This window comes from Balearica regulorum, chromosome Z (genome assembly GCF_011004875.1).
Source record: "Balearica regulorum gibbericeps isolate bBalReg1 chromosome Z, bBalReg1.pri, whole genome shotgun sequence".
Taxonomy (NCBI): Eukaryota; Metazoa; Chordata; class Aves; order Gruiformes; family Gruidae; genus Balearica; species Balearica regulorum.
In genome coordinates, this window is record NC_046220.1 from 85,003,356 (window position 1) to 85,074,230 (window position 70,875).

General features: G+C 45.1%; 2 protein-coding genes across 3 annotated transcripts; one reads left to right on the forward strand and one right to left on the reverse strand.

Moving 5' to 3' along the window:
• Nucleotides 1-2,486: 2,486 nt before the first annotated feature.
• Nucleotides 2,487-31,398, forward strand: SMAD4 (SMAD family member 4). Of its 2 annotated transcripts, XM_075740883.1 has the most exons (12): nucleotides 2,487-2,898; nucleotides 12,581-12,946; nucleotides 13,875-14,049; nucleotides 14,476-14,505; nucleotides 16,119-16,334; nucleotides 18,132-18,251; nucleotides 18,384-18,494; nucleotides 20,248-20,298; nucleotides 22,375-22,558; nucleotides 23,519-23,687; nucleotides 24,920-25,058; nucleotides 26,269-31,398. In XM_075740883.1, exons 2-12 carry the CDS (start codon nucleotides 12,698-12,700, stop codon nucleotides 26,478-26,480), a joined length of 1,656 nt encoding a protein of 551 aa, XP_075596998.1. In that variant the 5' UTR covers nucleotides 2,487-2,898; nucleotides 12,581-12,697; the 3' UTR covers nucleotides 26,481-31,398. The 2 variants fall into 2 exon arrangements, with proteins under 2 accessions (XP_075596998.1, XP_075596999.1); XM_075740884.1 differs by lacking the exon at nucleotides 18,132-18,251 and having other exon boundaries at nucleotides 2,488-2,898.
• Nucleotides 31,399-39,427: 8,029 nt separating this feature from the next.
• MEX3C (mex-3 RNA binding family member C) lies at nucleotides 39,428-57,589 on the reverse strand. The gene is made up of 2 exons (XM_075741166.1): nucleotides 56,722-57,589; nucleotides 39,428-42,563 (listed from the first exon to the last, which is right to left on the reverse strand). The coding sequence occupies exons 1-2, from the start codon at nucleotides 57,407-57,409 to the stop codon at nucleotides 41,338-41,340; spliced, it is 1,914 nt and encodes a 637-aa protein (XP_075597281.1). The 5' UTR covers nucleotides 57,410-57,589; the 3' UTR covers nucleotides 39,428-41,337.
• Nucleotides 57,590-70,875: the final 13,286 nt, after the last annotated feature.

The window sequence follows — 70,875 nt, forward strand, 5'->3', positions numbered from 1 at the left end:
TCAGCCTGTCCTCATAGGAGAGGTGCTCCAGCCCTCGCATCATCTCCGTGGCCTCCTCTGGACTCACTCCAACAGCTCCACGTCTTCCTTGTCCTGGGGACCCCCGAGCTGGACGCAGCACTGCAGGGGGGTCTCACCAGGGCAGAGCAGAGGGACAGAATCCCCTCCCTCGACCTGCTGGTGATGCAGCCCAGGACACGGTTGGCTTTCTGGGCTGCCAGCGCACACTGCCGGCTCATGTTGAGCTTCTTGTCCACCAACACCCCCAAGTCCTTCTCCTCAGGGCTGCTTTCAATCCATTCCTCGCCCAGCCTATAGTCATGTTTGGGATTGCGCTTCAACCCACGTGCAGGACCTTGCACTTGGCCTTGTTGAACTTGATGCGGTTCTCACGGGCCCACCTCTCCAGCCTGTCCAGGTCCCTCTGGATGGCATCCCTTCCCTCCAGCGTGTCGACCACACCACACAGCTCGGTGTCGTCGGCAAACTTGCTGAGGGCGCACTCGATCCCACTGTCCATGTCGCCGAGAAAGATGTTGAATTAATCTCACTGGCCCGTAACCCAACTGCAGCGACATCGTTGGGGGATTTCCTTGTTGAATTTGCGGCTTGTTCACACCTGCTTGTGAAATAAGGTGAGAGATTGCACCGAATTTCCCGACACCCTTTCATCTCCACTCTTAAAACCAAATTTTTTTTGCCTATAAAGACAGCTGCCTGTTGAAAAGATGTGTAATACCCAGCGTCGGTAATGGCAGTTTGCTGAATCCCAACGGTCTAGAAGGAGCTGTGGTTCATGGTATGCCTTGAAAGCAAACTAGGGCTATTGCCAATGGAAGGAAATTTAACGTATTATATTTAAACTTGTTATTTGCTGTTATAAAACCAATGGGAAATCTGAAAATTTTACTACTTGGTGCTCAGCATTAACATTTTGCAGCGTTCATCCTCGTATTTGAGCAAATCGTCTCCCCGGATGAGGGGCTGCAGCTGGTTCTGCAGGTATGAGGGGGAAGAGACGGTGCTTACAAATTGCAAATTATTTAGTGATTTTTGAATATTTTTTTTTTTTTCCCAATTCTATACCTTGGAGAGGGAGGAGAAACGCTGGTGCCAGCACAGAGGCTGGTGTAGGTAGCCTGTGAGCACGTGGATTTGCTGCGCCGTGGTCCCCACGAGTCCTGCACGGGACATACTCCCCGTTGAACTGGAGCTCTCGTCTCCTATCCGTAACGCTTCAGAAACTCTAGAAATACATAATTTGCAACGCACTCAGCAAATCCTGGTGTGAAGAAGCTTCAATTACATCTACCCAGGAAAAGATGACAAATATAGCAGCATTTTACATTGCTTTTCATCACTAAGATCTTCTTAAGGACGTGGAAGTGACTATAAATGACTTAATAGTGTGAGAAAGAAATTTTGTTACGGCAATATAACAATTTTTAAAAATTTCCATCATTCTTATCAATGTAGCTGCGATAACACACCAGCACCTTGCCAAACACCCTGCTTCTGTAGCAAGAATATATCGCGCTTCGTAATTGATACGGTATTTTGTGCACCTTTTCTCTTCTGTTTTCTATTCTAACGGTGGCCCAACACCACGAAGGTAGAAAGATGTAACTTTCTAGTTTAAAAAAAACCAAAAACCTAAATTAATCTTTTCAGCTGAATTCTTTTGGAGAGTTTGTTTTTGCTAGATGAGGTGATGAGGAATGGGAAAAAGCAGTTGTGGCCTTGTGGATTTGTTGGGGTTGGATTTGTGGGGCTTTACACCGTTGGAGGTTGCATTTGCAAAGCTTTCAAGTTCTGGGGGGGTCGCGGTTTGGGATTTCGCGCTCGTGGGGGTTGCGTTTTGGGGTTGTCCGTTTGTTGGGGTTGCGTTTTAAGGGGGTTTGCACTTGCGGGGGTTGCACTTGTGGGACCGTGCATCTTGTTGGGGTTGCGTTTGCAGGGCTTTGCATTTACGGGGGTTGTGTTACCAGGGCCATAAGCTTATGGGGGTTGCAGTTGGGGGGGTGGGGGGGGGGGCTATGCCTTTAGGAGGGTTGCGTTTGTGGCCCTGTGTGTTTGTTGGGGTTGCATTTGCAGGGCTTTCAGCTTCTGGGGGTTGCGTTTGTGGGGTTTCACACTTATGGGGGTTGCGTTTATGGGGCTTTGCGTTTATGGGGATTGCATTTTCGGGCTTGTGCACTTACAGGGGTGGCGTTTGCGGACCTGTGTATTTATTTGGGTTGCATTTTTGGAGCTGTGCCTTTTTTGGGGCCGTGCTTGCTGTCCCAGGAGCGCTGCCTGCCCCGTCCGACACACCGCCGCCGGACGCCAACCACAAAAATAAACCTCGAACGCGCCCGCCCGCCCCACACTCCCGACAGCAGGCAGCGCGGCAACCGCTGGGCGGCTGGCGCGCAGGCGCAGTGGCGGCGGGTGGCGGAGGCGCTCGGCTGTGGCGGCGGCGGCGGCGGGGGGGGGGTGTGTGTTACCCGGATGTCGCGCATGCGCGGTGGCGGCTGGACGTGTCCGTGGCGGTCGGGGAGTGCGAGCGGCCGGAGCCGCGGCAACAACAACAACAACAACAACAACAACAGCAGGAAGGCGGCGGCGGCGACGGGGGCGGCCGTCACAGGGCGGCCGGGTCCGTCCCCCCCCCCCCCTCCCCCCCGCGCCGCGGGCTTGTGAGCGCCGCCCCGCCGGCCCGGCCCGGCCGCAGTCCGGGGAGGGGAGGGCGGGGGGGCGGAGGCCTGGCCCGCTCCGTCGTACCGGGGCCGGCTGAGGCGAGGGAAGGCTTCCCCCCCGCCCCCGCCACCACCACCACCACCGCCGCCGCCGCCCCTCACCACAGCCGCAGGCCGCGCCCGGAGAGCGGCCGCTCCGCCGCCGCCGCCCGCGGCCCAGGTAACATCCGCTCTCGGCTCCCGCCCGCCCGCAGAGGCCGCCCGCCCGCAGCGCGCCCCCTCCTCCCGCCCGTCTCCCCCCCCCCCTCCTCCCTTCTCCGCCGCCGCCTCGGGGGCCGCCGGGCCGAGCCGCGCCGGGGGCGTGCCGGCTGCCGCTCCGGGGAGCCGGGGCAGCGGCCACCCCCTCAACTCCCACCCCCCCCCCCCGCCCCTCACCCGCCACCCGGGGGCTTGTCCACGGCCCCGCTGCGGTGGGTTCCCCTCCCCGGCTCGTTCTCCACCTCCCCTTTTTTCCTTATGCGAGAAAAAAAGAAAAAAAAAAAAAATCCCTACTCCCTCCCGTCGCCCCCAAACTTTTAGGTTTTTTTGTTTTTTTTTTTTTTAAAAAATCTCGGTACCCTCTCGTAAAGGCTCTCCAGCCGGCCTGTCCCCGGTTAAACTTTCCTCCGTTGCCGTTCGTGCAGACCGGCTCTTCGTGTGTTCCCTCCCGCTCGCTGGAAAATGCCCTGGATGGTTTTGTGTGAGCCTCTTCGCGTTTAGGTCTTTGAAATCTGCCATCTTATTTGTAATAACAGCGAAGGGTGCTTTTAGGTGATTTTTCAGGCAGCGTGGGGCTGCTCAGCGCCAGAGGTGTTAATTAAGATTATTCCTTCTTTACTGTTTTTCCTTCCCATCCCCGTTTAGGGAGCGTTGGGTTTTTGGGGAGGTTTGTGACTTGCTGCATAGTTGAGTCTTATAGGTTTTACCACGGAAGGCTGGTTAATTTATGGGATAATCTAGTTGTGGGTTAGATGTGTTATTACTTAGAGCCCAAATTGTACTACTGCAAACCAAGTGTTGTCAAACACAAGCGGTCGGAGTAGGATCGTGGTGTCTTTTACCACCACTTCTCAAATTATCTTGGTTAAGAATGGTGTGCCACTGTCAACAGGCAAGAGTGATTTCAGACTCTGCGATAGCTGTCATCTTTTAAATTGTAAGACTCTTGTACTGTCGTTACTTCGTTCGGTAATGTAGGTGATTCCGCGCAAGGTTGTTGGAATAGCTGTACTGCCCTGTAAAACTGAACGTGGTTTTGTATGCCAGCATCATGTTAAGTAGGCAACTTGTCCTTCTGGCCCTCCTCTTATCGTGGCTGAATTGCTACTGGAAGGAGTTTCTTCTCGCTTTGCATTCATGAACCTCTTTTGATTTGCTTGTTGCATAAGCATGCGTGTTTAATATTGATATGGAAACTTTATTTCAAAGAGCTGAAGCCTAAAGAGAAGCAATAAGTGTCTCAAACTGATTAGAATTCCTTTAAGTAGATGGTTCTTTACATAATGCATTCAAGCGTAGCTAACACAATAGGGATGTGAGTTTTGAGAGATATCAACAGATTTAGTGGAGAACAAAGATGCTGAGAGCAGATCCTCGTGAGGAGCAGCCTTTGCCGTGCTGTTGTTAAGGTCCTGCTGGAATTTTAGGACTCTGTTTTCCTATGTTGTTAACCTTGTGAAAAACTACCTTTGGTTGGGGCTGGAATTTTCCATGCTTGCTTTGCCCAGAGGTGATTTTATTATTTTTTTTCTAAGCTCGAACAAATGCAGAGAACATCATCCCTGTGCAGATCACAATAAAGAACAGATGTTATCTAATACACCTATTGCTAGGGTATCGAAACATTACGTACCAGTGAAAAATCACTCCACTTCTGCCTGAGCAAGGTTTTGACTCTTCCTTTCATTACTTGACATAGCCACAATTGTTTCCTCTGTTTGTGAGGTTTTGACAAATTACTATTTGTCCTTGTTGAAGGAAGCCGCCTGCGAGAAGATGGGTCTTGCAGGATACTCTGAGGAGGAGTTCCGTTCAGGTTTGCTCTGTCATTCTACGGCAAGGACTTCCACCGCCTTCTGCTTTCTGAATGTGGTCTCTCCTGCCGTTCCTGGGTTTTCATCCCCTCCTTACCCACGGGCACTAGGATGAGGAGGGGATGACTTCTTGCTCGTTGGGACTCCAAGGGTGCCCTCTCAGAGGTGAGGTAGCGTGAGGCGTTGAGATCTGCGTTGTGGAAATGGATCCAATTGTAGAAGAGTTTACTGCCCTTCCCGCTCTCGTGGTGGAATGTGCAGTGGTCTTCCTTCTCAGACCATACAGAAGCCTGTATTGAAAAGAGGAGGTTTTTCTTCAGCTGTATGCTTTCTCAAAAATAAAAACTAGAGAGAGGGAAGGGGAACCAAAATGAAAAAATGCAACTTTCTAGGATTTAAAATGTGTGCATATGTAGTCACATCAGCGTAGTAGGCACTGCCTTTTTAATCGTGTCCTGCCCCCCATGTATTCAAAGACAAGATAAGGATTTGGATGTGGTTTTTACTATTGTATTAGTTTCTTGAATGAGATTTTAAAAACCTGGAACCTTGTACAGCAGAAATGTTTGCTCCGTTTCCAGGATCAGTCTGTTGCATTTGTAAAGTGCTTTTGAAAGCAGTTGAAGTGCACAGGTGGAAGCTGTGAGCTGCAGTCGGGCAGCTACGTCACATCGGTTTCTTCCACAAAGAAATGGCTGCCCATACTTTTTTAACCGTGGATTTTTGTTAAGATCAAAGAGTTGCCACTCAGAATTGTCTTAAAACTCTTCTCCAGTTCCTTTTATGCTGTCGTGTGTCTTAAATTTTTGTAGCTACTGACAGCGAGATGAGCAGAATTGATACTGATGATTCAGATACATGCACAAAAATAGTATTCTGGGGAATGTTAGCTCTTACTGTACAGAACAGTGAGTGTAGTACCTTCTTAGTACTCTTTCTCTTGCTCTTTAATGCTAATTGTTCTTATGTCTACAAACATTTTGTTCCTGTTCACCCTTTGGGCAAGTAGATAATAGTCTAATGTGCTGGAAAGTATCTGCAGTTTAATCACTTATTCATATCTTCATCAAATCACGAGCTGCCTTTTGTTTTATTGGTTTATGGATTTTTCTTTATCATGTTTATCATAAAACTTCTGCCACTGCATTATTAAACAGCAAAACTCTGTAGTAATGTTTTGGTGGTTAAAAGCTATCAAATGTATATGCTGCTTTTCTGACATCTTTGTGTTTGGCTAATTTTGGAGGCTGCAGCTTATGCAAGAGCCTTTCTTGTCCTTTATTCATGTGAAATGTTCTAGCAAGATGTTAATTTCTGTGCTATTCTAATTAGCCAGTTCGTTAGCGTTGCGTTACTGCCTGGTATCTAAATGCTGGAAATCTGTGCCTGGGATGGCTGTCGCTGATAAATTATGCTCCCAGAGCATCAGTGACAGCTTCGAGCAAACAATTCTTATTATTTCTTAGATATGTTTTTCCAAAAATTACATTCACATTTGCAGCTTGGAAATATATTTTTGCTCATTGAGATATTTTTTGCATTAATTCATTTCCCTCTTCACCCCAGTATATGACTCCCCAGAATTTGAGGCTGTACATCTTTCCCTTTGACATCGTATGGCACCATGGGCCTTGATCTGACTGTGGTCTTTCTTTGTTACTGTAATATGTATTTTTCTTTTCCTTTTTTTTACTTGGAAGCTCAGACATTACGAGTTGGGGTTTTTTTCTTTCTTTTGAAGACCAGAGTGGTAATATTCACTTAAGTCATGGCTTATCACAAAGGATATTCTGCCTGCAAATTTGCTGACTTGCTTCGACCCTTCTACAGTATGTTACAATGGATAATGGCCACGTTATCTTAAGATTCATAGCGTAGATAGAAATGCTGTCTTGTACCTGGTGAATGCCGTCAGACACGCTTACTTGCCTTATGTTATGGTCTTTAGCATCCCCGTACATGTTTCTAACACCAGCCCTTACACGGATAAACCGGTACGCAAAATTCCCAGGCTTATGCATTTACGTGCTTCATAGAGCATTTTTTGTGTAACTGCTTCTAGAAATCTGTGCTCAGATTATTTACAATGGAATAGTTGAGTTGGAAGGGACCTACAACGATCTGATGATCATTTGAAATGCGTTAGGGTGACACAGGACTGTTGGCTGATCAGTTTGTACAAAAAGATGCCAAATCTCTCTCCGCCTTGCTGTTTAAAGGCTTCCTGAGCCCCAAATGTGTCATCTGATACTTAGCACGTGTAAAATCTCTTTTTGGTTTTTTTTTTCCCCCTTTGATTTTAACTTTGCAGACTGGTTGGATTTCCATCACAACTGTTTATTTCAGGCTTCTCGTGCATGCGGTTGCAAATCCATCTTGTGTTCTTCATTCGCTTCTGATATGTCAGTGTATGCTGCGCGTTAGGCATGTTTATCAGCCTTCCCCTCCAGCATCTCTGGATCTTCAGCACCATGTTTGTATCTGGAACTTCTTTTCTGAGCTGAGCTGCAAGACTGCTTCCCTTTCTCCATCAAAAGCTTTTCAAAGGGCCTTTGCTGCCTTGACACCTGCAGGAACTCTTTTTCCAGTAGTGCCAAGGCTGTATTATATTTTTAAACTTTTTTTTCTTTAAATACAGCACTTCACAATTAACATCTTGGTCTTTAAAACAAAGTGTTATTTGCTCTCCCCTAATCATGCTACTTCTCATGTAATTTGTCCTGCAACCGGTGAAGTCTCTAAGAGTCTCAAGTTGGCTTGTTTGAAAAATACCTAGCTTGCTGTAGAAAATTAACGAATAAAATATATGCTAAGAAAGTGACCCGAAGGAGGGTTTTGGCCTTTTGCCCATATCTTAAAGTAATTATCCGGTGGCATTTGGACTGTCACATTTTTAGACCGAGTTTCTTGGTGAATTTGATCCCTCCGCAGCTGCGATTGGCTTAAACCCTACTGTAAATGAATAGGGTAGTGTATCATATCAGCGTCGCGCTTGGATTAACCGTCTTGCCCAAGCTGTTGGATTGCTGATTGCCTGGATCATATTCCTTTGGGTTACGTCCCTGACTTCCAGCTCCATCCATAACCGCCCGGTTTATCTACGTAAGCGTATTATTTCCTTTTCTTGTTTGGGGTTGATCTTCCTCCCCAAATTGCAAAGTGTGGCTTTTGTGGGAGGAGAGGGGGAAGATAAGCGACTCGTGAGTGTAAAAAGTATTCATTTAAGGTTGTTCTTAATATGGAGAGAAAAATGTGAGTTCTTTTTAAGAAGTCTGGATTTGTAACTTCTCAGCAAATTTCAGCTGCATTAGAGTATTGGAAATGGGAGATGTTTGGAGGATGGGATTTTTCAGATAAGTTTCAAAATTTGCTTGGCTGAATAGCTAGGGCACCTTGATGGGAGTTTAAGGGAAGCCTTTGTATTTTTTTAGCAGTCCCTGGCCTTGCGTCTCAGTGGAGCTTCTGTACGACTGTAGTAATACCTCTGTAAAAGCAGGGAAATCAAGTCCGTGTGCTTTTTCTAACCGTGAAAAGCAGCAAAAACTTTTTTCTCTTTCAAAAACCCTTGTACCTTCTTCAGACTGTGTGTGTCTGTCTGCCTACATCTGTATGCATCTGCATGCTTTTTTTCGATGAAGAATTTCAAACCGAAATATACCTCAGCAACTCTGGGGCCTTGAGTGAGCCCTTCCAAATTATCGTATCTCTTAAGTACCTAGTGTGCTGCCTAAACAGTTGCTGCAAGTATTTGGAAGCCATGGCTCACGCTGGTTTTGTTACCCTTGGTTTTTGGCATGTAAAAGCACTTGTTCTTAAGCCGTGCTAGCTTATAATATTATCTTGCTGGTGCAGCTGAAGAGACACTGGCAAACAAGGTGGAATATTAATTTGCTGTTCCATCAATGCATTTATTATTCCTTTGGGTGAGATCTCATCTGCTTTTTGTGCTTTGCTGAGTTTTGTCTGGTTGATGAGGAGCACCTTGCTCTTCCACAAATGGGAATGCTCTCCTTGGAGCTCTGAGCTAGCTCTGGCTTTTCATAGCTTTTGCAGAAGATGCTGAACATTAAACCTGGTCTCCCGTTTTCTAGTCACGCTAGTAAAATGATCGCTGTTTTGCGAGAGAGAATGTAGCGGTCGATCTGGGAACAGCGGAATAGTTTGAGTCGGTACGGTGCTTATTTTGCTCTCCTGCCCGTAAGGTAAATGTAAGCGTGATGAGGGCACCAGTGAGAGAGCTCAGTAATGTTACTTCCACGTAGAGAAGTCAATAATATATTTGATTTTAGTTATAGGTAGTATACTGTTATAGTTGCTTGTGTTTTTAGAATCTATTTATATTGTTCAGGTAACCCTTTCTGGCAGAATTATCCACAGACATGAAAATGAGGCATGTGGCACCAGTGTCGCGTTTTTAATTTTAGACAGCTGCTTCATGTTTTGAATTTCATTGCACGGGCTAAGAAGATCCATCACCCTTCAGCAAGGCAGCCGTGGGGAAGTAGGATGTATGGAAGAATGATGATATTTGTTCAAGTCTGCATCAGTCTTGAGGGAAGAGTTTCAGTTAATGGTTGCTTATCAGTTCTCTGAGATAGTAGCTTGTTTGCTACAGATCATCAAAGGTGTTTTTAATTACCTGGCAGTCTTAACTTCCTTTGTCTTTCAGATTTATCTCCTCTCCAGGGGATCTTACTCTTGTTCCAATACTTAGACTGTCACAGAATGCTAGTTGTTGTTCACTTGTTTTGAAACAGACCTGCTAATACTTAGTTATTGAAATGAATGACTCTCTATAACACAACGAGGTACTTCTCTATAACTGCGTAAGTTGTTAGCATTTTACCTTAGCTCGTCCCTTTTTTTTTTTTCCTTCCCCTTCTGTGTTCCGCTCTCATCACCCAAAAGGCAGAGAAATACCTTTTTGTTCCTCGGTAGGCGAAGCCGAGAGCTTCATTACAAGCACTGTCTCCTGCTGCTGCTTTTCTCGTGTTCCCTGTCTCTTCTCTCTGCCCCTTTTTTCCCCAAAGAACTCTCTCACCCATTGCTGTTTTCATGAAATTCCTGAGTAGAGGGAAATATGATCTTTGCTCAATATATTTGGCCTTCCCTGTCGACTGTAAATCTAAGCTTGAGCTGTAGTGTGGGATCACCTTCTTGGGTGGGGGGGTGCCGAGGAACGAATTTAAAGTTTCACGCTCACATCAAATAAGCGTTAAATCACACAAGCGTACTGTTGTTTTGCAGAACATCTAGCGCTCCATGTCTGAAGGCATACTGGAACCTTATCTTCAAAGGCTATCTTCTAAAAATAACACGCATTAAGACTGCATTTTGCTTTTATTTGCACACATGAAAGTAATATAGTAAGAAGGTGTCGAGGCACCTCTTGAATGTGTGACTTAGTCAAAGATAGGCTTGTAGAGCTATTTCATGAAAAACAAAATCTGTGGAACGTGAAAACTTGGCTCGTCTGCAAAATATACTAATGCTTCTGGTGCTTCAGAAGAAATATGTCACGGCGTTTATCAATATGTGCCAGGTTGATTGCCACTGACCTCACCCCCTTTTTCTGGGGCTAGAAATTGCAAGATTAAATACAGGATATGTATAGATGGGACTTGTAAAGGAAGGCTCCTGAATTACCGTGCGATTCCGCACCAGCAGTGTGTAACAGTATTCAAAATTCTAAACAAGTGGCCCGGCTTTCGAAAGTGCTGAACAGTCAGAAGCTCCTGTTGAGTGCAGTGGCAGCTGAGGGGTGACTCAACATTTCTGAAGATCATTCCACTTATTATAAGGATTTATTTGCTTCATCTCAATCTTCTGAAAGTCAGCAAGCAAAACTCATTCATAGTTTTAAGAGTGTGGAAGATAGAGCTGCGTGTCTAATTTTAAGCATCTCTTTATTTAAAGCTCTTTTGGCTAATAGCTTTATCTAGTCACTTATTTATGATTACTTATGCATATCTATCTGGGATGCTGTTTTATATTTAAGGAAAATGATGTTCTATTCTGTTTTAGCTGGCAAGCTTTTATGGATTTATGCGAGTGCGGGTTGCCATGGAGAATTACTGGCAGGTTAAGCTTGACTTTTAAAAAGAGGCTTATTGAGTTGAAGCGCAAAAAACCCCGGCGTTGAGGGAGAAACTTTAATAGCTAGGTAAAATGATCTTACTCAAACTTTTAGGTAATTGTTTTCCTTTGGGAGAAATTAGGTCCAAAAGCATCCTTACAAAAGAAGAAAACTATTGAAAATGGAGGGGGGGAAGGATTTATGATGTGTTTTTTCCAAGTATACCAAAGCATGCTGTACTCAAGTTGAAACTGGAGAAATACTAAATAGGGAAGACTTTGTTTCCTTTTTTGAATTGTGCTGGATTTGCATTGCAGTATTCCTTTTACGAGAAGGGAAACCAGGCTTTCACACTGTAATTTGTGTGATGCGTTAACTTTCTAAACTAACACTCTTATTTTTTTGTGCAACACATTTGTTTCCAATAAAGAGCTGCTACTACCTCTGATAACATGGAAAATTCCAGTGCAGTAACAGGTCTTTGACTGGATATGTTCCTCAGATAGTACAACCAAACTTTTTCCCTTAACTATTAAATCCAAATATATTTTATTTACATTGCTGAGAACAACACATTAGTTTCAAAAAGGCTTATACTTTAAGCTTACTCATGTAAATGTAGTAAAAAACCGTGTATTTGCTGCCAGTGTCTTAAAGTCTAACCAAGAGTTGGTAGAATGGTGTTAGTAGATGACAACCTGAAGCCAGAGGTGCTTGAAGAACCAAAGCAGCTTTTTGACAACATTAACGTCCTTTTCCGTGAGCGCACAAAACCTGCCGTCCTGTGTTTCTGGATAAAGCAAGATAGAACGTAGTAATTAGCTCATTCACAATTGAGAAGATCAGGCCAGCTCTTCTTCTAATTTGTGAATAAAAGGAAACTTAAAAAAGGATGAGGTCTGCTGGCTTTGAGAAGAATGACTTCATGACCAGAAACCGCTGTGGGTTCTTAACAGATGGAATTTAAAGGCCAAATGTGTTAGGATGGACTCATTCCTTATCTTAAATTTAGTGTAATTAAGGCTGTTCTGTTTGAGACAATTTAGAAGTGCTTTTTTTAGTGCCTTCAGTTGATTTCTCTTGATCCAGAAGAAGCTGGATCCAAACGAGTAAAGACAAATGTGCCAGCTGGGATTTTCATGTATAAAGATACACCCAATACTAATTTACATAAATGTGTATTAAGCTTATGACCAGATACAATTTTTGCCTTTCTGATTAGCAAAGAGAAATAGAGTTAGTCTGAGGTCAGAACATGGCTGAACTATTTGAACAGACTTATTAAATAAAGATGACAGATGATTCTGGTGTGCATTCATGCTTCTTCACTATTCAAATTTTGTTTAAATCAATGTCCCTTGATTCCCAGTCAGTATTTGCACTTGGTTTCATCCTACCAGTATAAAACATAGGTAATCATCGTCACCGTTCTCCTTTTCCCGATTCAGAGCCTGTTCATCTAACAATCCCTACCTTTCTATATGTACATACTATGTGTACATGTATATAAACTATAATCTTTATTTAAATATTGTTACTAGGGGAAACAAAAAAATCTTATATCTAAAACTGTGCAAGCAGTGTCTTAAGCATGTTTTAGCTATCACGGGACAAGCAATGCAGTTTTTTCATGTGCTTTTAATATCCTGCACTTAGCTTGAAAATAAAAGAAGCAAAAAAGCCACAGACTTCCTTAGAAACATGATCTGCAATTTGTTAAAAACAATTCTAATGTAGATATTTTTTCCTCCTAGGTTTTACCAAGAGACAGTACATCTAACACTTAACTTGGATCATCTCTTGTTCATCAGCTTGAAAATCATAACAGCCCCCAAAACTGACATTTGATCTGAAAGAAAAAGCTGTGACAAATGGACAATATGTCTATTACTAACACGCCAACAAGTAATGATGCTTGTCTGAGCATTGTTCACAGCTTGATGTGCCATCGACAAGGTGGAGAGAGTGAAACTTTTGCAAAACGCGCAATTGAAAGTTTAGTTAAAAAGCTAAAGGAGAAAAAAGATGAATTGGATTCTTTGATTACAGCTATAACCACAAATGGAGCTCATCCTAGCAAGTGTGTTACAATACAGAGAACGCTGGATGGGAGGCTTCAGGTTAGTACAAGTGAAAAATCAGATGTTTTCCTCCTAGTGAAGCTGGAGCAAAAGTGAGTGACACAGGATCCTAGAGTGTTGAGGAAGAGTAGCTCTTCTCTTGCATCCCCCCCCCCCCCCCCCGCCTCGCCCCCATTTGTAGGCATGTTTTGTGGCTGGAGCTCTGGACTGCTGCAGTAGTTGATTATTTTTTTTTTCAAAAGGAGCAGAAGGCGTTGGATCAGCCGTTCTAAACGAGTGTGTGTGTGGCAGTAAAAAGCAGGGTCACGTAACAAATTCGGCTGTTTATCCTGGTATTTTCACTACAAGCTTCTGTTAGCTCTGTGTTGGTCAGCAGTGTGAAGAAAGACCTATGATCCCTTGCTAAGGTACTCCAAGGAGTCTGCACTGAGGATTTACGTTAGCCTTATATCGTCAGTACTCAGTACCTGTATAGCTTGGGTTGTGATTTCCTTGTTCCAGGACAGATGTCATGTTTGCTGGCTAGCTTTCTGTCTACCCTAGAAGCATTTTTATTTATTTTTTTTTTTCCAGTATAATGGATTGGCATTCTTCTACTTGTAAATTCCTTATAGCGTAGCTTAGTGCCTCGTTCCTCTTCTTCTGGGGCAAAGCTCCTTCATCATCCATGGTGGGGAAGGTGACCATACATACTACATTAAGCACAAATTCTGCTTCTGCCATTTTGTATCCAGTATTTTTTCTTAAGAATCACAGTGTTGACTTAACCGTAGCAAAACCCTAATAGAAATTTATTTCTGTTGAGTACAGAACTTTGGTAAACTGTACACCATCTTTTTTTTTTTGTCATATTTTGATGATGGAGAGAGGTTGTGTTGTTGTTTGTCCTCTTCTAGCTTTGCTCCTCGCTAAGTAAAGCAAAATGTCTTGCTACTTTCCCAATCAACTTTTGTGTCTAACTTTTTAGGTGGCTGGTCGCAAGGGATTCCCCCATGTGATTTACGCTCGTCTTTGGAGGTGGCCTGATCTTCATAAAAATGAACTCAAGCATGTTAAATATTGTCAGTATGCTTTTGACTTAAAATGTGACAGTGTCTGTGTAAATCCTTACCATTATGAGCGTGTAGTATCGCCTGGCATCGGTAAGTAGACTCTTGATTTAAAATGGAACAGTAGGAATAGAATGTAAAATGTTTTCCTTTTTAGTCTAGAAAATACAGGTCTAAATTAGAAACATTAACTTTTAATGATCTGATTATAAATGACTTTCATATGCTTTTGTCCATCTTCTTAATGAAGTTATTCTTCTACCGTTATTCCAAATTTGAAGGAACAGTTTGTGACTTTTGTTTAAGCCTTTCTGTTGCCTTTGCACACAGTTCTTACAGTTAATGTGTATCCTAGGAGTAACTTAGCATTGAGACTTGTGTTGTGACAGAGGGGGTATAATACGTAGAGTCTATGGTGTACTAATTTGTCAAGGCTTATAAACTTAATGTTCAAACATTGTTGAAGATCTCTGTGTATATAAACCTTCATGCTTCCTTTTCTTTTTCTTCTTTTTAAAGATCTCTCAGGACTGACACTACAGAGTTCTGGTAAGTAGTTCTGTTTACTATTGTGTTTCTGTGGGCACAGGCTGTGTTAAGCTCTTCAGTATGTACAGTTTATTCCTGTGTATCTCCTTGGGAGGGAGTACAGAGAGCAGATGGAAATGCATTTCTCTCTCTGGGTTTGGAAAACCAGCTAAGTAACATGTGAGAGGCAAGTATTGCGAAATTCTTTAAATTGATGCTTCAGCTCAGCTTGTAGGTAGGTTCTGTTTTCATTGCCTGCAACTTATAAACCCCAACAGAAAAGAAAACAAAAAACCTCTCTGTTGCATGCTGCTAAATAAAAAAAACCACCAAAAAAACCAAAACCAAACACCCCAAAATGTGTGCACCTATATGATATACTAATTAATTGAATTGGAAGTAATAGGTGCTTATGATTTAATAAGTAGTTTAACAAGCAAGTAATAGAAATTCTGTAATTAATGTGCAATTGAATGAAGCAGTCTAATATTCTTGCTCTCCCTGAAACTTGAGAGAAATTGGACTTTAAATGTCCAATGAACTTTATTCAGAAATCTGAGATTGTACAGCTGGTAACTGCTTTATTTCCAAACTGGTTTGTTTTTTTTCCTTCCAGAAGAAATTGATAGAGAAGGAAATTTGAATAATCCAATATTTTTAGCACATTATTAGAAGTATACAATCAAAAATGGCTTTAAAAAAAAATAAATGACCCAACAAACTGTTAACTTCACAAGCTTTAACTTGTGTGCTCATGTCTGCTAATTTGCATTGTTACCTGCGTCTTCTGAAAAATCATCCTTTTGTACCGAATCAAAGCTTACTAGTCAGCAGTTAAATACATAAGTGTTTCCTTGTTCTGCTGCTGTTTTTTGCAGCAGGAAACAGAAAATTACTGTCAAATTTTAATATATTTAAGGCTGCTTTAAAAATGAGCATGGGAACTAACATAGTGTAAGAGTTTTACTTGAACGTGCTCAATAGGATGTATAGAAATAAATTCTTGTAGTAGTGATGGTAGTAATTTCCTTACGCTTTATGTAGAATATTCTGAATTAGTGGCTACATTGTTAAATACAGAGTAGTGTTATATTGTCTTTGAATGTGAATTTGATATTTCTGGTCAGTTTGGATGGGAGTTGCTTAAAATTACTTAAGGGATGCATGAAGGTTTTTTTTATATGCTGTGTGCATGAATTACATTTTTCATAGGAGCTTTATGTATGTTCTTGTATACTAGGAATTGTTTTGTTAGCTACTGCATTAATATATATTTAGGTGCTTGACAAAAAGCATGTTTTTATCTTTTATTAACCATATCCAATCACACAATGATGGACTAGAAAACAGAACGGTATTGGCGTCTACTACTGTGGGGCTACACTGCTTGTTTGATAGCAGTAAGCAAAATAAACAGTTTGCTTTTCCACCCAGTTCTGCTTCAAAATTTCCTGCTGCTGACTTGAAGTGTTTATTTGTAATTTAGAGGAGTGCTTTAGCAACGTTTATATAGGTTAAATCCTCCCCCCAGTAGTTTTAATGGCATTGTTATTGCTTGAAAGTAGTAGTGCAATTGGTAGTTAAATCCCCAAAATAGCCCTGCTTTGCGCGTTTAACCGGTTGCTTCTTTGCAGCTCCATCAAGCATGTTGGTGAAAGACGAATACGTTCATGACTACGAGGGGCAGCCGTCATTGTCTTCTGCCGAAGGCCATTCAGTCCAAACCATCCAGCATCCGCCAAGTAACAGGGCATCGACAGAGCCTTATAGCACCCCGGCCATGTTAGCTCCTACTGAAGCTAGCACTACCAGCACCACTAATTTTCCCAACATTCCTGTGGCTTCAACAAGTAAGATCATCGAGATTATATGAAATATTAAACTGAAAACGTGAAAGCTCAAAGTTAACCGCTGATTTGTGCCAAAGTAGAGCTTGCATTGAAACTGTGCTGCTGCCGCGCAACACTAAAAGTGTGTGGTGATATGATCTAGGCGGTCTCGTAAGTGTTAACATAAGGTTTTAACTTGGAGCATAATTTGAGTAACTTTTCCTGGTGACACAGTCTTTTTTTTTTTTTTTTTTTTTTAATGAGACTGACGCTACAGGAGTGTTACAAGTCTGTTTTGGATATGCCAAAGGTTCAGTGGTACAATGTTATAACAATTGACTGCTGACAAAATATTATGGCTATTATTCCAATAATTGCTGTAGGAATGGAAGATCTTTATTATTTTATTACAACAGCAAGTGGGACAACAAATGGATATACTGTAAGGTGGCGGTATGGAGAAGTTTTCACACAATTCTTTAGTGTTCCACAGCTGACAAAATGAGTCTTGCAGATGATTTTTATAATGGCCCATGGTACTACCAAAGTGACAGCGCTAATTAATAGTTTCATGAGTCCGTTGGAGTGCTGGGTTGAAGTTTTTCTTACTTTGCTGTGTGTATTTGGTACAAGTGGAAGAGTCTGGTTTGCCAACACCAAACCTCACGCTTCGCTCCAGCAGGACAGTAAAGCAGTGATGTACGCAGCGTCCTGCGGCCCCGATGTAGAGAAACCACGAAGCTTGGAGGGGTTTCACGTACTCTTCGTCACTTTAATATCAAAGATGTGTGAATATAATGGATTTCGTGTTATCAGATTTAAATTATGGTGGCATGGTGTTTTGATAATGTTCTTTAATTTTAGCTGATAATTTTTTTGTTAAAACTAATGATGGTTTTGCCAAGCTGAGATACAATGTCTGTATTTGTCTCCAGCCGAGAAAAAAGGATAAGCAGTTTAATTGTATTGCTTTTGCACACCATTTTATAGTCAATAACTTTTTCTCATCAGTGCTTTAATTGTTGGAACCAAGTGGACAGGAAAACCCCCCTCATTTTTAGGTTTTAGTTCAAGTTTTCAATGTGTTAAATTCTGCTAGCCACACCATTTTGAGAGTGCAAGGGTAATTGTGAAACTGCTGATCAGTTTAGTGTTAATGGCTGAGCTGAAGCCTTTTAAAATCAAATTCTGTTAACCTGTTCTGAAGTATCTGTAGCTTTACTTTAAAGCTTAGACAATTCTTGAAATATTTATTTGGGAGAAAAAAAAACCCAAACAGCAACTTTCTCAGGAAGGAGTCCAGTGATGTATGCAGCTCTATTCAAGCACTAATTTTAAAAATAAAATACTGTTTGGTATGTTTTGGAGGAACGTAAATTTAAGCCGGTGTCCTCCTTAGGAACAGTAGTTATGCTGAAAATAAGCAACTTATTGGACCTACTTTGGCCAGTTTGGATACCAAATCTACTCCAGCTATGTTTTTAAATAAAACCTGTGACATCTCTTCTTCTTTCCTTTCAAACTGGAAAATGAGATGTGAACAAAACAAAGATGCGGTTGATAAACAGAGTTCTCTGCATACTTCTACTCCTAAAATATTAAGGGTGTCAGAGTCAAAATGAGCTGATGCAGAGCATCTTGCTTCAAGTTTCCTAAGACACTCTGGTGGGTGGAAAAAAACCAAACCTGAAACCAAACTTGTAGGAACTGTGTATTGCAGTGCCCTTAGTTGGGTGTATTTTCCTACCCAGTAGTGCTGAGCTCTTCTTAATTAAAATTTTGGAACGTTCATGAATAGGTAGTGTGTTCTTTTACCAGGTCAACCTACCAGTATATTGACAGGTAGCCATAGTGATGGACTCTTACAGATTGCTTCAGGGCCTCAGCCAGGAACTCAGCAGAATGGGTTTACAGCTCAGCCAGCTACTTACCATCACAGTGAGTATATACATACGTGCACTCTTCTTAGTTTTCTAAAACCGGTTTCCAAATGTTCAGGAGAACTAGAGGATTAGAAGTGAGATGTGGAAAAAACTCCCTTAAAAACCAACCGCTCCTTTCTTTTTCTAGATAGTACTACAACTTGGACTGGAAGTCGGACGGCAGCCTACACACCTACCATACCTCACCACCAGAATGGCCATCTTCAGCATCATCCGCCTATGCATCCTGGACATTACTGTAAGTATTGCAGAATTTCAAATCACTTTGTTTCCAATTTTGTTGGATGGCGGGGGTTCGTTTGTGATGATTCTTAACCCTCAAATCCTTTTTTTTTTTTTTTTCATTATAGAACTACCGTCACTGTGTTTAGTATACTCTGACAGTTAAATGGAAGAGCTTGATGGACTTTTTCTCCATTAAAGCAGCAGAGATTAGAAATTCAGATAGCTGTAGTGATACTATCTGTATTACAGATGTCTTACTATACCTAGCAAAACTAGCATTTCCTTTCTAAAGCTCTGTTTTTAAAGCTCTGCAGTCCTGTAGTAAATAGTTCCTTTGCGGAAAAGGATGTCGATTCAGAATGTGTTGTTTGGATATTTTTCTTTCAAAACTTGGAAGCTCCTGGCTGTTTTTATTTTCTAGAAATTTTGAAGTGATGTCTTAGTGATGTAACAACCTACGTTAAGCTTTGGAAGACCTGTGTCTGTGTACACTAGCCAGCTTAAAACAACTTTGTGAAAGCTCGTGCAGTAAAGTATTTGTAAAGGAGCACAGCCTCTTGTTTTAAGGTACAGGAGATGGGAAGGAGAAAAAAAGTGATCAAACTTCTGGTCTAAGTGTCTAGCACAGTATATGCATTGTAAGAGTATAGTGCAAAAAAACCCCCACCCAAATTAAAGTTTTTCTAAATTTTGTGGCGAAAAGCTAGAACAGTTCTTTATTTCCTGATATAGTACTTAACCAGAGCACCCGTTTGCAGCAATCATTGTTAGTGGAGGGGAGAATATACGGAGAATTAATGTTAGAATGACTTTTCAGCCTGTCTCTACCAAGAAAATTGTGGTTTAGATACGGTTATTAAGTTTCATTATCTTGTTCTGGCAGGATCCCTACTTATTTTTCAGAAATCTCAGGATGTAAAAACTTTAGTGGTGCTGTGGATACTCTATAAATGTTTCTCAGTGCATGTATCTTTCCATAATTAATATTTGTAACTGGCTGGTGATACCACATAGAGCTTTTCTTGGCTGCTGCCATTTCTCACTTCAGAAAGTCGCATGTTTTGACACCTACCAACGTTGTGCCTGTTTTGACATCTTGTTGCAAAAGCTGCTGTTACTTATAATACTATGTTTGAGTCTTTCCTTCTTGTTCTCTGCTGCCTGGGGAGGGATCTAGTTAGTTTATAGAAGTGGAGAGAATAAACTGACCAAGACTGTGTTCGGGTTTTTTTTTTCTTTAGAAAATGAGCTCTCTGGGGCTTTTTCTCTGCCTTCAGGGAGCGTTTTCTTATGGTCAAGTCCACAGCATGCTCGGCAACTTGTTGCGTGATTAATGAAACTAATGAAGAGTGGTTTGACAGATTTATATCACACTCGTCTATACAATGATTCTCTTCTTGCCCAACTTGAGGAGCAAGTGTAAAGCCGAAGTTCTATTTTTATTACATCTCCATCCTATATCTGGTTTCTGCTCTCTCCTGGAGCTGAGTGTGGCTTGAGCTGCATGCAGCCTTTCCTCCTGGGATAGTAATGGAGCTCTTTGCTCTACTCGACTCCTGATTTTTTTAGGAAACCTCTAAGAGTGTAATTCTTCAATGGGCATTTTTCTCCCCTGTCTGATTTGCCCTATTGATTCAGAAAATACTGGGATTTAGAACATCTGGCATCCTCACAAGTCTTTTTTTATTTCATAGGAAAATAAATTAAGAAAGAAAACCTTATTTTTCCTCACATAAAACAAATTGCTTTTTTTTTTTCTTTTAAAGGGCCAGTTCATAATGAACTTGCATTCCAACCTCCTATATCAAATCATCCTGGTGAGTAAAATCTAACATGTAATGTTAAGTATTGTGAAAGTTAATAACTTTCTGGTTTGAGTCTGACTTTTTGTGTGTGTGTGTGTATCAAGTACTCTGAAACTTGTGAGATACATATTCAAAAGGAGGAGAGGAACTATTTTGCGATAGTCTACTCTTGAATTCAAACCTCTGTTTTGAAATAGCGATGTACACCGTGAACTGAATTTAATTTAGATGCCCAAGTCAAAAATTGCAATCCTCAAACCCACGCTGAGCTGGTTCCTACCCTAGAGGTGTCTGAACTCTGAATGTCCTCGATCCTAAACTTCACAGGGTGCCTGCAATTGTACTTTTTACCTGCTTAGAAACATCATGCGGTTTAGGTCACGCCAAAACTCTCTTGGATCCTTGATCTAGAACTCCATCATCACAGCCAGATACCGTGAAGGATAGGTAGTGCCCTTCTTAGATTTTGGACGCTGAAATTCCTTTTTGGACCTTTGCATACAAGCATGCTCTTTCGGTAGCAGTTCATGGAACCAAGGAGGTCTTGGCTTGCGGTACAGGCTAGCTCCATTGCAGGTGCAAGGTGGTATTCTGTTTTTAACAGCAGCAAAGTTGTTGCCTACCCAGGGAGACCTGCAGAGTTGAAAAGCCTAAAAGTTTAATTCATTGGCCGGTGACTAAATCAGTTCCAGAAATAAAACTGTTGATAATTGCTGGCTGAACTTAACTGTAGCTAAATTTCATATTATTTAGTATATCTTTTTCACACTATTGATTCACCTATTGATTTCACCCTATTCAGTCCTCAGACGCATGAGTATTTATTTGAAGATTAAAAAAATCTTAAAGGAATTCAGGCAGCTTGGTTTATTCTTCTCTCGTAAAAACAGAACACCAGTTTCTCAAGACAAGTCAGTGTGCCGTTGGGTGCTGCAGTTTGTAATGAACGAGTACCACTTACGGCACTGGGAGGTCTTTTTCCTGTTGGTTTATCTGGCTGCTGTGTTTAGGTCCTATCACGTCAGCTCTTCTGGTTCCCCTGTTTTGAGTACGCCGTAGTGCTGATTTTCTTTGCCCTACCAAAGAAGCTGCTTAAGTGCCAGCTCTGTTAACTCAGCGAAGGTGCTGAGTCCCCAAAATCCCCAATGACGTAACCTTATGGCAACTTCAGGTTTTAATGTGCCTGAAGAGAGAAACTCTGAACGCTGAAAGCACGCACAACAAACCGTGCAGAAAGCTTGACAAGCCACTTGTTCCCAGGTAGCACACAAGCAACAGATACACTTTTTTTTTTGTACAACAGTACAAAATCACTTTGTGTGCTTTGCCACGTTTCCTTGCTTGAGTGTTTGGGTTTCAGTAACATCCTCTAGGCAGTCAGGGTTTCCTTTCCTCGTGTGGTAGCTTCTTCCAAGTACCATCTTTCCTTTGTAACCGGTTTTTCTTTTTAAAATAGTATGAGTTAAAACGCACCTCCTTGCTATTAAAACATGCCATTTTGTTCTGCTCCCTTTCTTAATACTTCGTTGTGTTATCCCATACCTGACTTTCTTACGTGCAGTATGGGATCTTCGAGGTTTTTCCCCTGTTGCCCTGCTTTCCAAATCTGGTTTGCTTTGCAAGGAGGACAGAGAAAACTTCACCTAGGAGATAGTTACTCTTATATCTTAAGCCAGATCTGTTTGAGAATTAGTTTCTATCAGCCTAGCCATGAATAGACATATGTTTATTACTCCTTTATACTAAAGGAGGACAAAATCAATCTCTAGTCATAAGGTGCAGGAATGCAGATGGCTTACAAAATCTAACTGGAATTATAAGCTGTACAAAGACTTGTAAGATCTTAACTACAAATAAACTTAGCATTCATTTGTGCTCAAAAAAAACCCCGATAAGCCCATGTTCGTTGTAGGATGTAGTATTTTTCTGTGCTAGCAGACACGTCTTTGTCTGTCTGAACTTGCTTATGCGAACGTACGCTCTTACTCTGAATGACAAACGCAGTTGTAGAAGGCTCAATCGATTGTCTGGAACGGGTTTATAGGGGGTTTTGTGCCTTTCAATCAGTTAATTGTATATGTTCTTTAGCTCCAGAATATTGGTGTTCAATCGCATATTTTGAAATGGACGTGCAAGTTGGGGAAACATTTAAGGTCCCTTCAAGCTGTCCAATTGTTACTGTTGATGGATACGTGGATCCTTCTGGAGGAGACCGGTTTTGCCTGGGCCAGCTTTCCAACGTGCATAGAACAGAAGCCATTGAGAGAGCAAGGTATTCTGCACATCCCAAAAGCTCCAGCTGTCTGTGGTATTTGATAAAGTTTCGTTTTGCCTTCAGTGTGTTGCCTCCCTTTTGAAATGAGAAGTATGATATGTTTCTTTTAACTGAATTAACTAGAGTAGAGTCTATCTTTCTAGGCCACTACTGCAACGCATTCAAAATGCGAACTGCGTGACAAAGACCTTCAGTGCTTTGCGATAGCACGTTGCTTTTCATTGCTTTCAAAGGCTGTGCCTTCAAGGATAAAATTAGCAACTCGTGCTATTATGTATGCAAGCTGAATATTAGCTCTCCACACCCCAGAGTGATGTGAGAATAACTGCAGTATATAGATTTGTCAAAGGAGCAAAGGAAGGTTGATGGAGAGCTAGTTGGATTTTCATTCATTCTCACCATGCGTGTGCTAGGCTTTGATGTGGAAGCAGAGAGGACTGAAGCAATCTTGCAACTTTTTTTCTTCTTTGAAACGAAAAGGAATCAAATGTTTTCTGTGCCTTCAGAAACGTTGCGTTATGACGGTCAGAATGCTAGATTGCTGTAATGTGATCCAAATGAACGTGGAGTTCTGCATTAAAATGTGGTTTTGTATATGTACTTGAGTGACTTTCTATACTAGAATACTTGTGGGATTTTAACACTTCTGAAGAGAACTGACTGTGTTTCATACCCCAGCTCTGTATTGTCAGTGAGCGCGTTAAATTGTATTTGAATATCATCGCTTCTACGTTGTTTCCCATAGATCTTTACATGGTTTGACTTTACAGATTTTGTGTAACTGTATACCGACTTATACCTAGAGATAACAACTACAATTTCAAGTCCCTGTATGAGTGGAGTGTAAATTAAGGTATCACAGACCGAGAGCTGGAGAACTGTTTATGGTTTATTTAGCAAAAGTCCTGGTTTATAGTATGTATACACAGGTGCATTGGAACTGTTTTTCTTTTTAAGGTTGCACATAGGTAAAGGGGTGCAGTTGGAGTGCAAAGGAGAAGGTGACGTGTGGGTTAGATGCCTCAGCGACCACGCGGTCTTCGTTCAGAGTTACTATCTGGATAGAGAAGCAGGGCGTGCACCAGGGGATGCTGTTCACAAGATTTACCCGAGTGCATATATAAAGGTTGGTTTGATGTTCCCAGATGAAAATTGTGGGGGAAATAAGATACATTTGGTTCTTTTAAATGTTAGGGAAGCTACAAGGCACTGAAGTAAATGTAACTTTGCTTTTGATTAGTCTTTAAAGAAACCTAAAATCTTCTAAACTGAAAGTATCATCGAGGTACTACAAAAGTAACTAATTTGGGGTTTTGTTACAAACAATCTTGATAGCAGGTTTTTGTATTTTTAATCTTAAGAGTTTTAAATGAACTGCTACTAAAATTTTTAGCATAGTTTATCTGTTTCTTTACTCTCTCTCTCCGAAACAAGAAAAGTTGGGAATATCTGTATAAATGCAGTAGGAGTGTAAAGTGTGTGTTAAAGTGTTGTGAACATGAAGTGATCCAGAGGTCACAGAAAGTTGCATGGAAACAAATTCTTTTCAGGAGATTCTTACTTGGACATGCCTGTGCCAGACTGAAAACTTTATTTAGGACAAGTCACACTTGAAAAAAAAAAAAAAATCATTCTTGAATTTGAGATGAACTGCCTCAAGTTTGCAGTGATTTTTTTTTTTTTCTTTTTCCTTTCTTAATTCTCAGTTTTGCAGACAGGTTGTGTAATGAAGGTGAAAGAAACCCCACCATGTAGGAGCTTTCTAGTATGAGAACAGAGTTCCTGAATATATTAGCGTCAAACCTGATCACAAAAATATAAAGTGCCACTAACTTGCCAGAAACCTAGCTGCTGAAACTTCAGGCCTATCAATTATTGGTATTTCTTTTAAATAGACTAACACATTTCAGTAAAGCAGCGAAGAAGAATTAAGTCTGACAAAGTTAAGCGGCACTTGTTGGCTTCCATTTTTATTTATATGCCTATTTTCTGGAAATCCTGGGATTTAACTTAAAGTTGGGATTTTATCAGCTTGTAGCATCCTTCAGACTTTGATCCTGTGATCAGTTCCGCACAGGGTACTTCTTTAACCTGCTCAGCTCAGCCAGGTTCTGGTATTGCCAGTGGTGGTAATGTCGCGTGAGAAGAGTCTCTTAAGAATCAGCTTTAAATTGATTATTTCTGTTAGAAATTAATCAGGGAAGGTTTGCTTTTACCCAAGTGTATGGTGAGACTGTAGAAGTTGCTTTGGGAGGGCAGAGGGGTCCAGATTATTGGGGACGGGAATTGAGGAATTCTTTCCTTCATTGATTTTGGTAAGTCTACATAGTTTGATTTTTATTTTTTTTTTTTTTAAAGGTGTTTGATTTACGCCAATGTCATCGTCAGATGCAACAGCAGGCTGCCACTGCCCAAGCTGCTGCTGCTGCTCAAGCTGCAGCAGTAGCCGGAAACATCCCTGGACCAGGATCAGTAGGTGGAATAGCCCCAGCCATTAGTAAGTACATCAACCGCTTGGTCTCCTTTTTTTTTTTCTTTACCTGAAAACAAATAACACAGCCCTCTCTCATAGCAGCACCCATCCACCCACTGTCCCTGCAGCAGTAGAAATTAACTTGGAATGAGGTAACAGGATTGGGGTGGGATGGCACCGTGGTAAGTCTGTATTTACTCACTTCATTCCTGCTCCACGCACCAGTTTTCATTCTCTAGTCTTCAGGGGTTGTTGGATATGGAAGCAGCTGCTTGTTGTACTGCGAGAAGTATTGCAGTACAACAGAAAACATGTCATATACAAGGTCAAATAGCATAACTCTGTTATTTTAAACAGAGATATGTTTGGCTGCTTAGACCCGAGCTTGAAAAAAAGATCTAAGGTCATAAAAATGTTACTCAAACCAAAGGGAATCCCCTTTGGGCCGCAAAGTCCTTGACTGGGTTTAGGGCAACTTGAGATTCTTGAGAAGAGGAGAGTGTGAGGGTGTTCTTTTTCTTTCTTTCTTTCTTTCTTTTTTTTTTTTTTAAGGTTATTCTGGGCTAGAGTTTTCTTAGTTACTAAATTCTAGATCCTTGAAATTGTACCTAAGGACTTTTAAAAGTCTAATTACTTACGTATCTCAGGCTGCTTTATGTGCCATAGTGTTTTCTGGATTCCTTGTATTGCCACGTGGCTCTTTCCAGCTGTCCCCAAAATGCCTTCAGCAATTTGTAGGAATGTATTTATTTTTGTCTTAGCCAGACCGGTGATTTGAAGTTTGCCAGCTGTATTCATCTTTTTATTTTATTAGATGTAAGTAGTGTAATTTCATCCAGCTTCCTGCAGGTGGTCTGAGTTCGTATGCTGAAAATACAGCATTTGGCAAACCTCAAGAATGAGTACTTTTTGGATTGTATTTCCTAAATAAGGTTTACATGCATTGTATCGCATAAGACGCTGGGTTTCATCATGTCTGCTTTATTATAAGGAATTTTATATTTCAACACCCTTTCAAGATTGCAGAATGATGAAAAAAAAAAAAAAAGAATCGGAAGAAATGCAAAATAATTGCTGCGGTCGTTATAGCAGAGATCTAGAAATATGGATTGACCTTGGCTGTGGTGAGAGGGAATTGTCCATGAAGAGCGAGCCAAGCAAACGGGAATGGCTTAACAAACAGATGATAAAAGAGCACGTCTGTGAACACTTACTTGAAACCTCTCCTGTTTAGGTTTGTCAGCCGCTGCTGGAATCGGTGTAGATGACCTTCGCCGCTTATGCATACTCAGGATGAGTTTTGTAAAAGGTTGGGGACCTGATTACCCAAGACAGAGCATCAAAGAGACACCGTGCTGGATTGAAATTCACTTACACCGTGCCCTCCAGCTTCTAGATGAAGTACTTCATACCATGCCTATTGCAGACCCACAACCTTTAGACTGAGATCCCTCTGCTGCACTGCTGTGGGCCGTTATGTTGTGAGGATGGTGGATTGTAAAATACAATTCTGTTTATAACCTGAAGATATATTTTACTTTTGTTCTGCTTAATCTTCTAAAACCAGGTTTTAAAAATGTGTTTGCCGCCTTGCTCTTAGCCGAAAGAAACTGAACATGCAGAATTTGGATTTCAGTTATTTTCAGAACTTAATTGTCATAATACATGGCTCAGGGCTTAAAGTGAAAGGTAAACGCCTTATAGAGACTTTACAGTATTGGGTTTGTTCCCTTTGAAACTTTCCTTCTCTATTATGGCATCTTGGTGATAAGCCTCACAGGAGCCTTTTGTATGCAGAATATATATTATATATATATATTTATATCTGAAAATTCCTTCTAATAGTTATAAACATTTACCTTATAGTAACTTTAAAATTCCAACTGATTTGTGGTGTTCTTTTTAGGGAACAACAGTTAACAGAAGACTGCTTTATTTTGTTGACTATCTTGTTATGATTTTTCCAGATTAAAACGTAGAAGCTGCCAAAAAATGAGGGACGAGGCATACGTTGTTGGCGTCAATTAAAAATAGCAAGGAAAAGAAATGTGGCTTTTCCTTCACTAGTTTTTAAAAAAAGATATCTTAGATTTTTATTTATATAGACATGTGAGTTTTAAAACACTAAAGGAAATGGATACTTTCAGTGCTGGCACTCAATTTAAATAGAACATGAAATACCCAGTCTGCAAAGTTGCCACTGAAATTACTTAATGAGTACCTAATGGCAGGAACATATTTTCATAACTACTACTGACTTCTATGATTTTACTCAAGTAAAACTTGGCAGGTATTTTAAAAAGTTGCATGACTCTTTTTACTTGCATATACCATTAAACCATGTCCAATACTACATCACTCTTTAGGATCCAGTTTTTGTATCTGTTCACCATTTCCACTCAGGGCAAGATGGCAAACTTGTTTTTATACCTCTTGGTTATTTTAAGCCCTATGCCATCAATGACCGTATCAATTGGCAATGACTTTGTATAGAGAATTTATAGTAGAAAAAAAAAAAAAATGCAAATGTATTGACTGTATGACAGATACAATATGTATGCTTTCTCTCTAGTTAATAGTATAAATAAAATTATGAAAACCCCGATTTTTATAAATTTAGTTTGCTTCTATTATGTAATTCTGCACCTTGAAACCATTGATCTCGAGTGATGGATTACTTTCCTTCGCAAGACCAGCAGCAGCCAGTAGCGGTAGGAATTTTTGTTGGTTTAAGCTTGCCGGGAAGCAAGTCCAACTCTTCTTACTTTCCCTGCTTCTCAATAAACGCATATCCTGAGGCTTTCTCTTTTGGCTATTTGATGGGGTATGAAGAGGGAGCAGGTATTCCTTATTTTTCAGCCTGCGTGTAGGGAGTTGGAGCTTAGTTAAACAGGCTTAGAAGTACGTAGACTCCAACTTAAGTGCTTCAAACGCTGCCAGTTTGGTCTGCCTGCCGCGCTTCCCCGAGCCGACCTGACAGCACGCTTGTAGTGGTTTACGGAAGTAGAAGCCTTGGAAGAGATGATTCACAAGCTTTTTGCCAAGTTTCTTGCACAGTTTCAGGAATCCGTCGAGGGCTGTAACACGCAGTGTTTAGGTATCGCTTCCCCCGTACACTGAAATGTCAGCAGTCATTGTTTCTGTCTTAGGAGTGGAAGACAGATGACTGTGGAGTGATGACCAGAAAAGGATGAGTTTTCTCCTTATTTTCATTAATGGTGTTGCTTCCTTCAGACTAACTTCTAATGAGATCACTTTCTTTTTATGTGGCAACTTCTTGATGTCTGGAAGAACTAGTGTTTGCTTTTCTCAAGACCTTTAGTTTAAAACCTTTTTCATTTTCCTTTCTCTCTTAATGATCTAGTTTGTCCAAAAAGCAACCTCCTTCAGATTCTTGAGGAACACATTCAGCAGAGGATTCTGACTACATCCTCAAAGAACCTCATTAGCCAGCGGCTCGTTTATGCTTCATCCGCAAGAGAAAACCTGATTTGGGGGAAGAAATGAAAAGCCTGAAGACATGTTCTTCTTGCCAGCCTCCCTTTTGAATTGTCTGCCTTGCTCTTACTGCTGTGTAGAAGGTGCCTCGGCTTTTGGGAAGTCTCTGGCCTTCTGAGTGATGAGTTGCTTATCCCAGACTCTTTATTTGATTAGGAGTCCGTGAGCTTACTCCCCGTTTACCTTTTGCAAGGTGCTTAGCTTGGAGGATGACCGATCTGTATATGGCAACTTCACAGAAAACCCTCTGTACCAGTTGCTTAACGTTTTGATTGTGCCAAAATTTGTTAAAATAATGAAAGATTGCTTCTGCCTGCTCGTGTTCTTGCTGGTAATACAGTCGGAAAGAATTCAGCTGTTAAGACTTTTTTTTTTTCTTCAGATGTTTTACAAGTCTGCTTAAGTCTCTGCCTACAGTGCGTGGTACCTACAGTGTGGTACTTAGATGGCAAAACCCGTTCAGAATAGACCAACAAAATAATGTCAGATGAGTTTATCAGAACCAAGAAATATCACAGGCTCCGCATCAGGAGAAATCGGAACGTTGTGTGAGGCAGTAAAAAATACTGCCGTGGCATTAGTCTCACCCACCAGGCAGTTACCGATGAGATGCAATCGTAACTGTTAAAGGGCAAACTGAGAAAGTCTCATTCTTAGTTTTTAATATGCCTTTAACTTAATTTTTGTACTTTTATGACAAGGCATAAAAGGCAGCGCATAATGGATTGGAAACCCTTCAGCAGCAGCACATTGAATCTTTGACAGTCTTAACATTTATGTCTTTTTTTTTTTTCTCTGAGATTCAGAAAAGAGCTAAGAGCTACTTGACAGCCGTGATGATCCCCATACGCGCTGTAGGCAGGGATGTCAAGAGTGCCAGAATCGCTTCTCTTCAGCTCTGAATGTCTCAAATTCAGTGAATTCAACAAATTGGGTTTTTTTCAGCTCGCAATCTCTTGCTTGTGATTTTGTTCCCATGTCTGCTCTGTTTAGTTCTTTCGATGAAATAATTACCCCAGTGTTTCTCACCCTCAGTTAATGCACTGCTCAAGGAAAGAAAAAAAAGGGCAAAAAAAAAAAAAAAAAAAGCATTGTGCTGGAGTACTTTGTAGTTTGACTCCGTGTACTGGAGAGCTGGGATTAGCACCGGAAGGTTTAGACGGCTTTAACCGTGTTAATTTTGAAAGCGAGGGCATTTCAAGTTGCCACGGCAGAGATGGAGGAGAGGAAACCTTTTCACTGGAATGGTTTAAAAATACTTAATTCTAACAGGAATCCCTTGGAAGGAGCCGTAATCGCTAAGCGGTGCTGGTTAGAAACGGTTGTTCCTCACATCGCTTTGCTGGGCTTGGTAGGAATGATGTGCTGAGGGACCGGGACCCCCTGGGAGCGATGTAGATCACTTTGTGAATGTCCTGAAGCCCTGGGAAGCTCTGGCTGCTGTACAGGAGACGACGGTCTCCCCCAGTCACGCAACAGATCTGCAGCAGCAGTAGTCCTCGAACCTGTGTCCAATTCCTGTGCCTTACCTTTGAGAACATCTTAACTTCTTGCGACACTTCTGAAGCTGACAGCGTCCTCTCTGCGTAGCTCAGGAACGACTGCCTCAACTCTTTTACTAGGAACCGGTAAAAAATTCCTATGCCAGTGTATATAGGGGGGAGGCTTCTGCCTCTGAACCCTTCAAATGTTGTTTACGTCTTGATGGTGGTCTTTATTGAGACATCTTTAATCTCTTCTTTGAAGAGTTAAGCGCTTTAGAAAGGACTGTCTCCTTGATTTGCGTTTTTACGCTGCTGTGCAGAGCGACTGGGATCGCTGGTCACTTCTTTAATGGAACCAATTAAAGACAGCCAGATGGGTCTTCCTCTAAGTGGGATTCAGACTTCATTGAAGAAATCCGCTTTCCTCCCTCTTCTCCTTCCAGGCTCCAAGCGACTTAACATCTGCTCTGTAAAATTATAAGACGCTTAGTTGTCAGGTATTGTCAAGGACACAATTTTTGAGAGGTTACTTTTTTAATTCAAGTAAAACTTAAAAGCAATGGTCTTGCCTGGTCCTGCTGATAACTGGAGTGTTTCCATGACTGGTAACAGGGTTTTGAGGACCATGGCGCTGTTCTTGGGACTGAGATTTGCAAGTTACTCGCGAGCACCAAGCTGGTTTCTTTTCCCCCTGACGCGGGTAGTCGACACTTTGGTCCTGGACAGGGAAACGAAACCGATGGAAATCCCTTCTCCACCAGTCACGGAGGAGCTGGATGCTGAATCGTCGTGTCGCCCACCTCCAAAACGCTATTCTTGATCGATCGTTTCTGAAAATGATCTGGGAGGTGCGACCGTGCCGAGTCAAAGCCGCCGCACATGCTGAAGTCCCTAAGAACTCACTCGGTGGGACGTGGTGGAAAGCAGGACTACTGTCGACAGAATCTCTAAGAGGTTTTGGCACTTGTCGGCTGCTGTTGTGCCTTGTGAGTGGTAACATCGCTCCTAAATTTACAGTACTTAATTCTTTCAAAAGAATTCACCAAAATCACCTAGCGCTTTCTTGCTCCGGTACCTTTTTCTGTGTCTTTTTGGTGAAGTTTGGTAGCACTACTAAGTTGTGATTCAGCTGGATTGAGAGCTGCAAAGTACTCATAACCCAAAACTCACCGTGAGAGGGTTTTTTGAGCATGAAAGCCTAGTTAAGCATTTCTTCTTTTAGCCATTGCCTTTTGATAAGCGGTCAACAGAATTCCCAGTAGTTCCTTTGTAGCTTACTGTATGTTTTTCATTAGACCTAGTTTGTGGATAATATACTGTAGTTAACTTTCCTGAAATTCTGTAACAGAGTATGTTTTTGATTAAAAAAGATAAAGATTCAAGTCTTTGACTTCTTTATTTTATTCAATGGAGAGTTTTTAACCCTGTTTCTGGCCGGCTATCAAAACTGCTAGCCGCAGTTTGGAACGGCGGCGTGGCTAGGAGAGCTCTCTGGGGCAGGGCTGTGATTTTGGAGGCTCCCACGTGTCAGATACTTGGGTACAACCAGCACTGAACCCAAACCCAAGTGCAGCATCTTGGTGGACTCTCTGGGCACCCGAAGGCATTAATATTACCATCTCTCATAACATCCTCGTTAGCAAGCTTAGGAGGCCTGGGTTGGATGTGTGGTCGGTGAGGTGGGTTGAGAACTGGCTGAATGGCAGAGCCCAGAGGGTTGTGATAAGCGGCGCGGAGTCTAGTTGAAGGCCTGTAGCTAGTGGCGTGTCCCAAGGGTCAGTGCTTGGTCCGCTCTTGTTCAACATGTTCGTCAAGGACTTGGAAAGACAGGGAACTACTGGGGAGAGTCCAGCTGAGGGCTGCGAGGATGAGGAGGGGCCTGGAGCATCTCTGGTATGAGGAAAGGCTGAGAGAGCTGGGGCTGGTTAGCCTGGGGAAGAGAGAGGAGACTGAGAGGGGATCTGATCAATGCTTATCAATATCTGAAGGGTGGGTGTCTAGAGGAAGGGGCCAGACTCTTCTGAGTGGTGCCCAGTGACAGGACAAGGGGCAAGGGGCACAAACTGGGCCACAGGAAGTTCCACCTGAACGTGAGGAAAAGCTTGTTCACTGTGAGGGTGACCGAGCGCTGGGACAGGCTGCCCAGAGCGGTTGTGGAGTCTCCTTCTCTGGAGAGATTCCAAACCCGCCTGGACACCATCCTGTGCCACCTGCTCTGGGTGATCCTGCTTTAGCCAGGGGGGTTGGACTAGATGATCTCCAGAGGTCCCTTCCAATCTGTGATTCTGTGAATATGAACCTGTGGGTGTTCATATTAAGGGAAATTATTTCTTTAAAACCACCAGCCAAGCCGCGCACACGTGTGTGTCGTGGTCTTGGCGCAAAAGCCGGGTCTCTGCAGCCGTGCGTGCCCGTGAGCGCGCACCAGCCTGCGTTAAAAGATGCACGGGGAGCTCTGCTCCATCCGTGCCTGCAGTCGCCAGGCTGCAGAACTCCGTGAAGTACCGACCACCACCCGTCACGGGATACAGGAATAAAGCAGGAGCCGAGTGATGGATTTGGGTCCCTGCCGATCTCAGTAAAGCGCTTGCATCCCAAGGTTAGAGAAAGGGGCGGGGGGGAGGGAGCAAACAAATAAAAAAACCCGCCTCACAGGTAGCTGCAGTGGGATGGAGGGCCCCGACGCACAAGTCATCGTGTGTCCTCGGGTGCCAACCTAATAACTGTACTGCAAATGGTGATACTGCCCCTGAAACATCTTCCTGGACGTACGGAACCATCAAATAGTCAGGTTCTCCCCACAGATTAATTTCCTTTTGCCAAGATTCTCCTGTTTGGTTGCACAGTCCCTCCGTAAGCTCATCGATCGCCACCTTCAACCAGGTTTTGCTCCTTACCTCTCCAGAAAGCTTTCCCGCCTCTTGTCCTGGTGGTGCTAGCAACCCGTTTGTAACTGCTGGCTGGTCGTGGCCAACATAAAACCCTTGGATCTCACGCTGGTTTTATCCTTTAGAGCGCACCCAGCAACTACGTGCCGGCGCGTGATGCTGAACGTTTAACTCCCCTGGCATGAGGCTCGGGATAAATCCACGCCACAAAGCTAAAGCAAGACCAAAAAGTTTAAGTTTAAGGTGCCGGCTGCCCCTGATCCGTCATCCTGTGGGTGAAGTGTGAGCTGCTCGTTCTTGGCAGAAAGATCAGAGGGCTGGATTGTATTGCTCCATCTTTCCTTGGCCTGCACATATGAACATTGTAGAAACGCAGTTTTGGTGTTTTTTGGTTTGTGGTTGTTGTTTTTCCCCCCCCTCGCTGATGGCACGCATGCTGTACAGGGTGAGGGAGATGCTCTACAGGGTTGGGATGATGCTGTACAGGGTAGGGGAGGATGCAGCACTGGTGAATAAAAAGAAACACAAAAAAACCCAAAAAAAACCAAAAATCCAGCCTTGTGCCCCCAGCTGAGCCCTGACCCCACTGCCAGCTGATGGTACGGCGTTACGCCCGCAGCAAAAAATCCCTCTTTCAGCCTCGGCCGTAGCCTTTGCTGCCGGTCGATGCGGTTTCCCAGCTCCTGCTGGTCCCACTCCCCAGCTGCAACCCGGAGCCGAGCAAAGCTGGGGGGGTGGCGGTGGTGGTGGTGGTGGTTGTACCGTCAGATGTCACCAGCGCTTGAACTGTGACCCTTCCTAAATGAGCTTTTACGTTAACGGTGTTCATGCTCGGCTGCCTTGGCAAGTGGAGGGAGCAGATGGTCGCGGTGGCTGCGAGGCCCCCCCACGCCGTCCCGGGGTGTTACCAGCGCTGATGTGACAGCTCGGGGCCACCGGCGCGCCCAGCTTCGTGCTGACATGGCTGCTGGGGGGGGGGGGAACGGGGGACACACGCCGCCCCCCCGCCAACCCACCCCAAGACCAGGGAGCAGGATGGCACCAGCCTGGCACAGCAAGCTGCGGTGATTTGAAATCCTGCAAAAACTAAGGGGTTTGGGTTTGTTTTGGGGTTTTTTTTTTGGGGGGTGGGGGGGTGTGTGTGTGGGGGTGCTGCTCCATAGCTGCTCCTGCAGAGGGGTGTGCGCGGAGATGGTGTCACGCGTGTGGCATCACATGGAAGGGCTGGGGCCAGGCACCACCGATGCCATCCCGAGCCGGCCAGCAGTAATGTCCCGGTGGCCACAGCACCTTCCCACCTCTTGTCTGGGTCAAGAGGGCCTCCATGTTGCCCGTGGGGCTGGGGACGTCCCTGTCCCCATGCCAGACCCCCCCTGCCCACCCTGCAGTGCTGTTTGCCTTCCCGTGGGAGCGTTGGGGTGACCCAAGGGGCACACGGCTGCTGTCCCGGGGTGCTGCCGCAGGGCCATGGCCGTGTCCCGGGGGGAGGTTTGGGGCTGCTGTGTGGTGCCGGACGCCTCAGGGCCTCCGGGGTGGGTGCCACTAGATGTCCTTAGTGCTCCATCTGCAGCCACCGAAACATCTCCTGTGGTGGTGGCAGGGGGGAAAGGGGCCGAAGCCCACCCCAGGGCCACAGCAGCCCCTCAGGGCCGGCATTGCGGGGGGCATCGCACAACCGGTGAGGCCCACATCCCCTTTTGGTCACGTTCTCCACAGCCGCAGGATGTTAGCAGGGGACAGGGACACCTCAGGGCAGCGCCTGACAATTTGGGGTGATTTTTTTTTTTTGTTGTTGTTGTTGTTGATTTGAGGCATCAGGGCGAAGCTCTTTCTCGCCGCCAAAGCGGCATTAAGCAGCGCGGCCGTGCTCAGGGCCGGCGAGCGGGTCTGCAGGGCCGAGGGTGACAGATTGGGGTGCTGGGCCCAGCACCGCAGCGCCCAGGATGAGTCTGTCTCTGGGCACAGGGATGTGACCAAGGACACCGGGCATGGCGGTGGCAGAGGGGGGAACGACTGCTGTGGGTGGGGATCCTTGGAGACACCCGGGCAGCTGGTGGCAGCAGCAGGCAGAGGGGACGTGCCACCGAAACACGGCACGGGTTGGTGGCGCAAACCCTGAGGAGGGAATGGGCATGGAGCGTGCCCAGTAACGAGGGACAGGACAAGAGGAAACGGCCTCAAATTGTGCCAGGGGAGGTTTAGATTGGAGATTAGGAGAAATGTCTTCACCGAAAGGGTTGTCAGTCACTGGAACAGGCTGCCCAGGGAAGTGGTGGAGTGACCATCCCTGGAGGTATTTAAAAGACGTGTAGATGTGGTGCTTAGGGACATGGTGTAGTGGTGGGCTTGGCAGTGCTGGGTTAACGGTTGGACTTGATGAGCTTCAAGATCTTTTGCAACCGAAACGATTCTGTGATTCGCTGGTCCTCCCTGTGTGCTCCTGGGCAGCCACCACAATCAGCTTGATCCTTTTTTTTTTTTTTTTTCTTCCCCCCTCTTTTTCCCTTGCATTATGGACACATGGTTGGTTGATGACCCAATTTCACTCTTTCCCTGACTTCAGGCAGCCTGACCTGCCCGGCTGGGCTGAATCACGGCCTCAGCCTCCACCTGCACATCGCTCTTCCTCAAAGCACGGCTTTCAGACAACGAAGCTTAGACTTTCCTTTGGCTTCTGCAGCATTTTTCCTCCCCCATCAACCCTAACACAGCCAGGCTGTATTTCATGCCACGGAGCGGTTGCTTGCCAGCCTCAGGCCGTGGGATTTCCTACAGCCCCTTGGTGCAGCTCATTTGCCCGAACCCCATTTGTTTTCTTTGCAACAACGAGCATCCCCCCCCGCCCAGCTCCTTTTGCGTTTAGTTATTTTAAATTTTATCCTGGAAACATGCTGCAACTTTGAAAAAAAAAAAAAAAATGGGCCAAGGATATTTTTTTTGGTGGGGGGGGAACCCAAACCTCTCCTTTTTTTTTTTTTTTTTTTTTTCTTTATACCATTTACGCTTCATTCAGGAGCGGAGCTATGCAGCACTGGTACGGGATTCCCACCAGCCTGAGCCCTGCTTGTTGTACTGGAGCTGGGCTCACCCGGGGTCGGGAGTTGGGTGCTCGGACCCTTCAGCAGCTGCCCGCACCTTGCCAGCACGAACCAACCTGCCACCTTGCCGCAGGTCCCAGCCACGGAGGAAGTTTGGAGCCCCCCCCCAGACTCGCCGTTACAACCATTCCAACCCCAAAAACCAGCTTGGCTCCTGAGTCTCGATGCTTCGGCAGTCTCATCCCAAGGGAAGCATTGTCCCCTCCCCACCCCCAGAAGGCTACAGCCCACCCAAACGTCCTCACCAGAGGTGGAGAAGACAGTTCTGGTTCCGAGGGAGAGGATGTCTGAGCACAGCTCCCTGCCCCGGTGCACCAGCACGACTGCTCCCATAAATGAAAAAACAGTACAAAGCGCAAAACGGAATTTTTTTTTTTAATTATTATTATTGATTTTTAAAACTGAAAGCATTTCGTTGCCAGCTTTTGAGGTCCTGCACGGTACCTACTGTGTCCCTCCCCTACTTGAACCCTGTGGACAGCTGAGCAGGAACAGCCTAATCCTGGCTGATTTTCAGGACCCAAGGGGAGATGCTGAGCACAGGGACGTGCCGTTCCAGGCACAGCCTGCACCGCTTCCCACCCCAAGGTTCATATGCCTGCTAGCAAGCAGTAGCTATCTGCAACACGAACCAGAAAACAACCCCGAGTTCCTTCCCCAGCAGCTGGGAGAGGTTTCCCATCCCTATTCCCTCTTGTTCCCAACCAGGAGGAGCCAGAGGAGGTTTCCCAGGGCTTTCGGACCAGCAAGATGCTCTTGCAGGAGGGCAGGGCTGGGAGACGCCCTGCCAGATGAAGGTCCTGCGGGGTTTTTGGCTGATGCCAAACCAGCCTCGTCGATGCCAAACCAGTATCGCCGGAGCCCTCCTTGCCCGGGGAAAAACCGCTGCAGGAGCTCCCGGACCAGCGCAGAGCCCAGCTGGGAAAGCTTCAGGGGCTGAAAGGACAAATGCAAGCTTAATGCTTCCTTAAAACTTCACCTTGAAATTACCAAAAAAAAAAAAAAAATTAAGATTGTTTAGCTCTCCTAACCAGCCCAGCTGGCAGCAGGGCAGACCGGCTCATCCCGATGCCCGGTGGTGAGTGCTTCCCTTTCCATGAACAAGAGTTAAAATTCCAGGCGGGTTACTCACCCATCACAAACGCTCCTGAGCATGGAAAAAAAATAAATTCACGACAGCAAATTGAGGCAAACGGGAGTTTTTTTAAGTTCGTGCCTGTTTTATGCAACGCCGAGGGAACCGTGGTGCTACTTGCTCTGCTAAATAAAACGTGTTGGAGGGGCTGGGATTTAAGCTGGTTGATGTACGTCTAGAAATACCAAAGTTGTATCTCCCCTCGTTGCCTGAGGTTTTATGTCTTGTTGCAACACTAAACCCCCCCCCCCAAGCTCCAAGTGAAATGAATTTAAATACTCTTTGATCTCTTCCCAAGACTTCCTATTAAAACCGCAGTTAAAAAGACATGTTCTCCTCTCCATCCTCCTGAAGAAAGCAAAAAGAGTTTAGATTTGAGGACACCAGGACCACAGGCAGATGCACAGGCTCCACCACCTCCATATACCCCAGGGATGTTTGAAGAGCTGAAGATGAAGGAGGGGTGAAACATCCCCCCCCTCCAGGCAAAGTGGCCCATGGGCATCCAAAAATCCTTGGCCAAGCAGGAGAAATTCAAGGCAGTGCATTTGTGTGTACTGCCCAGAAGGAGCAGCTTTTTTGGGGTTTGGGTTTGGTTCCCCCCCCCCCCCCCCCAAAGAATAATCAGAAATAGGTTCTGGCAAAAAACTGTAACGGCACCCCATCATATCTGCCCCACCATCCATCGAGACCCAACAAGGGTATCTGCCCCACCATCCATCGAGACCCAACAAGGGTCTCCTTCAATACCACCAGCTGTAGGAAACAGCCTCTGGCAGCAATATCTGCAGTTATTTATAAAAATACACCTTTGAGGCCAGATGGCCTTAAAATGCCTCATCCCATTAACTGCTGTCACTCTCCTTCATCCCAAGGAAGAGTCCATCAGTGGTCCAGGTGCTCTGCTTTGCTGCAAACCTCCTTCCCGGAGGGGAACTGCTTTCCCTCTCGCGGGTCCCCGTTGGCGAGGATGCCTCAACAGGGAGCAGGAACAAATCCACGACCACCACCAAAGCATCCAGGCACACCGCAACACCAACCAGCGCAACACCCAGGGTGAAGAGACCGCAGTAGGGCTCCTTCCAACTGCAAAAGCAGAGACAAAAGAGGAAAAGAGAAGGTGGCCCATGGCAAAGAGGGGACATGATGACTTTAGAAGGAAAGATTAAAGCGCTCTGCACCAGGCACCGGGTGCGAGTCTCCATCAGACCAGGAGGAAATGCAATGGAAGACCAGTGCAACTTGACATCAGGAGGAATCCTTTTGTGACACTCCATTGGAGCAGGTCCAGAAGCAGCCACAGAGATGATCGAGGGCTGGAGCACCTCTGCTCTGGAGACAGGCTGAGAGAGTTGGGGTTGTTCAGCCTGGAGAAGAGAAGGCTGCGGGGAGACCTTAGAGCCCCTTCCAGTCCCTGCAGGGGCTCCAGGAAAGCTGGAGAGGGGCTGGTGCCAAGGGCAGGGAGTGACAGGCCAAGGGGAATGGCCTGAAGCTGCAGGAGGGGAGATGGAGATGGGATGGGGAGGCAGAAATCCTTCCCTGTGAGGGTGCTGAGGCCCTGGCACAGGGTGCCCAGAGAAGCTGGGGCTGCCCCTGGCTCCCTGGCAGTGGTCAAGGCCAGGTTGGATGGGGCTTTGGGCAACCTGGGCTAGTGGAGGGGGTGGAACCATGGCAGGGGGGTGGAACCAGGTGGGCTTTGAGGTCCTTTCCAACCCAACCCTTCTGTCATTTTATGATTTCTGCTGCTGGCTGATGCAAACATGAGCACAGGGAGTTTACCTTGCAGCTGCACTGAAATAACTCCAAAATGCAAGTTCATAGAATCCTTTAGGTTGGAAAAGACCTTTAAGATCATCAAGTCCAACCGTTAACCCAGCACTGCTAAGCCCACCACTACACCATGTCCCTAAGCACCACATCTACCCGTCTTTTAAATACCTCCAGGGATGGGGACTCCCACCACTTCCCTGGGCAGCCTGTTCCAATTGTTGACAACCCTTTCGGTGAAGAATTTTTTCCTAATCTCCAACCTAAAGCTCTGGAGTTGTCGAGCATCCCAGCAAGCTGCAGCCGTGCCCTCTGGAAGGCCACAAGTTGCTTTAAAGGCAGCCCGTAAAGCCAGAAATTAATAGAAAACAAAATTCTTTGCACATGAAGTCACCCAGCTGCACCAAAGGCCAGGCCACCGTGTCTCGACCACAGGAAAAGCTCCTGGATGGGAGATGTCAACCAGCCCCGGCCTCATCGGGCTGCTCTAAGTGACAGCCATGAAGACAGCAAAACATTCAAGTTAATGGAAACAAGTCTTTATTAAGTAACTTTTAATATCAGAAAAATAAAACTCTTATAATTCTCTTTACAGCAAATATATAATATCAGTGCTTTGGCCATCATAAGTTAAAGGCCCTTTATCATAAAATATATGGTTTTTAAACTTTACTCAAATTGAATTTATAATCCCTATGACCTCCCTACATATACATAACAAAAAGTGTAGTAAAATTAGCAAATACTAAACTATATTGATAGTTTATCATTCTTAGTTTGTGGTTTATAGAAATGGTACACGCACCTAATGTCTGTCGATTCCTTGGCTTATTAGTTGCGGTGTACGATGCAATACAAAATACATGCTCGGTGAACGTTTGTTCGTATCTACAAGACTGCAGCTAGAGATTAAGGTTTCAATACTGACATGTAACTATTCTACAAGCAATTATAGCATTAAAGTTATGCAGTACATAATATGCCGTCAAGGCAACTCTTATACTGAAAATCATAAAATAAAAACCGTTATTTGTAAACTTTTATACGAAATGTAACTCTTCAAGTGGAAATAAAAAATAAAATTTTCTGTATATTTACTAGTTCAATACACATATAATTTCTTTTTGTTATACTGAGAAAAAAGCTTTGTCTTGTCTTGGGAAAATAATGCTTCAGAAAAAAAAATAGAAAAATCCACCAGAACTCCACTTTGTGTCTTTTTTTTTTTGTTTTTGTTGTTTTAATATATGCCAGCACAGATTTGGGAACATACTGAGGATGAAAAAAAAAAAAACCTAGAAACATCCACAGGTTGAAATGTAAGAAGCGCATTCAAAAGACTTTTTTTTCTCCTTATGATTGGAAAGACAGTTTTGAAATGAAGTAAACTGATTGCAGGGCCACTGTCACAGCTGCTGTCATGAATAATACAAGGGCACGTACACAACTCCCCCTTTTTCCTTTTCCTTACTAAAAATAAAATATGTATTTATATATGTGCAAGACAAATATGGATTGAACATAAAAATGCTTCACATTTTGAACTATATTCTAAAAATGTAATTTAAGAACAGCTTGATCGGACTAACGAACGGAATGTCAGCATCCTCACTATTAGTCGAAGTATGTGCATCCCAAAGCCCTTACTGAAATGGGATGAAGCCAGCCAGACTTTTCCACATTACATTAAGAAAAGCAGTGGGTAGGAATTCACAAATCGAGACGTTCCTGATCCTCTGAACATACTGCCCTTAACACGTCGGGCAAAACGGAGATGCGCCGGGCAGCGTCTCTCCCCTCAACTCACCGTAATTTATTATCTGAACCTGTCAATAACATCATCCATGTCAATCAATCAAACTACACTTTAAAAAAAAAAAAAGGTATTTGCAATGCTGAAGAATTAGGCATAAGTTGTCGCATGAAGCAAAAATAATTTCCCCAAACCTGTTTTTCAAAACTGGCAGTGTAAAGAAGGCAGCATTGGAAGTGTTGATATATTGATAATGCCACAAACCCTCCAACGGCAGACGAGTACTTCTGCATTTAGGCGACGAGGTTCATTGCTGCCAGCACGCAGAAGTCAAACGCTTAACAGAGATCCTTTAGAAAGCCCGTAAAAATTTGGTTTTCTGGGTTTTTTTTCGGTTGCGTAATTGATGAAAACTTCCCCTCACTGTGCCATAACATCACACCAGATGTATCTCTGCTAAACATGCCATCTGCTTACACTGAACCGGACAGAGACCACCTAGGTTTAGTGTTACCGTAGCAGCCTTTTGAGAAAGTAGAAATTTATTAACAACTTCAGCCTAATCCCAAGAAAGCCCAACAGTCAGAATTCATTAGGAAGTTTACTAGAGGGTACCATTACACCCATGCCTTTAAGAGTTTTAAAAAGTCCATAATAATAATAATAATATCTATATATATTTAAGAGTGAATTTGGATTGCCTGAGTAACAGCTGTCTGGCAAACGGGACACGATGGCGTTTCCTTTTCACAGATTTTGTTGGCACACTCCATGCAGAAGAGATTGTGGCCGCAGGGGACCAGGGCCGCAATGACTTCGCTCTCGAAGCAGATCACGCAGTCGTGCTTCCGTCTCGATTCGGGGGGCGAGCTGGACGTGGAGCCGCCGTTGGAAGAAGAATAGCTGTTGGTACCATTGGAGAAAGCAGGGATGTATATGGGAAGGCCGGCTTGGTGGCCGGTGCTAGGCGGGTCGCTCCTCACTCTCCTAGCCAGCGGGTGATCCAGACTTTCCGGAAACGTGGGCGACAGACGTGGAGTAGATGGCTGGCTCCCGCGGCGCTGAGGCTTGGCGTTACTAGTGGGGTCGCTACCAAAGCCGGAGAGCGGGTTTACGGGTTCAAAAGGGGTCCAAATGGTTTGGGAAGGCGTTGGTAAGGAGTCGTACGCGGGAGAGTCGACCGCAAGGTCTTCCGTGCCCACCGAAGGCAGCGTTTCTCCAAACCAGAAGTTGCCTGTGCTGAACGGACTCGTTGGGCTGAAGTCAGCCAATCTATTGCTTCCAAAATAGGAATCTGTGGAGCCACTTCCCAAAGAGCTGGAGCTGTCATTTCTATAATTAGAAATCATTCTGGTACGGCTAGGAGGGACGGGATTAGAAGCAAGCCACGCAGATCCAAGGGTGCCTCCTTCAAAGCTGACATCCGTACCGTTGTAATGGAAATCGTTCTCTTCGTTCAGCTCAATGTAGTTCCCGGTACGCATGGCTATATGCATCTCGATCTCCTCGCGCGCGCGATCGACGTTTTCGGGCATTCCCGTAACTTCGAAGACAGGCTCCTTGTCTCTGCTGGGAGTGACTATGTAGGTATGGGTCTGCTGCTGAATTCTTTTGATTGTAGCTCCTTTCGGTCCAACCACTAGCCCAACTACACGGTAAGGCACCCTGACTTGGACTGTCGTCTGACCCGGCAGGTTGGGGGTACATGGCAAACCTCCCAGGGCAGGACCGTTCTTGTTGCGCGACGCTCTGATCATGGAGAAGTGTTCAGCAGCTGAGAGAATTTCCCTTTTGGCCATGGCTACATCCTCTTTTCGTCCAGTGACAACAAAGATGGGTTCTTCTCCACGAACGGGGGTCTTAATGTAAGTATTTGTCTTGGCCCTTAGTGCTTTTATTTTGCAACCTGTTTAAAGGAAACGCATGCAAGTTTAGCAAGACGTCTAAGTTTAGAAAGCCACAAGAAAGCCGTCTATTTTAAGCTGCTTGAGAGTTTCAAGAAACCGTAGGGTGAAACCAGAAGCAGCTGTTTTTATCTCTGCAAGCCACACTAGAGAAAGCGGTAACAACTTCTACCTATTATTTCCAAACAGACCTCTTGACACTTACAGCCACAAACTCTTTTAGCAACGTTTCTTGGGCCGTTTTAACCCATCACCTCCTCAACTGCTATTAGACACAGAATAAACGCGAACGGCTTTTTCTCTACAACAGCCACATTCATGATTGTCCCAAAAATAGCGGTGAGTTTATATTTTTTCCCACTGATTGGATATCCTTCAGTCACTCCTAAGATCTTGCAAAAGGAGTAAGGGCTCACGCATACACGCGTTTAAGTCTGCTGGTACGTTAGCCTTTCACTGCCAAGCACGTCCTAAAAGCAAATTAAACACTTACAACTGAGAGAAGGGTCTGTATCACACAACCTGTGTAGGATATAGATAAAATTATTGATTTACTGAGAACTCTTCATTTGCTCCCTGTTATCAATAAGTGTTGTTTAAACATTCCTCTTCCCTGTGGGATGAAGGAGCCGCTCCTTGAACTGTCAAGTAGGAGTTCAAGCAGTTTGCTGCATGCAAATAAGGCTTACTACGTAATATTACGTGCCTGCGTGGAATTTCTCTCTAACTGGGTAAATACGGCCTGAAAGAGAAGCAAAAAGTTAATGAAACGTTTGCCTTTGATTTTTGGGGACTGAATTATCAAGTTTGCTAGGACACACTAGCAGCAGGCTCTTTCCTAAGACACTTAAGGCATTTTGGCACAGTGCACAGAGAACCACCTTTTTACCCATCGCAGGACCAGAAAAGCAGGCAGTGCAAAATTAAGAGGGGCAAGCAGGTCCCCGACATCCAAGACAGTCTGCTGGATTCAGTCTTAACTGAATTTAGCATATATCAAAACAAATTCAAAAGCATGTCATGCTCAACGTCATTTTATAGCGAACCTCATCTCAAAACAACTCTAAGCAACGCTTGCAGACCAAGTGTTTCAAGCATCATTTCACTTGCAGAGTGAAATTTGTTCCCATTTTCCTCATTTACTTTAAGTATCTCATAACTGTCTGGGTACATGAAACGATCTCTCGAAGTAAGTGTTTTGTCAGTCCCTTGCACCAGGGGTACCACTACTGATAAATATTTTACAGTTCAAAAGCCACTCAAAGATGCATTCTATTCAAGACTATCTACTAATATAAAAAAACCCCCAGAAAATACGCAGATACTGGTTGGAATAGGGGGAAGGAAGAGCCTCTTCTTGCAGGGCCCCTGCACACAGCAAGGACAAAGGCTGAACACAACAGTCCTTTGTTTCCAAGACACAGCTGGAGAGGAAGTTCATTATCTTCAACAGCTCGTCGGGGAGGGTTCTCGGAGGCCCTACCTCAACCAGAACGCTCACCGAGGAGCACCGGAGGGTTTCTGCAAGGGAAGGAGCGAGACGCAGGCGGATCTGCACAAAGGAGGGGATGGGGATCCAAGAGCCGAGCTAGAAGAGCAAGTATCTGCAGGAGAGAACAAACCCATAAGCCTTGACCTTCCACTACAGCCCACCAATTTTTACCAGATTTTTTAAAAAAAAAAAAAAGGGGGGGGGGGAAATGCAGGCACGAGACGCCTTACTGAAGCAGCGAAGCACACATCCTTTGAAGCCACGCCATTTCCCTGCTCATACCAGACAGCAGCACCTCACTTGGGCAATTCGCCTGTACTCCTTCCATCTCTACGTCCGCATTCCTCCCTCTAAGTAAATGCACTCGCCTGCTCTGCTTCCCATGCCTTCACGCTTAGAAAAGATGGTGAGCCCAAACCTTAAACCCACCAGGAAACCCAAAATTGCCCTGCTGAAGTTTTCACACCAATCAAGCCCTCTTTACCAGAGCACCTAAAATCGAAGTCAGCCTCCTGATGTGTATCAATTATTCTCCAATTTACACAAATTACTTCCATTTACTCCATTCAAGTATATATTCTTATTTCCTAGAAATTTCAGAAGCAGCATTTAAAAGAGAATACTAGGAGCATCTAGCATAAGATTTATCTATATAAAAATATATATAATTCATTACTATATACCATGATTCAGAGCCTACTTAATTTTAGCTTCCAAAGTGCCTTACCAATTCTTATAATTTACATTTTAGACAAGATTTTCCTGATGTTTTAGAAACTCAAATCACTTTAAAATGCTGCAGCTTCAGCTTCCTTCCCCATTTCAGCTGCAAACTCCCAGAGACTGCTTTGCCAGAGCCACATTTCCAAACCACTGGGGTGTGAAGAAAAGCCTTCCTCGCCCTCCTTCTTCCTCAGGCTGCGGAATGGCCCAGACCAAGGTGGGCAGAACTTTTCTTTTAAGGTACAAGTCACATACGTAGAAAGCAGAGGCCAAACGCTGCCTCAACTCCCTGCAGCGACAGAACAAGCCTTTTCAACATTGGAAAGCTGGCTTCAACGGAAAGCTGACTCCACAGACCGTCAAGGTCAACTCTTAAACTTCATCTGAAAAGTTAGAACTGAAGAAAGTCACCGCATAGGAAAGCCGAGATTTCTAAATGACTCAAGTCAATGCCCGCTGGGTTTTGTCTGCAAGGAGCACTGGAAAACCCCACCACAGTCAGTCATGTCACAACACAAGGTCAGTAGCCCATTATACCAAACCAGCAGGATGATCTTTCTATTTGCTTTTACTCAGCTGCTCCGGTTTCCCACCCTCCTCCATTAGTCACTACCAAGATGATGATATGAAGCACGGCCGATCCCGTCCCCTCTCCGACAATTCACGGCATCCAGAGGCACCGCGGCCACGATGACATGAGGTCGGCCAGCTATGAAGTCATGTGGCCAAGGGATGAATCAAGAAGTTTCCCAATCTCATGAGGCTAGACATAGCAAGACAAGGGGGTGGGGGGATTATACCGCCTCACACTTCTGCAATAAATAATCAGATCATTGTACCCAAAATTTTGAAGTACAGAGAAAAAAGGCTAAAGAGGGGACTTCCAGACTGGAAATCCAATTTAATCAAGCCTGTCAAAGTAATTTTAATTTTGGTATGATAACAGAAGTCTATTCAATGCAAGTTACTTGGTTCAGCAGTATAAGCATTCCTAAGCAGCACACTCAACTATTAAGTACATACTGACATGGTTCAAGCAAAACCCTTCAGTTTTGCTTTCATTTAGGCAAAGATTTATTACTTGCCTGCCCAGGCACCGGACGAGGAGCCGAGCCTGTACCGAGCCCTGCAGGTAGTGTTCATGCTGCGCTGGCTGATTTGCATCATTCTTCTCAAGCCTCCTCCCCAGTTTTCCCTTAAGAGGATTATTTGACTGGACATTTTAAAAACACTACAAACATTATATTCCCCAAGAAACTTAAGGGTAGCTCTGAAGGAATTGTTTACCTCATACTCTACCAATTTTAAATGACCAAATGTTTCCTTATTAAAAAAAAAAGGTGATAGGAAAACAGATTTTTTTGTTTCCTCCCTTGAAGTGAGAGTTAAGCGCAGCAGCCACAGCACCCGCAGTCCTCGCCCATGCAGTAACAACCAGCTCAGCCTTCACTCGACTTTCACCTTGCATCATCACTTAACAGGATGATACACATCAAACTCAGTCTCAGGCCATTTACTCCACGAGGGAAACTCCTCAGCAGAGCCAAGCGACCGCAGCGGGAACTCTGTGTGTGCCTGCCTCGCACCGTGCCAGCCGACCTGCTGCCGTGAGCCAAGAACTACCCGAAAAAGCATCCCACAGCCGCAGCCCAGGAGAAACAGCATCTTTCCCCGATTTCTTTCTTCTGCTGAATTCACCTCAATGCCACGCACTGGGAATGGGAGAAGGATTGATTTAGAGATAAGGATGACATCGTCGTGTGGTCTCTTCCAAACAGCTACACGAGGGGAAGGGAGTCCTTCATGCTTCCGAGTACCAACGTTAGCAAAACACAGCCTGTCAAAGCAGGGATGCACACCTCATACCCATGTTCCTCCTGCAGCTCTTGCCAAGTGCTGTGAAATTGGGATTCAGGCACACACAGGAACCTAAATCTCTTGCCATCATGTCTGTTTAACCTTGCCTCACCAATTTACATAGGGCTTTTGGGGGGAAAAAAAAACCAAGCTAAAAAAAAGCTAGTTTATCTAAATAGAAACTGGAAGTCGTGGTAGGTAAAAATTCAGTGAACAGCCCCTGTGAACCACAACCAAGTGACAATACCAGTTTGTTCTCCTTCCCTGCTCCTGACAGGTACCTGGCTAAGGGGGGGTCAAAACTGAGAACCTCCTGCAGCTCTTTAGATGCGCAAATCCTGTGGGAAGACACCAGCGCTGCCTGGGCTGTAAGAGCAGCAAGCAGGGGGACATTGCATTAGCACCAGCTCATCTCTGACACGGGACGTATACCCAGCATCCTCCAGTTTGGCCCCAGAGCAAAGTAAAGATCTCACAATTGGCCTCCACAGCTCGTTAGCGCTAAAGAGAAAGCTGTAAAGAGAAAGCTGTAGTTCACAGGAATATATTTGTCAGTAGCTTTGCCGTTATCTGATGAAAAGCAATACTGTATTACAGCTTCCACTCTGAATGCGGTCTTTAGCACTTTGACCACCGATTCTGTAATACGCTGACACCAAGTAAGGAGACAGCGAACAGAATAATTAAGTAACATCGACCTGGAACCACGAGCTGCTAGCTAGTAGAGCCACGGCTAATTCCTTGCCTAGAAATTAAGGGCAGGGGCTGGGAAGTCCCTGCAGATCCGCAGAGGATGGCACCACATCATCAGCCGTGCCAAGGAGAGTGGGGAACGCACAGGGGATTTGTTTTCTATGAACCTGCAAACCGTCGTGCGTGGACACAGCTTTAAAGGTAGAGTCTGTTAAGCTGGCACAGCCCTTATTTCATTGCTAGGTTGCTACAAGGTTTTAATTGGAAAGGGCGAACTCCTGCAGCTAAGGTAACAAAGGATTTGCAGAGACTGAAACACTGGGTAAGGCCAACGGCTGCTGGGTCTGCAGAGCGTAACACTGCCCACTTCATTAACAAAGAAAAATTAATTTATTTCATTGAGAACGACCGCTCTGCGTATTTTTCAGAAGAGCCGTTCATCCTCACTGGCGGTACAAGCCGTGTTCTTTTGCTTAAACATACGCGGTGCTTCCTCTCGCTTGTGACATAGCTAAAAATATCCATCCAGTTTGTGATTATACAGTCGAAAACTGATACATGCCCCATTTATTAAGCATACAGAGATGGAGCAGCCTTGGGACAGAAAATTAAATCCTAAACTGTTTAATGGTTAAACCTCCTTAAGCAGGCTGGCTACACAAGAAAATTAAGACCAGAACATTTTTGGCAATTCCATGGGTTATTCAAATCCTAGGAAATACTACCTGTGGTCTGGTCAGTTCATAGACTGACTCTGGTTACTATCGCCTTTCACCTAAGATCAATTAATTCATCTCACACCTTGTTTTTATTCATGAACTGGAAAATTTCAAATCCTGACAATTTTTTTTTTTCTTTCCACCCGGCTGTTGAATATAGTTAGTTGATTCAAGGGAGATGAAGAAAGTAACTTCTCTGCGCTTGCAAAAGATGCTGATCTGCACAAAACCCTAGATCTACATCCTCAGGCAGCTATTTATCACCCCTCCGGCACTTCGATTTTAAGAATGAAGGCTGTAAAAAAATACTCCTTTTTAGTTTTAAACAATTTTAAGAGACAGCCTAAACTTGGACACTAATTATCCAATAGCATTTTTTGAAAGCAAGTTTTCATTTATTGTTATTCAGCCTTCTCTACAGCAAGAGGTAAACCGAGACACCCCTCATCCATCCTGAAGACAGGACTAGACCAACCACCAAGAGCCTTAACAGCTGCCAATTAGCATTCTCTAGTACAGGTAATAGTCTGAGCACTATTTGGATTAATTAGCCGGTAAGATTAGGGCTCCCGTGTGACAACTAGGCACGATACATGCCAGAGAGCAAACAAGTATGAACACACCAAGAGACGGGCGCAGCTTGCAGGTGGGATTTGCTAAAGCTCATGGGGCAGGTCTGGAAACAGAAGATGACAAGAAGACAGCAGGCTAACTGCTTAAAAAGGGACAAGGACGTACGCAGATTTTTAAGGAACAGCTGTTTTGCTCACATAACAAACCAAAACAACGTCCTCTCCGGTGGCACCCAAGCTGCAGTTCCGTGGAGGTGGCCACTTGAAACGCGCACGTGAAGTTGTGAGATTGATGTCCCCGGGGCAAAGGCTTTTCCCACAGGCTACCCAAGCACTAGTAAGTGTTCCTGTCCTTCATCAGGTTGTATTTTTCAGAGGAAATTTTTCATTTATCACAGTAAGGATGCTTCATCATAACGAGAACCCACCAAGCACAGCTTCTTCTCAAATTTACAATCCAAAATGCAATACTGACACCATTACAAGCCAAAACTTGGGAACAAAGTTCTGTCTGTCTGCATTAATGGTTTCAGACAACGACCGCACCTCAGAAGTGCAATACACAGGTAATAACCATCTTTCACTTCTAGCTACAGCAAGACTACAATAAGCAATGCTACAAGTAGGCACATTAGTGACTAGTGTAGAGAAAAAAGAAAAACTCAACTGACAGCCACACTGATACAGTTATTCCAAGAGAAGGAAAGATGACATATGACATACAGGTCTTTCAAGAAAAATAAAAAATAGAGCATTTTATACCAAAGACATTTTTCCCTGCCTCCTGACCCCCTTATTAACTTACCACTGCAATCAAAGGCTTTTAGTTACGCTGCAGTCACCAACCCCCTGTGCCTGCCTGTGGAACATTTCAATATGACTCACGCTATATATAGCGACCAAGACTGCTCCCATTATAATTCCATCACGCTTACCCATTTCTGAGGAGCAAGTGACCACTTATTTCACTTTGTATTTTTTACGTGTACGAATGCTAAGATGATACATGACTTTCCTACTTGTTGTCATCCAGCTGGAACTGCAGAAAGGTTTTTTTTTTGTTTTTTTGTTTTTTTTTGTTTTTTTACACAAGATACTTTCCAGACCAGCACTTCAAGCTTGAGCGCACCAGATGCTGGAGCCGCACGGGCTCAGGCTTGCCTGGGTACCAGCAAGGAGGACAACCTGGAGATCTCAAAATACTTTAAGCGAGAGCCAAGGAATCACAGTCTGGCTGTGCCAGACCGCAGGCAGCAGAACTTTGTTTGGCCCTGTTGCTGCCAAGCCAATGGATGGGAAAAGAGGGGAGCTTTAAGATAGTCTCTGATGATGCTGAGAAAACTTCCCAAGAGAAGGCTGTTTCCAAGCTCTCAGGGACATTTCCCTCTTCTGGAAAACAAAAGCCCTGGTTCAAGAACAGCATAGAAACTCTTTAATAAAAAGATTTCTTAGGTCTGTATCAATTTATCAATCGATTTATATATCAATCCAGTATAAAATGAAGTAGTCAGCTTGCGCACCGTTCCCCCTCTCTATGTCAGGCTGGAACAATCTATTACATCAGCAATTGCAAAGGCGTAGGAATACTCTGATTCCCAAGACAGAGGGCAACTCAGTAAACAAGTTACATGCAGCAAAAGAGCCAGACGGCAGAAACTTGTATTATTACTTGCACTACTGCAGCACCAGGACTAAGGTAGCAGCTGCTGAGCAAGATTAGAAAAATAGAAAAGTAGAAAAACAATAGTTGTAAGAGAGGGAATAAGTCCAACAAAACCAGCTACAGGTAAAAAGTTGTTTTCATTAAGAACATTGATCTAGTTAATGAAACAGATCTGTGCGAGCAACAACGTTGGGAAAGCTGACCTGCAGAAAGAGAATATTAAAAGGGATGACCATTCAACATGCCACACAGCACGTCAAGATGGCCAGTAAAAAGAAGATCACAAAAACCCAGGCAAATCTTCACCTGCACCAAAACCCCGATTCAAAAACGCTGCTAGAGCTGTGTTTTCATACCCAAAATTCCACAATATATTGTCAAATGTAAAGCGAACTCGAAGGTATAAAGTAAGAGATGCTCTGACTTTGTTCAAAGGAGCAGCAGAGAGCTTGGTGCAGACCACAGAACTACTGACTCAAACCAGTGAGGGAAACTGAGATCTCGGACGCTGGCAAGATCTCAGGAACTTAAAGCAATACCTGCAAGAGAGAGAGAAAAAGACGACATTCTTAAGGAGTAACTGAAATTGGAAACAAATGCTCGATTTAAAGCTTTTTGGATTTTTTCTTTTGATTAAATAAGTGTTCTAGCACTCAGCAGCCTTTTTTTTTTTTTTGTTACAGCAAGTTTGCAACCCTATCCCTGTTAAATTTTTTGCCTGCAATGGGGACTTGGCCCTGTGTAGTGGACATACTGCATCAAAAACAAACTTAAGATCTTTGAGATATCCAACACTTGTTTAGAACAAAGCTTCTCTTCGAGAAATTCAGACCACAGTGTACCAGAAGAGAGGGTAATGGGGGCTAATACAGGGAAACACACATCTGCTGACTTTACTAACAGCTTAAAAAAAATTCATCACCATTTTCTCATGCCACAGGCAGGTTAATCCAGCGCAGTTCAGAAGTGCATTAATTAGGATTTTGGTTGTTAGAAACTTAAAAAAAAATTTCTTTTAGGACACAGTAATTTTACAAGAAAAACAAAAGGACCAGAAGATTAGAAATTAGCATTTTACATGGCAAGATTTTTATTATTTTAATTTCAGCTTCATCCAAAAAAAATCTTACTTATGCAGGTATTCACTTCTGGTATTTATACATTAAAATCTACAGAATTTCTGGCAGACTACACAAAGAGAAAAATCTCTTGAGTGCGCACTGCGTTTGGTGTGCTTCCCACCCAACAAGCCAGACAAGAGCAGCATTTACGACTGAGGATTTACGATCCCAGCTGGAGAACCTGCACCCTTCTGACCCACTTTGCAACTCGACTCAGATCTTTGCATAGCATCGATGACAAATAGCAGAACTGAAATGATGTTAGTTACAGAGGAACAGGCCGCTGAAACTTCAGCGACGATTTCAGACAGTGCCAGGCCACGGTATGCTCACGTGTTTCAGTTCCTGGAGTTCCAAGTTCTAAAAGTGACGAGACTAACTTCTCAGAAAAATAGGTTTTCTCTTGGATTTCAGCAAATAGCTCAAGTTTTCTTTCAGTCTTACAACAGGTCATTTAATATAGTATTTAATAACCTGCTTGTTAGAGAAAATGCAAAAAAAAACCCCCAAAAACCCCTGAAGTGTAACTGCCTTTTCAGCTTTCACTTAAAATAGGTGAGCTAAACCTGTGGTCTTTGTTGTCTGTGGCAATCAACTGACACATATGTGATGACTTCAGTCATGCAGATTAAAATTATTCTTCGGAGTGGAAATCTTAAGCATCCAGTTTAAAAAAAAAAGCCAAACAATCTACAATTCAGACTAGTTAACTATGCTTATGCTGACTATTTCTTACAGGCCAGCAATTAATAACCCATCAAGGCTACCTAAGTATTGTCAGTAATTCAGTCCCATTATCATCACATCGAGACACAAACCCAGACATAGTTCTTTTTGACAGGACTATAATTAGTCTACCATAGGACATCTATGTACTGTACTCTGCTAACACAAATATATGCTCCAGGATTGTTTTAGCACTGTTTCCACTCCCCAAGAGTGAGAGCTATTGTTTTTATTTGACTGTTCAGCTATGCTAGATAGTTATCTGCTACCAACTTATCAGAATTTTTTTGTTTGTTTCGAGGTACAGGACTATTTTAAGCAAAATAATATTTTGCTCAAAAGCCCACATTCAAAAGCAAAGAGCAAAAAGGAGTCCGAGATCATTAAATATGCATAAAAGTGTTATTTTAGTTGCAAGGCCATCTCATGCAAAGCAGATTTGTCATTATCGATTTAATCAGTGAAATGGGATGATATCATTCCTCCTCCTCTTACTCATCTGGGTTTTGGAGACTGCCCTGCCCGTTTCAAGTTCTGCAACCATCATCCAAACTATTCTTACTGAAGAAAGAGAAGCACCAGGCTTCAGAGTTAACTAGCTTCAACTCAAGTGATGTCTCTGGGAAGAAAAAAAAAAACCACTATTGTCAGCTTTATCAAGGATGTAAACACTTGGAAAATCACGTTACTTGGATAGTCACAATGCTGGAATGCATTAGCAAATTTATTCCAGCAATCATTATCTGAAGACAGTTAATACACTCAGGGATGCAGCATCGCTCCACAGGACAGACTTTTGTCCCTTCCAGCATCTTTCAGGTTTCCTGTTCCTGTCTTCAGACACCACCCCTCTTTTTGCATTATTCAAAAAAAGCTTGTAATGTTCAAACACGTCTATTTTAGTGAAAAGAAAGTAGCAGGGGGCACTGAAGACTTCAGTTAAACTTGTCAAATCCTTTTCAAGGCCCACCAGGCCACGGCAGGATTGCCACAGAAAATCACCATCATTAACTTTACATATGGGAAACAGTTTTCAGGTGATCCACAGCAGGACTTTTTTTTTTTTTTTTTGCAAGTCCTTCACATCATTTCAAGATTAAACCAAAACCTTCCAAGTTAGAGCTCCAAAAGTGTTTTGTTTTGGTTTTTTTTTGTCTGGAGACACACTTATATAATTTTGGGTATACGCCCTATGCCAGCTTTTCTCAGGCAAAGTCACCTCCCCGGCAACGCAGCTTTCTTGCTACCACTCCTCAAAAGCACTTTCTCCAACTTCATTTTGTTTTTTTTTTTTTTTAAAGCGATGCAACTTTACATACATTGGATTTTTAGCTGCTGACAGCAAAGGAAATCACTTTTCTGGTCAGCATGATGATTGGCCAACTTACCGAAGGTTGGATTCAACAGCTAGTTCAAAGTCATACAGGAAGCCTGTACAATGCCATGAATGGAATCTAGTTTTCCTGGCTCCCAGTCACATGCCTTAACAAGAATAAAAGGATACAAATATCTTTTCCTTTGTTGTTCACCTTTGAGATTCTTCCACTTCAAAGACTACAAAGAATTATATGGGGCTTCCCCAACTAGTGTCTGTCAGCTTCGTTTTTGGGGGACAAGGGGAATAAGAACAGGTTGAGAACTTTTGACATTAAAAAAACCCCCTGTAATTTCTGAATCCTGGGAGGGTTTTTGTGCACTTTTTTTTTTTTAAAGAATAACACCTACTATTCAGTAAAAGAAAATTGTACTTAAGCCTTTTCCAGTGATGTAAACACTTCCAGCAACAAAATCCTTAACTACTGTCACAGTAACACAGCAGCCTCCAACGTAGGTTCACAAGGAAACCATCAACCACAAGGTACATTTCAGGCGCTCTGCACCTTCTAGAGCTGCGACATCCCACATCTGTGCACAGCCACCAGCAGAGCTTGGCTAAGCGTGGGAACCTGCGATACAGCAACCCAGAGCGGGGCTGTGGGAGCACCACTTCACTGCCTGAAGTGCTATATTTATTTCTGAAACTTGCACATAATCGAAAAAAAAAAAAAAGTATGAAATGCAAGCACCATAAGGTTTTTCTTGTTTGTAGCTCTCTTAGGAATCGAGGGCTCCTTCAGTCCGATAAACAGAGTCTGGAAATTCTCCACCTCTGTGCAAAAAATTTAATTTGGATAAAGAATATGGTGGAATTCTAGTTATTATTACTCTTTCAGTTAGAGGGTTAGGACTTAGAATAAATGTGCTTTCAGACACAGCAGTGAGGCCTCCAGCAAAGCCCAGCTCAAACTCAGCATTCCTGGTATTTCAGAGCTGATGTTTTTGGGCAACAGACATTTCAAGTTCTTTCTATACCTCACGAAGATGGCACTAGAAAGAATCTAAACTTAATCTTTATGAAAATCCATCAGAAGTAACATTCCAATCAGATCACCCTTACATAATTAGATATTAAAGTATTACAGCCCAGAAGAGTCTGGCATAAAACTTAGGCTGAATTCGTTCAAGATAATGTAACCAGCTGGTTACGATGTGTGGCTAGGAAGAGAATATGCAGCATCTTCATTTTTAGAGAGCGCAGAACGATCAGCAAAGGATGCAGCTCCACGGAGCCAGCCTTGCTCGAGGCAGACAGATGCTGGGCTAAAGCACAGACAGGGGCAAAGCAGGTGGATGAGAGCAAAAGCCTCTGGCTCATAAAAGGAGATGCAAGGATGAGTATTTCTAAGAAACATGACAAATATTTAGTGGAACTAATACAACTTCAATAAGGCAGTCTCTAAGCATAAGTCTCCTCCTAATCAGAATTTTGAAGGACCTCCTTATGCAAAGCTTTTATGCAAATATATTTGGTAACAACTTTTTTAGCTCTCCTTCTGCTCCTTCCTCTTTTGTAGTCCTAATTCTTTTTAGGATACGATCCCTCCCCACCGAGGCTAAATATTTTATCACAAGCCAAGCAGTGTGACATCAGATAAGAAATAAAAGCAGAAGCAGCAAGTAAACTCTGCAGGAACAATGATCCTATTTTTATGCAAACTCCATTATCTTGTTTTTAAGTGACTCAAAGTACTGAGAAATATACTACAGAGAACAATCCTGATCTGGTGGAGAATAAACACGGCAGCCTAATCAGTCCTCAAAGCCCAATAGTTCATATTTCTCTTTTAGAGGACAGTAGCAATAACCATTTTCAGTTCTGTTTTCCATCTCCCTCCCCCACCATCCCCAATGACACATGACCAAAGTCTTAAGACATTCAAACACTATTTCTTGGAAAAGATATTTTCTGCTTCTGAACAGACTTGTCTGCATCAGAGGAAGATACCTGCCAATTTCTGCAGCACAGGCTTTGGTTATCCCTGTGACACACCCAGCAAAAAACTCACCCTAGACTGCTAAAAGCCTAAAATAAACGTAGGAAGTGAAAACAAAAGTCTGCCTAAGCATCGGTGCTCAGTGGGCATTTCCTTAATATCACATTGATTTAGACCGATTTTACTATTTCTTCCATACTCAATGAAACAAACAAAAAAAAGAAACAAAAGCCACATTGATGCAGAGAGACCAGACAGCATAACCACTCGTTATCTGAGACGATCAGCAAACGAGACACACCACCCCCAAGCCAATAAAGAATAACACAGAAAGGGAAGAGGAAGAGAGCGGCGACTTCATTGTCTGCATTTCCACACCTACACTTGACACCGCTCAGCGCTTCTCTTGATACATAGAAAGTGCTTTTAAAATTAGGTTCGCTGCCAGAACGCTGGCGCGAAACGTCATCTTTCTAACTCCTCCAAGCACCGCTCCCATGAGACCACATGAAAGGCCAACAACGAATGTGACATCACCGATATGACCTTATCCTAACGGCATAATAAAGACCCGTGGTGTGTAGCAATAGTGATCAACAGGAAGTCACAACCCGAGCAGAAAGACAAGGGCTTTCACGCAGAGGAGGGCTGCACGTGGCTCCTTTCTCCATCTCACCGGCTTCTGAGGTCTTTGTCTTGGCGAGCGCCGTGGAAAGCTGTAGGAACAGTGTCAGCCCATACCCTGCTCTGCAAGGCAAGCAAGTTAAAGTCCTTCACCCAAAACTCATTGTAACACACGGTCCTAAAGTTCCTACGGTGAAACGCGGCTTCTTACCGAAGACCACAGGCAGAGCGTCGCTGAAGACCACAGCCTGTGCCAACGCCTACCTGTACATGGCCTGGCTACACGCTGTGTTTTACAGCTCGAATTAACAATAACCCGAGCTCCGAGCTAACCCACTGCTCGCCTCTTGGCTTCGCAAGCAGGGCCAGCACCCTGTCCCCCGTGGGGAAACCGGGGTTTGGAAGGGGAGAGGAAGGTCCCAGGAGGCACGAAGCCACCACCGAGGCGCCGGGCTCCTTTAGCCGGCACCGAAGGGGCACAGCCCGGGGGTGCGTGAGGAGAGGCCTGCCACGAAACCCAGGGGGAAGGGCAGCAGGCCCAGACCGGGCCGCGGCCCACCTCCGCCTGACCCCCCGCCGGGGGACTGGGGGGGGTCCCATGTCCCCTCTCCCTCCCTTCCCCCCCCCCCCCCCCCCCGCCCCGGTCCCCCACTCACCCTGGCGACCCACGATCTCGGCCACATGCTCGGAGCTGGGCACGGGCACGCACTCGGTGGTGTTGACGCTCTTTCGGCGGAGCAGCGCCGCCTGCTCGCCGTTAAGGCCCGCCGCCCCCCCGCCGCTGCCGCCGCCGCCGCCGCCCAGGCCGCCGTAGGCGTGGGACAGCATCGCCGCCATCATGCCCTGAGGATCGTCCGCCCCGCAGAGCGCCCCCGCCGCCGCCTCCTGCGCATCGAAGGAGGGCGAGAGCAGGACGGAGCCCAGCGCCGGCAGCAGCGGGAGCGGCTGGGAGGGCGAGGAGGATGAGGAGAGCAGCAGTAGCGCGGCCGGATCCTCCTCCTCCTCCTCGTCCTCCCCCGCCAGCAGCTCCTCCTCCTCCTCCTCCAGCTCCAGGTCTCCCTCGTCCCCAGCCGCCGTCTCCTCCTCCTCCGCCCCGCCGGGCCCCGGCTCCCCGGGGGGGTCGGGCGGCGGCGCCAAGCCCGCCCGCCGCCGCCGGGCTTGCCGCCTGGCCGCCCCTCCTCCTCCTCCTCCTCCGCCGGCGGCGGCGGAGGGCAGGCCGCGGTCGCGGAGGCCGAGGCCGGCGAGGCGCTGCTGGAGCAACAGCAGCGGCGGGTGGGGGGGGAGGCGCGGCGGCTCGGCGGGCTCGGCGGCGGGGGAGGCCGCGGCGGCGCTACCGCTCGGCATGGCGGGGGAGGCGCTGCGGGCCGGGCCGGCCGGGCCTAGCGGCGCCGGGCCGCCATGCCACGGCGGGCACCGAGCGTGGCGGGCGCGGCCTGGGCGCTAGGGCCGCGCTCCTCAGCGCGCCTTTTGTCCCATGGCGCTCCCCTCGGCGGCGGCCGCGGGCGGCGGCGGCGGCGGCGGCGGCGGGGGGGGGGGGGAGAGGGGGGGCGGGCGGCCCCGCCCCGCACTTGTCGCCGTGCCATTGGGCTGCCGAGCCGGCTCCTGGGCGGGGCCAGGGGTGGGCGGGGCGGCGGTGGGACGGGCAGCTGCCTGCGGGCGGTCCCTGCCCGTGACCGATCGCTCGGCCTCTGTTCCTCAGAGCCCCCAGGGACACACGGGGCAGCTGTGAGGAAAGCCAGCCTGGTCGTCCCTGCGCTTAAATTCACCCGCCCTGGTGAAACGGGTGCGAGCGCGGAAAAGGTCAAAAAAAGTAAAAAATCAGAAGCCTTTAATGGCTGCCGTGCCCGCCTTCCCCCACATTTTGTTGTGTGCTTCCCCACTGAGGTGAAGGCTCCTTGATGCAGGAACTCGTGCGAGTTTGAGATGTGCAATTTTTCGCATCAGTCCCTTAGCGTATGTAGGTTCAAGTCACAGGTGGAAATTTCAGGCAGAACATGAAGAAACTTGTGATTACGCTGTCATGAAGAGTCCGAAATGAGAAAGAACTTCACGCTGAAGTGAAACGACGGCCACGGAGAGGGTGGGCTGTGTAGTGCTGAAGTGAAGACCGTCAGCTCCCGTTCCACGTTCCGGGCGGGAGAACCCGGGGAGGAACACAGAGCAGACGGTGACGTGGTCCTCCACAACAACAGACTGGAAAATGGTCTTCGACGGCAGCCTTCAGGGTCGGTGTGAGTGGAGCGGGGTTCTTCTTCATCTAGTCAAGGAAAGCCACGTGCAAATGGTTGAGATATGAACGTCGGAGCAAGAATTGAGGTTGCGTAGTGGCTCCCTGAAGATGTTACGGTGAGAAAAGGTCCTGGGGAAAAGTCCAAGTCTTGGTTAGAGATGCTGGTGTCGTTCCCAGTGCTGGCAAAGGGAGATGTCAGGGTAGGAGCATGGGCCGGCAGAGATGAAAAGTTCTGTATTCAACACGTAGCTGTGAGCTGGTAGACAACCGTGAGATGCGAGAGGGACAGCAGATCTTTACGTGGGGTAGAAGGGCAGAGGTCTGCAGTAGCAGGATCGGTCTGTGCACCGTCGGCAAAGGGAGGGGAGATTTCCAAGAGAGGGGCATGGGTCACACATTGCTCCAGGAGAAAGACAATGGGTCTGCTAAGCATGGCAAAGACCGTAGAGTGCCAGGGTGGAACATATTTGGAAAGAGACGTGGTCTGTAACTGGAGGAAAAGCAATCCAGACAGCTACAGTTGTACTCAGCACATGTTGTTCTCAGCAGCCAGATGTCCACGTCATTGCAATCACCAGGGGTGCTAAGTGACACCCGGGTGGATGCTGCTTGCAGCGAGATCCAAATCCAAATTGCCTTGCTGCGACCGCTCCATCGGTGGGAGCCGACACTTGTCCTTAGAGGTCCTCCTTCCAGGTCAGAGCCCAGCAGGGCTCCCGGACCTTCGTGGAGATGCTCTCTAGGTCACCATGCTGGGGGCACAGCACCCGCACTGGGCTCCAGACGAGCGGGTTTCATTTCTCCTTTTCAATAAGTAAATAGATAAATGAACACAACAGCCACTGTATCTACCTGTGGAAAATACTTGTAAAAACGAGGATTAGATTGTTGCCCGCTGGAGCCTGTGGGCAAGACAAAAAGTGTTCTCAAAGATATTTTTTGAGCAATGGAGGCTGAAAACATCATTCCTACCTCAGGTTAGAGGTAACAGCCAAAAACCCTGGATGCAGTGAGAGAGGCTTTTACCCCCCCCCATTCGCATTTGCTCCATTAACCTACACGAATACTCGGTAAAGACTTTCCCAACACCCCTGTTAGACTTCAGGTTGTATTTCAAAAGCGTCACTAATAACCAAAGCTCTTGATTATTTTGAAAAGAAAACCTCCAGTAACCGTTTCCCTTTGTGTATCTTTGTTTCCAAGTGTAAATTACTGGAATTAGAAGTACAACTTTGTGAAACCACGTATAATGGACTGATGTGATTGGCTTGAAACAATCCGTACATTAAAATTGTTAATTATGATAAGAAGGGGGTTTTGTGCTATGAGGGAGGTGACAGTGGGGTTGAGGAAGAGAGAGCATAGAGAGATTGCTGCAGGGATGAATCCTCCCCAGGCTGTTGATATGGCTCATACAGGCTTTTATGTTCTTGCTGCCTTTTTTTTTTTTTTTTTTTCCCCTTTCTTGATAAAATCAGATGTAGAGAAAGGCTCAGTTGGACCTTTATACTGCGCGGAACATGTTGTGAAATGCCACCACTTATGCTTTTCTTAATAAATCCCACTCAAATTCAAATGCTTCCCTCTTCTATTTCATTATAGGTTAAATTTGGTGTTCTGTAGCATTAAAGTCAGGCTCCGTGGGAAACTCTCCCACTTGTACTTGGGCACAATTATTTACAGGCGTAGGGTTGTGGGGTTTGGGGGTGCACCCAGCCTTGGGTGACCTGCTGTCCCAGGGTGACCTTGTGGCTGGAGCCTGGAACTCCTCTTCCATTCCATGTAAAATCCTCCATTCCTGGTGTGGTCTGCTCCAGGTGACTTCAGATTTCATTAAAAAAAAAAATTATTTGTGAAAGGAAGGGAATGGTGAAATAAATGTGGTTTTTCTTATGTTTCTCTGGGTGGGAAGGGCAAGGGTTTCAGGTACACGTGAGCAGAAGAACTTGGCAGTTCAGCTTGCCTTGAGCTGCAGATCTCGGAGCATCAAAGGGATGCCTCTTCCTCCAGCCCTGTGCATTAACATGCTGATAGTAAGGACACCTGCAGCAACCTTTTCTGGGGGATTCTGGGGTTTCCATGTAGTATTTTCAAACACTCCCTGCGGGTGCTTGGGAGGTGTCCAACAGTGCAAGGGGACAAGCAGGGCAAGACAGGACAACTTCCTTACGGGGCTGGAAGGAAGAGAAACCAGAGGCTCCCTCTACGTGGTGGGTTTTTTCCATGATATGCCCAGCTGTGCAGATTTCTGCGTTGTCCAGACACGTTGCAGCGCACGGCAGCTCCCTTTGGCCTGTTCCCCGAGGTTTTCTTCCCATGGGAAGGGGAGCGCTGCAGGGAGTGGGCCGGGAAAAAGAGGTAGCTGCATTCGTAGGTCTTGCTCTGAAATAACATCACAAGGCAGCTGGGACGTTTGGTGGTAGCCAGAGGAACCTGTTCAGCCGTTCTCCACAGTACCTTCTGTCCCCATCCTCCTCCTGATCGATCGGTGTGTCCCCTCCATGGCAGGAAACTCTTGTTTTGTGTAGAAAAACTGAATCTGGACTGTAACTGTACATTATGTATAGTATTTCTTTGTGACTTTGAAGACTTGCTCATAAGTGAAGTAAATGCCAGTCACGTTGTCTTCTGCAGACAAGATCTGCTACTTGGTCCTAGCTTTTGAAGCCCTCTAAAGCTGATAAATGAAAATTTGTTTTGGCAGCATTTGCAAAAAACATTGTCAAGAGGATTAAATATGAGACTAAAGGGGAGCGGTTGAGTCTTCAGCTTTCAGTGACCTGAAATGAAGAATAATGGATCTCTATAAGATATTTATACACGAATTACTAGGTTACAGCCATGGTAACTGGGTGAAGTTCTGTGATTAGATTCGATGGCCTGAAAGCTCCTTTTTTCCCAGTGATCTCTCTCAAAGTTTCTATGATTTAATCCAGTTCTGCCCATTGCTGCTGGTTGGGAAACAAGTGAGGAGCACACGAAGAGTAAGCAAAGACTCTTGTTAGGCTGAGCGTAGGCTGCATACCAGTAGATGTTCTCCATACCTTGTCCTTCCCTACTCTGTGCTCTGCCCATCATGTATTTTGGCCAAATCTTTGCACTAGTGTTGCCTAGAGCTTTTTGGACTGGCTGAAGGCTTTGGGGTGGCTGCATTTCCAGTTCTCTGGAAATATCTCTGGATATTGTGGTGATTTGTCGACAGCATTTTTCTTCTGTTGTTTCCAGATTGCATACCAGATGTTGGAGCTGGGCTGTCAGGCTGTTTCACAATGATTTGATTTCCATTTACTAAATAGTAATTTTCCTTCTGTCCATCCTAAGTCACCAGGTAGAAGCAGAATCAAAGTCCCCTTTGATGTCTCACTACAACATTTTCTTCACCAACACTATTAAGACCCACTGATTTTTCAAGCATCAAACTAGAATCATAGAATCATAGAATCATTAAGGTTGGAAAAGACCTCTAAGATCATCAAGTCCAACTGAAACTGATTCCCATCCAGAAGCTCTTACTTAAAAAAAAAATTTCTTGGATCTAAGTCCATTGGTGCCAGCCCTTAAGTCAGGATGTTGCTTTCCCAAAGACAAAGCTTAACCTTGGTGACATCTGCCCAGATGTTGTTTGTCTCCTTACTGAGGTATGTTATTTGCCCTGCTAACAATTTTGCCTCCCTGAAAGCAGTGCTCAGGGTGCCTGAGGGCTCCTAGCCATGAGAATTGACTCCTGGGGGAAAAGAGGTTTCTTCTCCAATTTCTGTGGAGCATCAAAATCCATCCCGTGTCTGTGCAGCTGAACTTCGCTTTTTGACTGGATTTATTAACTTTCTTACCTCCTGCCCCTACATGCTGTCTCTGGCTGCTCTTCGCAAACTGTTCCCTTCTCCCTTCTTCCAAATTCTCAGTGCTTTTTTTCAGATTTCCCCATTTTTTTTCCCTTCATTCCTCCAGTCCGGTGATCGTTTTCTCGGTAGTGCCGCAGCACGCACGTAGGGCAGGCGGCAGTGGGAGGACGCTCAGGTTAGAAAGCCCCAGTCCCACCAGCTGCCACGGGCAAGATCTCACTAGCAGGAGATGATGATGGCCAGAGGCTACAAACATTTCTGCGTGGTAGGAAAGGAAGGGGAAGCTAACAGCTCGGGGCTGCCAGGTGTGCTTCGAGCAGCCCAACGCCAATCACATCTTCATCAAAGGCTTGGAAGGACTACAAAGCCGGTATCACCCCATTCTGTTCCTGCCAACATTGCATGGAGATCTGGGATGAAAACGCAATTCTTTCGTCGTGTGACTGTCGCACCCAGCAGCCGTAGCCCCGCGGGGTTATGGGGTAAAAGCGTCCCCTGCACGCACAGAGGAGTGGTGGCAGGCAGGCGAGCCCGGATAATGCCTGGCCCTGGCTCCATGGAGCTGCTCTCTGGAACATCTTTCAGACTATGAGAAGTGTCACTGCCTTGGGGTATGGGACACGCAGGGGAAGAGCATTTTAGGATTGCACAAGACTTATCATGGGACGTTGAGAGGAGGAAACAAAGGCGGAGGAAATCAAGGTGTCTTGGGGGGAACAAGGGTGGGAAAATGGGATGAAAAGGGCTGGTTGTGTGTAAGCAGGTTGCTGGTTGGCATCCTTGGCTGTGCCCTGTGTGTGAGTGGCATGGTCATTAAAATCCACTTCTAATTATTTTCTGGGGGAAATATTTCCTGAGGGAATCTCTTCTGCATGTATGGGGGTCTGAGTGTCAGGACTGCAGTGGGACCATGGGTCGGGGGCGTGAGTGTGGTTATGCCAGCCAGCATGGGATTGCTAGCAAACACCAACCCAGCCTAGCTGGTGAAGATCATAGAATCATAGAATCACAGAATGGTTTGGGTTGGAAGGGACCTCAAAGCCCATCCAGTTCCACCCCCCTGCCATGGGCAGGGACCCCCTCCACTAGCCCAGGTTGCCCAAAGCCCCATCCAACCTGGCCGTGACCACTGCCAGGGAGCCAGGGGCAGCCACAGCTTCTTGGGGCAACCTGTGTCAGGGCCTCACCACCCTCACAGGGAAGAACTTCTGCCTCACATCTCATCTCCATCTCCCCTCCTGCAGCTTCAGGCCATTCCCCTTGGCCTGTCACTCCCTGCCCTTGTCACCAGCCCCTCTCCAGCTTTCCTGGAGCCCCTGCAGGGACTGGAAGGGGCTCTAAGGTCTCCCCGCAGCCTTCTCTTCTCCAGGCTGAACAACCCCAACTCTCTCATCCTAAGATATACCTGGTTTGTATATAGATGTATATATTTCCCACTAATGAGCCTTTATCCTGCTCAGCCAGAGAGGGGAACAGGATGAAGCCCTTGGTGCTGTTTTGTGTGTGCGTGAGGGTTTCTGTCCATGTGGATACGCAGGACGGTAGGGGAGCTCTGGAGGGCAATGGGAGTCCGCTGGGGCGAGAGGCGATGCTCCCAGCACGCAATGCTCTGAGCATCACCCCCTTTCAGGGCATCCCAGTAGAGGGGTGCAGAGGAGCCGGGAAGTTGTTTGGAGTCAGTGTTGGAGGAAACACAGAGGAGCATGTCTGAAAATTTGGGAGTTGAATGATGCTACCTGATACCTATGGGCAAAGTAGAGGGGGGGATGTGGGTTACAGACTTTTCCATCATCTTTTTGGCAGCAAAGATTCAAAGACTGCGTGAACTTAAAGGACCTGTGAAGCCTGTAGAGTGAGCAAACTGTTCGTGCTCACTTCTTTCAGAAGAGAGGCAGAATTTCAGGGAGGTTTTGCCTTCTCAGAGACCTCGTGTGGGTACAAGGAGGGGTGAGCTCTTTGGAGCATTTGGGAAAGACTTTAAACTCAGCGTGGCTTCTGCATTTTTGAGACCAAAGCTGCAGGTAGCAGGTACCTGAGGAAATGCTAATGAGTGACCTGATTAAAAATACCCTGGTTGAAAGCCAGACCCGCTCCGCTGGAAAGCGAAGCATAATTCTGGCTGGCTGTTGGTGTAAACATGAAAACCATTTGGCCAAACATCTCTCCATGTGGATCCAGTTACACGGCCAGCAACCAAACTGGTTTCCGACCAAGTGTAGACTGGGATTATGCCTGGGAGGCAGATGGTTTCTTGTAGCAAAGAAAGAGCTGAAATAGCTTCATATTCTTCAGCTTGCAGATTTCCTTCTGTAGCACCAAAACTGTATTAAAAGAGCCAAGCAAGAAAATAAGCAAAAAGCAAAGAAATTGTGTAACATCGGAGCCTGCAATTGATTTCAGTGGAAAAACAGAGGTAAAATGTTTATAATGTGGAAGTCAGCTGGCACCATTTCAGTTCATCATCTCATTTGGACCCGTTGAAAAATTGTGCCTGGTTTTTGTGAGTGTGTATGTCTCTGCGGCGGGTTGATTTTTATTTTTTTTTTTTATAAACAACGGATCCTTGATTTTTTTTGCCTGAAGATCTATTTATATACAGATTAATATCCGCTTATGAAGCGTGTGGATTATTAAGGTTGATTAGTCATCGTATGTGTGATTTCTGCCACCCGGGATTGCTTCCTTTCCTGTATTGGACAGCTAAAGGTTTTATAGGGTTTATTAAGGCATAGCAAGCAATAAACATGTTTGAATTCTTGCAAATGCAGGTATTTCCATGAAAAAAAAAAAAAAAAGCTCTTTTCTAGATAGACGTGCAAACACATACGCATCCCTGCAAGCTCTCCTAAAAAGGTGAATAAAAGAGATGATTTGAAGTGCACTGTTACCCAGAAAGAAAAAGCAGCACCACTACGGTGACTACGGGAGGCTGCTCCAGCGCGGGGTGACGACTGCCTGCATCCCCGCCGCGCGGGCTGGCAGCGGGTGCGGGCAGCAGCAGCTCTCTGCGGGGAAAGCAGGCTCCGATGCCTCTCTCTTTTTTTTTTTCTCACCCTCGGCATGATAGGAAAAGAAGCAGGGTTTTTTTTTTTGTTGCTGGGCCGCTGATATTCTGGATGTGCACAGGCTGGGCATTTGTCTGCTTGATTTTGAAGGGAAAGAAGCACAGTCACATCACTTAACGTAGCCTGCCTGGGCAAGGGGGGGGTCAGTAGGACAGGCAGATATCTTTTTCCATGACGTTTTCAGCCAACCTCCAGAACAATTCTGGCTTAAAAATGGGATGGGTGGGTGTGTTAAAAAAAACCCCCAAGCTTTTGATTTTTCAGCCAAAATCCACCAGGTTTTGTTGAAGCCACTTTTCTGAGACTCTTTCTTGCAGGCTCTGCTGAGCCAAACCCTGTTTTGGTAAAAATATGGCTCAGATGGAGTTTTAGCTCAGCCCTGCATGTTTGTACAGCGCTGAACCTATTTTAAGGCCTTGATTAACAATGCTGCTCCCACCTTCTGTGTAGCCTGAACAGACTAATATATCCCACCAGCAAGAATGTTTTTCAGGTAGTCTAATTTATCCTGAGCTTTGTTTTAGTCTACCATTTAAATGATGTCGAAGATATCCTGGTACAGAATATAGAGATGGCCATATATTTAAGCACACACCATTGATGAAAACACCTATTTTGGAGACTTTTTGGGGCTCTGAGACAACATCGGTGCTAAGTGAGGAAGAGAAAATGTTTTTTTCTGCCTTCAGGCAGCCGAGCATCAGAACACAGCTTCCTGCAGAGACCTTAGGCGATTTTCTTCACCATCCAAATGACCTGGGGCAGGGATGTTGTCTTGACATCACCTGGCATGGAAACAGCTGTTATCTAATATATTTAATAGATTTCTGAGGTCAGAAGAGACCGTTATGATCATCTGGCTTGACAGTTAGTACGATCAATTGTGATATTTTGGGCTCCAGCCAGCAGCCTGCGAGGACCAGGGAGGACTTTTTCCCCCCAGTGCACAATCAGTGGGTATTTGTTGGGCTTGGTTTATGAGTTTGTTTTCCTGTTTTGTTTTTTTCTGGAGGCATCCGAGGCTGGTTGCGGCTGGAGGTGGGGCCTGGTGGGGCCCCGTGATCATGTACAGAAGCCGGTTCCCATGAGGTGGTGATGTCTTCTCCTGGAGATGCTAATGTGCTGGCAAAGCCGAGAAGCTTTGGGGTATTGTTTCTGACCCCCTCCCCCAACTGCTCTATTGACCCATGACCTGGGTCAATCCCATATAAGACGCAGGATCAGAACAATATTTTTTTCCCAAATTAGATTGGTAGGGACTTTTTGCTGCCTTTTGCAAGATGTGGTGCAGGGCGCTGGATCCAGTCCCCCAGGCACAGCTCGTACAGCAATGTCCTTGCTGGTGCAATCCTCGGGCACCGCCAATGCTTCGGCCCATCTTCTTTGCCTATAGCACCCAAAAGTTCAGTTTCTGGAGAATAAAACCAGCTCAGCCTGGCAAGAATCAGTCACTACAATGTAATCGGGGAGGAACTGGGTGGATTACGGGGAATGGGAGATGAGGTTGGTTAATCTAATTGGCTTCATTAACCTGAAAGCTGAGACATGACTGATACTGGCTGTATTATTTGACCTTTTGATTTATTCTTAGGCATTATTGAAACATAATTCTCATCATTAGAGTAAAACAGAGCAGAGGGGTGGCCTGCCAGCAGTGACCTGGGAAGGCAAGGAAAGCTCTGTACCACCCGGCTTGCGTGTACTGCGAATATAAATAACTGGATCAGCCCAGAATCAACAGTTTTGTCAGCTGTGTACTAAGGCTGTGCCAGCTACAGACTCTACATATGTAATTCTTATTATAATCCTTTCTCTTACACCAGTCCCATAATGATCTTGTTGCATAAGGAGGGAGTTTTAATGGGGTTCTAAAAGGGAAATATTTCTTCAAATCCATTGCCAGTGGAAGGCTTTGTGGAGGATGGACCGTCCCGCTCCCTTCCTAAGGCCAAGGATTTATCCCTGTGTGCCTGAAGAAAAAAAAAAAAAAAAGTCAGCGAGCTCCTTCATTCCAGGTTAGTGGAAATGCATTGCTGGAGACCCGGCCAGGAGCCTGGGCTTGTGTCTGTTCTGTGGAAGCAAAATAATGCCTTGTGCTTGACACTACAGCTGCTGTTTTACACCTCACTGGGTTTAATCTTATGAATAAACAGTATACTAATTGTTTCAGCTTTCAGGGCAGCGGGGTTTGCAAGGCAGCCTAGTCATGCCAGGAATTTAAGTTTATGTAATTTGGTTTTTGCTGTGGATTGCAGGCATGGCCTCTGGCCAGCCGGGGCGTGAAACGCTGTGTGTCGGAGATGCCCCGCGCCGGGTGAGAACCTGCTCGGTCCTTATGCTACCAGAGCATCCTCCACGGGCAGCAGACCCCATCACACCGTGATGCCACGGGACCAGCTCTGCCGGATGCCGCCCTGCTGCGATGCTGCTGCTGGGAAGAGCGCACGGAGCAGAAACCAAAGCAGCTCCGATAGCTTTGAAAGCAATGCTTTCCGAGCAAATAAAAGAGTGAACTGTGACAGCGATAAAGGTGTGCGGCAGGAGAGAAGTGCCCCGTGGCGTGGTTTTCTTCCCACATGTGGTCCAGAAGCTGCCACGATGCTTTGTGGACCTGATGTGGATAAAGCTAGGGTAGAGGAGAGGTTGGGTATCTATATAACAAAAGGAAATTTGGAAGTGGTTTTACTGGTAATTTGTATGGATACAATCCAGACATGTCTGGTATTTTCTCTGCCCGATTGCATTTGGTATGGTTTTAGTTCACCCTGGGCAGGGGGGGCGAACTGCCCCGCTGCCCGCCGGCCCGAGCAGGGTCTCACAAACCGCCTCCCCTGCGCTGCCGTCTCCCTTCCTGCGGAATAAACCCAAACACGCCGTCTCCTTCGGTTTGCATTTCAGCTCCCCCTCCCATCTGCTAGTCTCCTCTCCGCCCCTGCTTCCCTGAACATCCCTCTGTGCCATATGGTCCCTCTCTCCCGCGCGGCCTCGGCAGCGCTGTCTGGTCCTCCTCCCCTCCGGGCACCATCAACCTCACCAAGCCCCAGGATTTTTCTTGCAAAGCTCGTGAAACTTGATGTTTTTTAGTGATGTCCCAGCTCCTGTGATGATGGCTGGATTGCAGCTGTTTTCTTTTATCTTCAAAAACAAAGTTTCCAGACCCAGGGCTTGCATTTATGATATTTAGTGCCTTGGGAGTTTTTAAGCTCATCAGGTGGGATTTCTCCTTGATCTTTGAAACCCTCTGAGCTCTCTGACTGCCTTTTTCGTCTCGGTTTCAGGGATATTCTCCGTTTGCCTCATTCCTTTCAACTTTCTGCTGACCAGCTGGATCTGCACTCCAGTTTGGGGTGGATTTTCCTATTTCATCTCGTCTTGTTATTTAGCAGCGACCCTGAAGAACCTAATCTTTCTCTGCCAGCTAGGTAGGCATCCAGCTTCTTCTGCAATGAAGAAGGTTATTTATATAATTTCTTCACTGAAAGGGTTATCAAACATTGGAACAGGCTGCCCAGAGAGGTGGTGGAGTGACCATCCCTGGAGGTATTTAAAAGACATGTAGATGTGGTGCTTAGGGATATGGTTTGGTGGTGGGCTTGGCAGTGCTGGGTTAACAGTTGGACTCGATAATCTTCAAGGTTTTTTCCAACCTAAATGATTCTATGATTCTATATGCAGTTGGAGTAAGCAGGAGGAGCCACCCATCCCTGCCAGCCTGGTCCGTGTCTGCTGGTGGTGGAGCCTCTGCCGCAGGATGGGGTTTCCATGAGAGGTTTAATTTAGAGGGTCACCGTGATGCGGTGTTGCCAAAGCTTTTCTTTCGGTGAACATGTTTTATTGATTTATTTTGGGATATTTCCTATCAGTCTAGTACCAGCTCTAGTGCTGGTTAGAAAAACCCAGGCTGTGCCCACAGAAGCTGCGATGGTGGACAAGGGGACGACGTGTTGTCCAGTCTGCTAGGGACAGTCACACATAGCCAAGCTGAGAAAGGGATCCAGACAAGCCCTTCATGCCAAGAAAGTCAGGATTTTTGGCTTATCCTGCTAATATAAGAGCGTATACACACAGGTGCCAGGGAGTTATGCTTTTTGAAAGCGTTTGATCCGCTTTTGGATGGCTGATTCAAAGGGAAGCCATCACTCGCTGCTGCATCCCTGCAGGATAGTTGCCATCCCAAATCCACCATCTGCCTGCTCTGTTTGTGGATGCGGCGGCTTGTTTTTACAGTTACAGATGGCTTGAAAAGTTAAATCAACTTGACACAGCCGTGGCACAGAATTTTTCTTTCCCTCCCACTCGTGCGTGTCAGCGCAGCCCATTACGATCCGTCAGCTGTTTCGGTGGTGACGGATGGTTATCGCCAGCCAGCACGGGGTGCTGGCGTCAAGCATCCTGCAACCATGGTATTGCAAGCAAGCTTCAACATCCTTATTTTACAAGCAACATCTGAAAAAACATCTGCTTGTGTACCTTCATCACTGAAAGTCCTAGATTTGGAGTTGTTTGGGTTTTCCCCCCCCCCCCCCAAATCTGTCTGGCCTGGAGCAGTGCTGGTGAACAGACATGATCCTGTTCAACCAGCATCCAGCAGAAATCATTGGTGATCCAGGTCTCATCCCACCCTCGCCGTGGTCCATATTGAACTCAACAGGAAGCTGAATGGCTTCTTAGTGAAAAAAGACCCCAAATCCTCTTTTTAAGAGCAAATATTATGCAACTGCTTTTATTTCTTATTCTATATTACTATATTATTTCTTATTATTTCTATATTATTGTACATGATTTCTTATTCTATATTACTTACTGGTTTTATTTCAACTCCGTGTGTAACCGTTTCAACCACGCTAGCTCAACTCATGGAAAGCCCAGGGGATGGGGATGTCTTCTCACCCCATTTTAATTAGGGTCACCACTAGGCAGAGGAGAGTCCTTGCCTCTGAAAAAATCATGCTCAGTCTTAGCTTTTGATTTCCAAGCGGTGGCTCAGGGGGATTTAAGTCATCGGTATCTGGTCCAGTAAATGCCACGTACGTACATATACCGCATCTTGGCCTCCAAGTAGGCGATAATGAACAGAAACCTAAAATCAAGGAATTCAGAGTCTGGCAATATGTGTATTTGTGCCTACTCAGGAGTGTAAATACATTTACCTGCTAATGCATGGGGAGGTGAAGAGGTTAATTAGAGCACAGCTAATCAAGCGCTCCACTGAAGCAGGCTGCTAGGGGCTGATTGTGCTGATACTTAATTGGTACCTTTAAAATAGGGATTCTAGTCTGCCCTTAGAAACAGGATAAAAATGAACTTAAACGGGCTATTTAAGGGAGTATATGTACAAGGGAGCGAAGTGGCTGTGTGGTCTGTGATAAACAGATGCTAATGTCCGAATGAAACCCATTTAGGGACTTACTATATAAATTATTTTTATTTCTCCTCCCAAAAGTCCCTCTTTATCCCTGCCCTCACCTTCAGCGCCTGGAGCGGTGGTGGCCTGGCAAGCGGCACTGGCTTTCTTGTTCCAATGAACTTAGCCGTGGCACAGGGGTGCGTGAGGATATTCATGTCTGCATGCAGGATTTTGAGCTAAATCCTGAGAATTATGCACTAATGTAATTATAGACTTTGGAGACATTGCTGGTATTTGCATAATTGCTCAGTTTTTCCTAGGTTGCA

Excerpts from the sequence above, each read along its gene's own strand:
- SMAD4 (XM_075740883.1), top strand. The coding sequence starts at position 12,698 with ATGGACAATATGTCTATTACTAACACGCCAACAAGTAATGATGCTTGT. Across the intron at positions 16,335-18,131 it reads CATTCCTGTGGCTTCAACAA|GTCAACCTACCAGTATATTG; the intron begins GTAAGATCATCG and ends TTCTTTTACCAG. Across the intron at positions 25,059-26,268 it reads TGGAATAGCCCCAGCCATTA|GTTTGTCAGCCGCTGCTGGA; the intron begins GTAAGTACATCA and ends TCTCCTGTTTAG.
- MEX3C (XM_075741166.1), bottom strand. The coding sequence starts at position 57,409 with ATGCCGAGCGGTAGCGCCGCCGCGGCCTCCCCCGCCGCCGAGCCCGCC. Across the intron at positions 42,564-56,721 it reads CGAGATCGTGGGTCGCCAGG|GTTGCAAAATAAAAGCACTA; the intron begins GTGAGTGGGGGA and ends TCCTTTAAACAG.